Genomic DNA, 72,089 nt, shown 5'->3' with positions numbered 1-72,089 from the left:
GTTGTGGTGATGGATATATTGTTAAGGGTGATGGAGATGTACTATTAATATGGTTATTGGTGGCAGATGGATTCTTTTAAGTTCTCATGAACTGGAACACTACAATGTTCTTATATATTTATTCAGATTAATTTAAAATATTGCAGACCAATGCTAGTGGAGGAGATCACAATGTAAATAATGACACAAGATGACTATGAGGAGGAAGATGACTCTTAGATGGAGGACGACATTGACTCAAATGATAACTGATCTTCCAATATTTATGCTTTCAAGTTTAGTAAAGGATATAATATAGCTTTCGTGTATTATTGAACAACATGCTATTTTGTAGACCTTTTAATATTTTCATTTTTAATGCACTTATTAGTTTTGAACAATTATGGATTTGTGTTTGTTATTTGAATGGAGAAACTTTTATGAACAATTATGAATTTGTGTTTGTAATTTATATATTAATTATTCCATATACAAAAATATTTGATATTATCAAATAAAATAAAAATATCATAAATTTTTTTTCGACGGAGCTATTTTTTGCAAATAATGTATGAGTGACGAGATAAATGGTTTTTAATAACGGCTAAAGTTCGTAAAAAAAAAAAAAGTAATTCGTTGCATTGATTTTATATTTTCGATGAAAAACTAGGGATTTATGATGACTTTTAGTCGTCGAAAAAATACAATAACGACGGTCATTGTTCATCGCAAAAGGTATTTGGTCGACCAACTTCCTCGTTTGAAGTTCTAATTTTGACGACAAGGCAAGTATTTATGATGACTTGTTGTCGAAAAAAATACATTAACGACAGCCTTAGTACATCGCAAACTCTATTTGGTCGTCCAACTTCCTTGTATGAAGTTGAATTTACAATGGCAATAATTAAGTACTTACGATGGAGTTTTGCTGTCGAAAATAAGTGATAGCGACGGCCTTGTCAGCAATGTAGTATTACCGACGAGGCTTTTGCCAACAGACGTCGATGGCTTTTTGCCGTCAGTAATACGAATTTGTGATGGTTTTTTGTGCTTTTGTGACAAACTTTGACCATCGCAAATAAGCTTATTTTTTGTAGTGAGTACTTTTCAAAGGAGCATGAAATGAAATTTCATTTCATTCGTATATTTACAAATAAATAAAATAAAATAAAATGAGTGAATTAAAGTTATGAAAACTAGACGAATATGCTAGAAAATGAAAGCTTGTTGGTAACTGTAGTTTACCTTGACACCCCATGGAAAGATAAGAATTTCCTTGGTATCCTTTAAGGCAATAATAATATTGGGCCCCATAAAGTGTAGGATACCCTTCTGAGTTCCGTCTTCTCAGCTCGTTTGGATCCACGGTAATAAAGTCATATGCTGTCCACTCCAGTACCACAGGAACATATTCCAAAAACTGCACATTGTAAGTGATATCTTCTGAACTCAACCATTTATCATTTGCAAGGAAGGCATATTTTCATTCTTCACTGGCTTTATTTTCTTCGTTTATGCTTCTGAAATTTGCATTAAGTACTTGAATCCCAGAAGGGATTGTGGTAATGCAGCAGTTGAAGCCTGAGCAATGCTTAAGTTTGATGTCCTCTATCATGCTTTTATCAACGCAATTCGATTTGCATCCAACCACCACCATAGGATCGATGCCGGTCATTATGGCCAAGTTGTCGCAACCAACTGAAATGAATCTATCCCGATAAGATGAGAAGAAAAAAGGACTACCTGAGATATTCACACCACCAATATGGTTGGAACTCCTATTCTTACAGTTGGAAGAAATAATTGGCATATTGACTCGAACGAGTCCCGGATCATTCCAAAAATAATTATCATTAAACGGATCAGTAATATTGATTTCCAGGACCTCCAAGCCAATTTTGGGTAGGAATGCTTTAGGAGAACCACTAGTTTCATTGCAAACAATTTTGAACCAGTCATTCAAGTAACAACCGATAGTCTTTCCAAACGGGTATGGAATGTAAATATTGCCACAGCTATCAGAACAATTGGGTTTTGCTATAGGTGCTGGAGCTTCTGCTAACTCATAGGTCAGTAGAAGAAAGAAAGTAATTCGCATTACCACTTGCACAGCCATTTTTGGGTGTCTATAGTTCAACAAAGCAAAGCTCCTAGCCTTCATATATAAACCAATATATGTACGTAGCCTTAATTGCAAGAAAAGTATGTGTATCTAGAACCTCGATAGACATGAGTCCAAATTAATCTTCTGTCCCACTTTTCCTGCTCCACTCTATACTCCACCAATAAAAACTTGCTACATGTTCACCTAATTAATTAAATACTACTATTAATTAATAACGATAGTATTAATAAGACAATAATGATAGTATTTAATTAATTAGGTGAACATGTGACAAGTTTTTACTGATGGAGTATAGAGTGGAACAAAAGATTTGGACTCAACATTAAGTGGACCCAAATTCAAGGCATAATAATCTTCCAACTTGCATGACTTTTTTATATGTGGGTGGAATTGAATGAGTTATATAAATGCCCATGAAATGGACATTAATTTTTCTAGGCCGAAAATATTTTTTTAGTTTTTACATTTTGGATAACAACTAATTTAGTCTATATTATTTTTAACTTAAAATCAATTTAGTATTTATAGTTAACTCACCAATAAAAAATGTCTATGTGGCACACGGCATGCCCTAGCATACTTGAAGTTTACACAGCTAATAAAATAACAATAAAAAATATTACGTCAACATTTAAATTGATAAGTTTCAATAGGAATGACTTCCACTTAGAAATTGTCAGCCTCATAATCTGGGTTTTGTGCAAAAATATTTGGTTGGATTTACCGCATCAAAGCCACTAGATTTGATCCAACACAAAGACACCAACCCGATTGAGAAACCCTCACCACTAGATTTGTTCTCCCTCTTTTTCTTTTTTCTTTTTTTCTTTTTTCCTCGTTTGGTTACGTACCAAGAAAGTCTTGCTTTCTGGGAAAATTTGCTAGAATTTTTTTTCTTCCAAAATTTCAATTTCTTTTTTGCTATTTCTAATTTGGATGTTTATCAATTATACAGAAGTGAGACATTGTAGAATGTATCTATAAATTCAAAGATAGAAAAATCAAGAAAGTGGTTTTTTGTTGTGTTTGGTTGCCAAGAAAGTGCAAGAAAAGAAAAACAAATATTTCTACATTTTTTTTCTTTAAAATTGAAAAAAACAACTATTATTATTATTATTCAATTTAAATGCTGATGTGGCATTTTTATTATTATTTTATTAACATCAACTTCAAGTATGCCAGGTGTGCATGCCATGTGCCACATAAACATTTTTGTTAGATGTGTTGGAGTATTTATATATAGAAAATAAAAAAGGAGAGAAATTTTATAATTTCCCATCAATTTTGTCCCTCCCCAAAATTGAGCAAAAAACCATTTCAACCTAAATGGTGGGCTCGAGGAGAAAATTACTGACCCTTACCATTTCACTCCCCCACCCCCCCCCCTCTTTCCCTCCCTACCAAGCATATTTTCACCCCTATTTTCTCTTTCTCCCCAGTTAAATGGGCCCTAAGTGGAAAGAAATTCATTGCATAAGAACCACATAATAATCTTCCAACTTGCATTAAGTTATTGCAATTGGTGGAATTTTCATGAGATACAACTACCATGAAACAGACATTAATTCCCCTAATTTAACAAACCATATTATTCAACTTGATGTTTTCTCTTCTCCCCGATTAAATGGACCCTAAGTGGAAAGAAATTCATTGCATAAGAACCGCATAATAATCTTCCAACTTGCATTAAGTTATTGCAATTGGTGGAATTTTCATGAGATACAACTCCCATGAAATAGACATTAATTTCCCTAATTCAACAAACCATATTATTCAACTTGATGTTATTTCTTCTCCCCAATTAAATGGCCCTAAGTGGAAAGAAATTCATTGCATAAGAACCACATAATAATCTTCCAACTTGCATGAAGTTATTGCAGTTGATGGAATTTTCATGAGATATAACTCCCATGAAACAGACATTAATTTCCCTAATTCAACAAACCATATTATTCAACTTGATGTTTTCTTTTCTCCCCAATTAAATGGCCTTAAGTGGAAAGAAATTCATTGCATAAGAACCACATAATAATCTTCCAACTTGCATTAAGTTATTGCAGTTGGTAGAATTTTCATGAGATATAACTCCTATGAAACAGACATTAATTTCCCTAATTCAACAAACCATATTATTCAACTCGATGTTTTCTCTTCTACCCAATTAAATAGGCCCTAAGTGGAAAGAAATTCATTGCATAAGAACCACATGATAATCTTCCAACTTGCATTAAGTTATTGCAGTTGGTGGAATTTTCAAGAGATATAACTCCCATGAAACAAACATTAATTTTCCTAATTCAACAAACCATATTATTCAACTTGATTTTTTCTCTTCTCCCCAATTAAATGGCCCTAAGTGGAAAGAAATTCATTGCATAAGAACCACATAATAATCTTCCAACTTGCATGAAATTATTGCAGTTAGTGGAATTTTCATGAGATATAACTCCCATTAAACAGACATTAATTTCCCTAATTCTGATAGGCCAAAAATGTAGTGACCCCTTGTGATAATTTAACCAATAAATTAGCCAAGTTAATTAATTAATTCAATTAACATGCAATACACGTGGTAGCACAAATAAATCACCAACTAAGTTAATATGCATCGAAAAATAAAGTTGACACGGTGATTTGTTTACAAATGGGGAAAACCTCCAAGGCAAAAACCCCCACTGGGTGATTTTAAGGTCACCACTGCTGAGAATCCACTATTATCACAACAAATGGTTACAAGTAAAGGAATCTCAGTGCCTTATACCAACCTATAGTTGAACCCTTATCCCAATACCCAACTGGACTTGTTCTGTAGTGACAATCTCTCATTTTCAATGCCCGGCTCCTAGTACATAACTAACCAATCGATGCACGGATCCAAGTATGTGACTAACCACCAACATGAGAAGAATGCTAGCTGTAAAGTTCTTCAATTCATCAACATGATGAAGATCACGAAGCTCCTTGGTTACAAAACCCTATAGCGTACAAACACAGTAATTTCTTCAAGAAAAAGATGAACTAGGGCATATGTCTCCAGTCATAATATACTTGTAAAAAACTTTTTCACTAAGTTGTATCAATTGTGACAGCCCTTAAAATAATCCTTATATATGTTTAAGGTTGTGAGAAAAGAAAGCCTAAACATGTATACACAAATTTGTGTGAAATTAGATCTAAAAAACTGATTTTTGTAAATCTTGATAGATTACTTATCTGTCGAGCAGTTGTTAAGCATCGGGCTTACACAACCTTTTAAACTTTGATAGATTCTATCTATCGAGTTTTAAAATCCAGCACTTCTTCACTTGATTCTTGGACAAATTTTCATGGTTTTAACACTTAGACTTGAACTCTTGTTCCTTGAAGTATTAAACACATCCTGGATCTACCCAAGTATAAGTAAAATGTGTTTTGTCAAAGAATTAGTCAATTCTAAATTACATATGTTCCTAACATGATTCTCACATGTCCTAACAATCTCCTCCTTTGGCAATCCATGACAAAACCACAACAAACAAATGATCATATGAGAGAAGTCATAAATCACTCAACTCATACTCACTTGCTGAATACAATAAAATCTAATTCTAACACAAACTCTTGAAAAATTTTGCAAGAAGAGAGTTCATGGCAAGAAAGAATTTCACAACCTATATTTCTAAAACACTTTAAACAAAACTCATCATTGCATCTTAGTGTGAAACAGAAATATAAGATTGCATACAATTAATAAAAAACATGTGCATAAAGAGAGAAAAGAAACAACAAATAAAGAGATAAGTGAAAGAAAGTAGTAACAACCTCAATATATATATATCAACATAAGTACAAGATTTGCCATCACAATGTAAGAATAATGTATCTAAAAAGTAAAGAAAAGAAAAGATACAATAAGTCCTCACTACATCTCTCATAAAAAGAAAAACACTCCCCCTAACAAAAATATCTATCTCCTATACTAACTCTCCCCCTAAGATCATGACTACTCTCATACCCAAAACTATTCCTCATTTTTGTCACGAATGACAAAGGGCAAGTAACTTAAGCAGTCATCTCATCGTCACCAGAAGAGCTAGCATCATCGTCCTCATCAGCATCATCACTACCGGAGCCATCATCATTCTTATCCTCTAAAGCCGGTGTAGATGGAGAAGAAGAAGCAGTGAAACCACCCATGACAGCCTGTCGTTATGCGAAATGACCAACACAGGTGTTCACCTAACACAACTCATCACTGAAAGTGTCAAGGCGAGCATCCATGTGCACAAGCTGTGCCATGATGGCCTTGAAAGTCACTCCACTCGCAAAAGAAGAAGGAGCGGAGGTGGATGGAGTGGAAGAAGGTGGAGTTGTCACCACCTCGATCCGTGGCCACTTTGGTCAAAGCTGGGCCTCACTCCGTTGAACAGTCGCTACATCTATGGCACACATGACGGAAAAGTGTGAAGACTCAGGATAGGAGATAGACGCATGGTGGAGAATCCACGTGATAGCTGAAGGGAAAATGTGCTTATCACAGGTCGCCATATCTCTATAGACATCTATAACAGAGAGTATGAAATGAAAGGGAAAAACTATAGTAAGTCCCTCAAGTAGGGATAACAAAAATCGAGCACGAGACTCAGTAATAGAGTTATAGTGAGATAAGGGAAAAAGAACAAATGTCATCACCATATTAAGGAATCTCGGACCTTTTGCAAAGCTTGAGCAAGAGGTGTTTTGACGGTCACCCCAAAATGAAGGTGTCTCACAAAAGAGAGACGAGAGTTTGTCTTTGGACACAATCCTAAGACAATCACAATCGAGGTAGTCAATAAACTCTACCCTTGGTACGTGTAGCACCTCGGATATAAGATTCAGAGTGACTACAATGTACGTACCTTGAACTCGAGTGATAAAATGAGGTACAGAATTGTTGAATCCGTGCATATTGGAGTAAAACTCCTGTATGATCACGGATGGACAAGTGACCGGGATGCCACACAATGACTCCCAACCCTTATTGTAGATGATAGTGGGAAGGTCAGTATTGGAAAAATCCGAAAGGACGACTTGGCATTTCGAATGAATGCCACGTCATGAAAAGTTCTCCGAAAAGTCCTTATGGGCTTTATCATCACAGAACCTGACATGAGAGGGGTAGAATTAGAAGTAGATGCCCTAGAATAAAGAGGGTTCCAGGACGGAGTAGACTTGCTCTTTGGTTCCATCAAGCAATCTAACCGAGAGAGAGAGAAAGAGAGAGAGAGAGAGAGAGAGAAAGAGAGAGAGAGAGAAGAAGAAGAGGAAGAAGAAAAGAACCAACACAGATTAATATCAATAAGACAGAAAAAAATTGGTACGTATGCATGAAAAATGCATGAACATGTGACATGAAAAAGTAATAACATCATGGGCTTAGCCCGATCCAATCCTACCAGCACACATCATTTCAACATATTAAGCACACATCTAAAATGCATGAATCATTGTTAAAATGCAAATGTGATGCAATGCATGATCATTTAAAATCATTTAAACAAAAACCGACCCATAAATTTTGTGAAAAACTCATCAATTTTGAAAAATCCCAAATTTTTCAACAATTCCAAAAAGTTAGGTCAAAAGAGATGAAGTACATGATTAAATGAGAGAAGAGAGAACATACCAGAGAAAGAGAGATCATACAAGGCCAAAAAACTTCTGGGTTTGAGGTTTAGAGAGAGAGAGATGAGATTGGGGAGGTGAAGGGACATATTCTGTCGAGAGAGATCGAAGAGAAATGAGATAAAATAGCGTTGAAGCTTATATATAGAAATCATGATTCTCGATGGATCGAAAGGTGTCGAGATTTAAATCTTGCTAGATGGAGTTATCAAGAGGTGTCCACAGCAAAGTGACCGATGGATCGAGAAGCTACCGAGAATCTATCGAGCATACAAAAACTTCCTCGATGGATTGAGAAGCTGTTGAGCAGCTATCAAGACAAATTCTCAAAAACTTCGATGGATCGAAATTGCAATAATAGTTGTCAAGAAAGGAAAATCAAGAGGCTCAATAGATAGCCTAGTTGTCGAGAGGAATCGAGAAGCTGTCGAGATTGCTCAAAAATAGTTTTTCAAAGAAGAGAAAAACATAGATATGAATGCAATCAAACATGCTACTCAACCAAAGATCCAAACAACATTTTAAACTCTCAAAAACATCTCTCAACAAGAAAATATCAAGCATTTAGATCCAAAACACACTCACAAACTAAACAAGTCTAACAAATTTTATATTTCAAAAACAAGTCAAGACAGTTTAATGAGCATAAATTAACACATGTATTGCTTGTGATGGCCAAATCACATTGTACCGGCACATGTATCACGAGTAGCAAAGAATATTGCGTGTTGTGTGTGAAAAATATTGCAAGATTGCATAAGTTTCTACATGTTATGACGATTTGAGATATGAGAAAATCACTTTACCTCACACACAATCATAATTGCTTGATGGGGACTATCACCTTCGAGGTACATCCTATAACTCCCACATCTCCTAGAAGACCCACTTGCAATCATATATAAACCATTTTGATTCTTTTTGCTTTTATTTTTCTTTGCATATTTTCTTTTGTAAAGCATATCATGTATGGGCATATGAGAGAGAGAAAAGAAATACCCAATAATGTTAAGCTTTTGACATTGCATATACCAAAAATCAATTCTTGTTTTGATTGATGATAAAAGAGTAGTCATGACAGGTATTGATGTATGTACATGACAATTTTGTGTACATTAATTTAAGTAGATGCATGTATATATGTCATCAGAATCCATAATGGATAATTAATTAATTGTGTAACTTATTACCATTTCTTGGATGTAATTACCATTTGTTTTATGATTAGGGGTATGCACCAAGATTGGATGATCCATCAACAGGAATGTTTAATAGGTGCTCTAGAGATACATTTCAGATATATGGACCATGCTCATACCAAATCTGCTATGTCTACCTTTACAGGAGTGGATTCGATGGTTGTATGCCTAAGAAAGTGACAATCTATGGTTATAACACCAAGTTTGCTACAGTTTATTATGACACTTACATTCCTATTGATGTTTGGTATGGATTCAATCTTTGTAATGGAGCTTTAGTCAGTACAATGTAGGAGGAGAAAGATGTTTCCCTCTATTTCATTTTGGGGCTTGTCAAAACTGGTTTTTGTTTGGTCTTTTGATCTTTTCTAGCCCTCTCTTGTCTTGGGTTCTTAATTAGTGACATATGAACAAAATAAGTCATTAATAAAAGTGTTCATTATCATATGCAAGTGCTTTTAAGGAAGCAACAATACAATTTCAACTCAGTTTGGTTGTCATACTCTGAGTTTCTGTAATTTTTCATTAAGTATAATTTAAAAAGTTTGTGATATTGAGTCATTAGGGTTCTAGGCGTGAAGAACCAAAGTTGGAACCTATACCTCAACAAGGAATCCCTAGAGCTTGATTTGACCGTTCCCTTAAGTCAATCTAATCAACAACAAAACTAGCCAGTTAGTAAGCTTTAGAACTCAAAGGCCAAGACCAAAATAGGCCCCAACCAAGTAAAACTTGACTTGAGGATGTTTTGTGAAATCTCCTTCTTTGATTCACTATTTTCTAGTGAATCTTGCGTATATTTGTCTCCCCATTGAAAAGGTGCCTTTTATGGCTCTATATAGTGGTAAAATAAGGGTGTGGGGCAGCTTCCAAATGATGTGGAATTCTTTCCACATAGACTTAATTGCAAAAAGATTTCCTTTCATATAATTTTGGAACCCTAGCTGAGTGCGCATACCCTAAGTATGCGTACACATGCTTCAATTGTGTGTGTGCATATGCATGTACGCATACGTGCACTTAGGGTTTCCAACAACCTTTCTTTTCCAAAAATAGGTTTTTTCTTCAAAAAATAATTTTATTTTCTCCATAAATAATTCCTCAAGTCAATTTTTACAAGATTGGGCCTTAAATCAACCTTAGGCCTTAGAGTAATGTCGTCATTAGGGAATAGGGGCCCAAGTCGTAAGGAGTACAAAATGAGGTGTCTACACCCAATAGAAGTAGAACAACATGACAATCATATCATTATAAACATAATATTGACAAAGTTCGAGTAGAGTGCTAGCGGTTTGGTGAGTGGTATCTTTACAAATTTCTTAGCATGAATGCAATTGGCAGTACTAGTTGGTGATATTGTATTTTTTACCAGCTATAAATTTTGCTATAAGTTTTAGTCCTAAATTAAAGGATTTCATGGTTTCAATAGTTAACCCTCTTTTTTTTTTGGTTAATTTTTATTAATTTTAATGTGGTTTTTTAAATTTAATTGAGCTTTAATTGAAATTTGACCATGTGATTGGATTAAATTTGGAATTATGTTTAAGATCATGAAATTCCCTTCTTTTTTTTTAGAGTTTCAACTTATGGCGTACGCTCCTGATGATAGCTCTTTGTCATCAGACCAAGACACTAATCAATTTTTGGTGTAGGTGGGGATTGAACCCCAGATCTCTTATTCAACCATCAGAGACTTTAACAATTGAGCTAACTAGAACCCACATGAAATTCCTTTTAACTTAAGTAGTCATGGGCAAAAATTGAACTTGAATCAAATGAGGTAGCACTTAACTAATGAAATTACCATTTTGCATATTAATTGTGCAAAAAGTATTTAATTTTCTATAGAACCCATGCTAAAAGTTTAGTGTATTTCCTTAGAAAATTCGTACTAAAAATACCATTTAGGTCTCGTTTATTAAGCATGACATTAAAGTTTTGAGCATCAAATTAATTAATAAAATTTAAAATATTTTCATAAATTATGTATTTTTTGTTTTTTTTATTTGGGTCCATTTACTTTGACATATTTGGTCCTTTATTTTTATTAGGTCATACATGTAATTTTTATTTAAAGATGAAATTAATTAATTTAATGGATAGAGATGTCAAATTTTATTGTGAGTTATTATTTGTTGATTTAAAGTCTATGTCAGAAAGTGCAAACCATATTTTTTTTTTTTGAGAAAAAAAAAAATTAAACGACACTACATAAATTTCTATCCATAAAGCCATATGTAAATGCTTTTACATATGGTCATGCTTGCAATTAAATATTTATTTGTTATTTAAAGATTTATGACCTGTCTAAATTGCTTCTCTAATTAAACCTTTTGCTTCTCATATAAGATTTGTGACCTGTCTAAGAGCATCCTGCCTCTGAACAACAGTAGATCTGTAAAAAGTTAATGGCGAAATGGAAATCTTTCCATTGGTGAATTAGTTGCAAAATCCATAGTAAAAAACTAAAGGTACTAAATTAGTTTGGTTTGTGGTAGTGGTTTCGTTCTTAGTTCAAGTTGCGGTTTTGAATATATATAGTCTCAGAAAACTATTGTACTATTAACTATCAATTCCTTCTTCTCTCACACACACATACACCCAAAAAAAAAAAAATTATCAATTCCAAAAATAAAATCTGTTTTTTATTTTTGAAAAACTTTTTTCCCAACTTACCAAGTGCTTTTTTATTTATTAAAAACAAATTTCAGCTAATAGAAAGCTAAAAACATTACCAAACATTACCTAATACTTTTGTTGGTTTATGTCTAATTTGAGCTTAAGCGAATCAGCATAAGAGAGCAATTTGTTTATGATTTGTTCATAGGGGTAAAATCAGCTCTTTCCTTTGAATTGTGCAGTGGATTGGATGATGTTTAAAAGTAAATATTTTATCATTTTTAGGTGTTTGTTTATATGTAAAATGTAGTCAAATTTGTAAAAAAATCCTTTAAAAACTTAGTAAAACATTTTACAAAAACAAATAGTGGTCCTCCCCTCATCTAGTGGCTAGGTCGTCGATTTGGTGTGCTAGGCAACCAATGCCAATAATTCGGTCACCGAAGTCGCCAATTTGATTGCTAGAGTTGCCACTCAGCTAGCCGATATTGATGGTCAAGTCATAGGAGTTGCCAATCTTGCATCCAAATGACAGTCTGGTCACCGATGGTTTCGATAGTTGGAGCTGCTAGTTTTGGTGGTTTGTGCTTGAAATATTTTACATGTAACTTATTCCAAACATCTAAAACTATTTTATTAAAAATGGTTAACATAGAAAATATTTTACTTCCAAACAAATTTTACATTATTTATCAATATTTTACTTCCAAACAAATTTTATATTATTTATCAATATTTTACTTCCAAACAAATTTTACATTATTTACAAATTTTACATTATTTTTCTTTTGTTTTCTTTGCTGAGTTGTTGGGTTTAGGGTTCTAGGCATGTATGAGTATGCATGCTTCATGCATGCATACGTATACAATTGGGATGCGCATGAACACTCCTGTTTAGAAACCCTAAATCACTTTTTTCTTCGTTTTTTTGTTTTTGTTTTCCTTCACATGTTTGGTCATTGTTTAAGTATACCTTTCTTATTTCATGCCTTTGTTTATCTGCTTTAACATGTTTTGTTCTTTTTAGTAATCAGATCTTGAACATGCATATGAATATGAACAAGCATTGATTTATAAGTGTTGTGATGTAGTAAAGTAAGTGAGGTAAGTCATGCATAAATCACATGAACATGTATTTGGATGTTTAAGTTTTGAGTTGCTTAATATGCTTGGTTGAATATCATGAGTTTGATGCTTGGATATTTAGATGTGTCTACTCTGATTTGCCTTGTGATGCCGTTGTTTTGTTGGATTGTGTTGAATACCATGATAGATGAATGTTAGCCTTGGGGATGATATGTCATGTTTTCTTGCTTTAGATGCATATTAAAATGTGTGTGAGTTAGAATAACATGTTAAAAAACCCTTTAATGAGATTAAGATTTGGAACACAATGAGTGGAGGCCAACCCATGGGTCGGGTGGAGTTGGGTTCCTAACACCTTTCCATCCCCATACCCAAACTCCTGACATGTGCTCTGGTAAAGATCAGTCCTTCCACAAGGGAACTATATTTATGGTTCCTAGACTTAATTTAAGTGGCAACTCCATTTACACCCTCTACCATGGTCCATCCTAAACCAAGGCATACTTCCCACGAGAAGCCTAAAAGCTCGTTGCGGGCGCTTTTGCCTACTGTGGGCATAACAAAAAATGAGAGACATCACCTACTTATATGGTCTAGGAACCATGAATATAGCATCCTTTCGAGAAAAGACCTTTGATCTTACCACTAGAGTTTAGGTACGCTCTTGGGCAGGTGTTAGGCAGCCAAGATCGCCCAACCTTAAGGTTGGCCTCCCATCATTGTGCCTTATACCTTAACCTCATTAAAAGCACTCTCAACACTTGTATCTATACTCACACACACACTAACACACATCTATGCATACAATCATGGTATCTTTCATCCCAAAACACACATACTTATCAATCTAAAACAAAAAAGAGCCAAGGCACAAAAGAAAACCCTAGAATTTATCTAACATGTGGAAACCTATCATGCATCTACAACAAGGCAGCAAGCAAACATATTACAAAACCCTTATCATACATCTAAGCATGTTCTATCATATCATCAAGGTGAAACCCTAATACAATGCATAAACATCGCTAATGCATGGCTTATCCTTTACTTACCTCTTCGTAGCACAACACCTATGGCATCAATGCATGAACATATGAATGAATGGAATTACTATTAGGAAACCCTAATCTATATATGTGATAACAAAAAAATATGTTAAAAGGTAAACAAACAGTTATGGGGTTTGAAACATATGAAAATGAGGCTACACTGAATACACATGTGGATGCAGAAACAAAACAAACAAAAATTAGGGTTTCTAGGTTACAGCATCATGCACGCTAATACAGGTCAATGTACGCATGAGTTCAACCTGTGTGCACAGGCTAGATCATGCGTACGCAAATCCTTACCCAAAAAACCTAATTTACATAGAAACAGAGTAGAAGCCAAAGAAAATGTAAAATGTAAAATCTAGCAACCTAACATGCTTAAAGACATAAAGAAAACCTAAAACTAACCTAAACAAACATCTGTAAACATAAGCTAAACAACATAAACAAATTAAAACAAGTATTAAAGGCAAAAAAGAAAAGGAAAAGTTTAAAAGGATACCTTAAAGCAAAAGCTCCTAAGCTTGATTTTTTACCATTCCCCTCAGTCAAATCTATCACAATTCAATAAAATAATGATTAGCAATCTTAAACTCAAAGGATTGGGGCCAAAAAAAGGTCTCAATCAAATAAAAATGACTTGAGGGTGTTTTATGAAAAACTCCATTTTGATTCACTATTTTTTAGTGAATCTTAGGTTTTTCCCTTGGAATTTCAAGGTGTTTTGAAAGTGTACCATGTAAGGCTTTATATAATGTAAAAAATTGGGTTTGGAACGGCTCCCAAACGATGTGGGATTCATTCCAAACCTCAGCCATTATTGCAAAAAGCTTGTCTTTCATATACTTTTGAAACCCTAGTTGCGTACACAGGAATGTGCCTGCGTACGTATGCATTGGCTCGTATACGTGGGCTGCGACCCACGTATACAGTCCGAAGACTACTTTGGTCATTTTATTTCCAAAAAATAGAATTTTGCTCATTTAAAATGTTATATTTTCCATTTTAATACTCCTCAAATCAATTTAATATCTGATTAGGCTCTAAACTGGCCTTGGGCCTTAGAGTTCAAGCATCATTGGGGAACGGGGCCTGAGTCGCAAGGGATACAAAATGCGGTGTCTACACTCCTCATTGGGCCATGATAGAGTATTGCCTCAAAAGTAAGGAAGCTCTACCCATATAAGTAGTTATGCTATCCAAGTTCCACCTCACTATGACATGACCATGCATACATACATATGTTAAAATATTTTCATATTGTTGTGTGTAGGGGCCTTCTGTATTTTTGGGCTAAGACCCTTTCTACTGTGGGTCGAAGAGTTGGGCCTAGCCCACTATCTTTGTAGGACCTTGCTAAGGGGCCAGTCTGTGCACAAGACAAACATACCAAAAGAAAGACAACAAGTAATATATGTATTTATGTGTGAGCACATGAATACACACACACACACACACACACATGTTGTGGTAGAAAGATTAGTCAAAAGAACTGTTAGTAATTAAACGAAGTTAAAGTAGCAGAACGTAAATAATAAGTCTCCTATAGGAAGTGAACTAAAGAGGGTCCAAACCCCAACTTGGACAACCTTATTGCTAGATTAAACCATAAAGTTGTTCATTTTGTAGAATTGGTCTAGATAGCTACTTCTTGTTTTGCTAGGATTACAAATAGTGGGTTTGTTACGTGAAGAAGGGAAAAGATTTCCTATTGATGCATGCTATTTCTTTCATGTTCACTCTTCTACCTTTCTAAAGTCTTACTTCACTCTCTCTTTTTTCTTTCTTATTTCCTTTTCAATTCTCTGTGTTTCTTGCCTTAGTCGCTGTCCCTCTTCCTCTTATGGTCATTGTTCCTATTTATACTGAATCAAGCCTACGTGATTTCTCCCTATTACCCTTGTTGCTCACTGACCATTTTTGTCTACTATGAACACCCCTCATAAATTTCCACTACCTTTCTGGCTATTCAGCCTCCACTACATTTGGGCATGCTCAGTGTTTTCTGTCTCTTCCATTACCCATCCCACAAAAAATTCTTATCCATTACCTTCTACCATATATCTTTCTCTATCCTTTGATGGGAAGAACCATAGGTCTCTCTCTACCTATCTCTCTAGCATGCATCAAGTGGTCCCAACCGATTTACTACCTATTTTAGGCCAAGATACCTTCCCAGCAGAGCACTTCCCAAAAGAGGTCCTAGCAGGATACCGGAGATACGATTTTCTCCCCTTCACCAAACCACACCATCTGTAATTCCCTTGACTATGGGTCCACCCCCCTTGCATTGGCTGGATACAAATTGGTGGTGATCTGGCCATAGCATTGTTGTCTTATTGCTTCACGTTTTGTCTTCTTCCTTTCCCATGCAATTTTTGCCGCTGCCATTGGATGTTGTCTCACTTTATTCTTTTTTGAAATTGATTCCATTCACTCATGTTTGCCCCTCACAAAAACAATGTGGGCTTGTCTCATCTTCCCCTTTCAGGCCCATGGACCTCTCAAGGTATTTCCATTATTATTTACTTCTAATTCCTGCTAGGCCAGCACATTGGGCCTTTTTTTTCCTCTTCCCTTCCTCTTGGAGCCCATTCAAGGCCTATTTTCTTCTCATTTGGAGAGGGCCATCTCACCGTGGCTGGCCCTTCCTTACTAGTCATGGGCCATTGCATTCTATTCCTTGCTTTTTTATGGGTATTCATTTTCTTTGGGTCTTAGGGACATGGTCCTATTGTTCCTGCCATTATTCCTTAGTCTTTTTTTTTCTTTCTCTTGACTTAATTTGGGCTTTTTTGCCATTGGACCCTTGTTATCAAAAATGGGTATTAGCATTGTGTATACCCCTCTATAGCATTATATAGTCTTGCATACATGCATCCTCCCCTTTCTCATGGTCTCTTTAGCCATTGATGAAATTCTACAGTTATGCTACCAAAATTATTTCTTAGCCCTGGTTTCATGATTTTCCATTAAAAATCAAGTTTTCAAAAACTCTTTCTTTTTTAAGCAATTATGCTACCAAAATCCTGTCTCAAAATTGATTTCCTGATCTCCATTAAAAAAAAAAAAAAATCTAATATTTTGAAACTTTCCTTTTAAAGCAATTATGTTGCAAAATTCTATCTCATTAAAAAATTTTGATCTTCTAAAACTCTCTTTTCAAAGCACAATTTTTTTTTTTTTTCAAAAATTCTATTTTAATTCCGGTTTAAAGGTTTCCCCTTTTTCAAAAAGCCATCAAATAATGAAATCGTGAAGGAGGTTCTCCTCTATGTAATCACTTGGTTCAAACTTCATCAATCAAATAATAACATTATTCACAATAGAATGATGGGATCATAAGGATGGCTAGGACTTCCCATCATAACGTGGGAAACAATGAGATTTTCAATTTATCTCAACATTAATTCTTGTAAGTCATAGGTTTCTCAAAAAGGTTTTTAATCTAAAAAAAAATTTCCCCTATAAAATCAAGATCCATTAGTTTTCTACTTCATTTCCATATTGTGCATCTATTGCTTTATGATATGGTGTATATTGGTATACAATTAATTAATTTGCTACATAATACACAACTAGGGTCTAAACTACATGTTCTATTTCTTCTTATAATTGAACCTAATTCCTCAAATATGGCTCATAAACATAATTTCATACACACTATTTCAAAATGAACCTATACATTGACTAGTATATTGTGCATATGCCTAAAAGAAGTTATAATAGTTTACACCAAGGAAAAAAAAAGTACCAAAACAAATAATTTATTAATCAAAGTGAGATAAAAGTGGAAGGACAAATTATGATGAAGGTTTACCTATTTCTAAACTTGATCTTGTTAAAATAGAAATGTCATTCCAAGGCCCCATTTCTTCATTTCTAACATAATCAAATTCTTCAAAACAAATAATTTATTAATCAAAGTGAGATAAAAGTAGAAGGACAAATTATGATGAAGGCTCACCTATTTCCAAACTTGATCTTGATAAATTAGAAATGTCATTCCAACACCCCTTTTCTTCATTTCTAACATAATCAAATTCTTCAGAATTTGGTTGATCAAGAGAAACTTTTTGAACTCCCTCCAACTCCATCACAATCTCTATTATCATAGGTCGTTTCTTTCCATTCAAGTGCAAACATCTTTTTGCAAGGTTAGCAATTGCCATGACTTCATGTTTATTACCTTCCTTCCTTACTTGAGTATCAAGTATATCAAAGAGACGATTCTCTTTTATTGAATGAATGAAGTATGTAGATAAATTTTGATCTTCTAGTGATCTTGCTAAAGAAGCTGGTTTTTCTCCCATTAAAAGCTCAATAAGGACTACTCCAAAACTATAAACATCACTTTTTTCTGTAAATTGGCTGGTTTGAAAGTATTCCGGATCCAAATACCCAAAAGTACCATATACCAGTGTGGTTACATGAGTTTGGTCAATGGCCACTGATCTTGAAGTTCCAAAGTCTGCTACTTTTGCTCTATATTAGTCATCGAGGACTATATTTGAAGATTTTACATCTCAATGGTAAATGGGAAGTGAAGCTATTGAGTGTAAGTAAGAAAGAGCTCTAGCAACTTCTGTGGCAATCATTAAGCGCATATCCCATGTTATCAATGGAAACTCTTCATTCTCTTCATGAATGTACTAAAAAAGTGTCCCATTGGGAATGACTTCATAAACTAACAAAGGAACTTCTGTCTCTAAACAGTACCCAAGCAGTTTGACCACATTTCTATGGTTGATTTGGGAAAGAATGATAATCTCATTAATGAATTGTTAAAGATTCCCCTTATCCACTCTGTTGCACTTTTTAATTGCCACTATTCTTCCATCAACTAACATTCCTTTATAAACTGTACCTTGCCCACATTTACCAAGAATTATGTTTTTGTTCAAATAATTAGTCACATTTTCTAACTCCTTTGAATTGAATAATTTTGTCTTTTAAACATTGTTGTCATTTTAAGATAATTGTTGTTGTAATAATAAACCACCATTCATTTTGAAGAATTTTTTCTTGAGCTTGATTTTGTTTCTTTTCTTTATGATTTTGTACAAGCACCATGTAATAATGAATAGAAACAATGCCCCAAGGCTTGAACAAATAAATGCACAAATCAAGAAAATTAAATAGAAATATCACATCAACCTAAATTCGGATTATGTAAAATTGTGAATAAGTGTAAAATAGATTTGAAGAAAAGTACAATGAATTGGAAATATCTTTCTCACGCATTTTAAAAAGAAATTACTTTTTTTCTTCTTCTTATTTTACCTTAATATTTTCTCATAATATCCTAGAATATAAATTGGTGTTAACTACTACATTAATTTCTTAGGAAGAATAAAATTTATTGTTTTGTTTTATGGAAATATTTTTTATAAGACACTGGGTTTTCTCTCTATGGTTTTCTCTCTAGGGAAAACACTACGAGGTGAAAGAGCGTGCTTGTCCTAGACAAGGTAGTTTTCTCCTACGAGTAGAAAAAGGCTTTTTCTAGCGGTGTTGAGTCTAGCCTTCTCTACACAATGAAGGAGTTAGCACAACGGTGTGAAAACTTGAGGCTGTCAGAAAAAGAGGGCGGGGAATTGGACATCGATCCAGAAGCGGCTGAGGCTGGCTTGGTCGTGGTCAAAAAATTCCTTACGAAGAGAAGAATCAATTTAGAGGCGGTGGTCCATGCATTAAATCCTATCTAGAAGATGACAAAGAATTCCAAAGTCGAGGATGATGGGGATAACACAGCACTTTTTGTGTTTAGAAATGAGGAAGACTTGGACCGAGTCCCGTGGTCAAGCCCTTGGACTTTCGATAAGTATTTGCTAGTACTCCATAAACTAGGCCCGGGGGAATCAGTGTCAACTTTGTCTCTTAACAGGGCGCCCTTCTGGGTATAGATACATGGCTTGTTGATGAGACAACAAACGAAGGCCATGGTGGAACGCTTAGGAGGACCATTAGGGGAGGTGGTGAAGGTTGACGTCAGGGAACGGGGTTTCAGCATGGGAAAGTTTTTGCGAGTGAGAGTTGACATTGACATCTCTGAACCTCTGTGTAAGGGAAGAATGGTGAGAATGGGAGGACCTACGCTAGTTTGGGTTGACTTTTGCTGTGAAAGGCTTCCCATATTCTGCTACTGGTGTGGTAAACTCGACAATGATGATAGAGATTGCCCTCTATGGATTCAGAGCAAGGAATCTCTTGGTCCGAAGGACAAACAATTTGGTCCCTGGCTGCGAGCAGAATCAAAGAGACTACAACGACCACTGGTAGCAGAAGCGCCAAAAAGCTTAACTAGAAAAAACAAACCGACAACAAAAGGGGAACCCAAAAGAGGAGATCAATCAAAAAACTGGAGAACTTCTCCGGCAAGTGGAAGAAAGGAAACCTGGGCTGCGTTGGGAACGCCGGAGAGGGCACCAATCACGGGTGAAATTAATCTTATAGATATGGTGATTGATGAGGAAATGGTACAAAAGAAGAAACAAGCAAACTTCGATGATCAGTTAGTGGAAATAGATCAAGCCATTAATGGGGAGAAGATTACAAGGATGCGGGTCTTGGAAAGAGCAGGTTACTTGTCTGAAAATGTGGAAAGATAGCAAGGAGAGGCTTTCAAATCAGCTATAATATCAAATCCTCACAAAGGCAAGAGGTGTGTATTCGTCAAATCAAAGTGGCCTAATTTTACTTGAAATCCCATTTGGACTTACAGGCCCAACAATGACAGATGAGGCCCACTTTGATGTCTCTTTTAAAGCATCCCATGTACAGGTCGAGGACTAAATCAAGCCCGATAGGAATAAGACGGGGAATTTACTAAAGCCCGGGAAGGGTAAGGGGCAACAAACACAAGGGGTAATCAAAGTCACTGAGGGTAGAGGAAATGAAAATACCCCAACTGAGGTGGAGGCAGATTCACAAAGGAAACCCTCGAAGGTAGATGGCACCTGGAAAAGGATCGCTAGAAAAGATCAGGCAGAGGTGGAACGAGTGGATTGCGATGGTGAATCGGGTCTGAAGAGGAAAGGGATGAAGCCATTCGAAGAAATCCCAGGTATTTCTGTGACTGAGAAAAGGGTAAGGTTAGAGAGAGAAGTTTTGGCGCTAAGCCAACTAATGGCTAAACATATGGGATCAGCAAAGGCTGTGAGACAGCCCTGCTGAGATCAATGAGTTAACTGACTTAAAACTCTCGGGGGCTTGGGAACCACCGAATAGTTCGTGCTCTCGTGAAGGTAGTGACTTCAAAAGATCCCATTTTGATTTTTCTTATGGAGATGAAACGTTTTGTATTTGAGATGAATGAAATAAAGGAGAAGTTGGATCAGTCGCAGGGACTGATTGTGCCGAGTAATGGAAGGAGTAGGGGTTTTAGCTCTACTGTGGAGAAGAGGTGTTGATGTGGCAATACAAACCTACTCAGATTACCACATAGATGCCATTATTGGGTTTGCATCGGACTCACAACGGTGGAGATCTACAGGTTTCTATGGTCATCCAGATACTAACAAGAGGGAGGAATCATGGCTTCGCCTCGACAGACTCGCTAGTTGCAGTTCTCTTCTATTGGTTTGTATGGGAGATTTCAATGAGCTGATGCATAGCAAGGAGAAGGAGGGTGGCAGCAAACGCTCAGTAAGGTAGATGGAAGCTTTCTGTGAGGTAATAAACAAATGTCATTTGTGAGATTTGGGGTACATGGGTCAAGATCACATATGGGCACGAAGTTTAGGTGGCCAAGGGTGGATCCGAGAGTGTTTAGATGGTGCTTTGGTCTCTACGAATTGGGCTCCCTACTTCCCCAGACACTAAATCCACCACATTCCCAACTCCGCCTCGGACCATTGCCACCCCCTAGAAGGAAATTACGCCCAAGAGCCGAGCCCTTTTGTTTCAAAACAATGTGGCTCCAAGATGCGTCATGTGTTGAGGTAGTGTCTACAACTTGGTATAAGGGACTGTATGAAGGTTTGGGTCCAATGTTTACAAGTTATATGGCAGAAGTTAAGAGCATCACTTACCTTATAGAACAAAACACACTTTAGTCATTTGGGAAAGAAAATCACATCCCTGCAGAATTTATTCCAAGTGCTGGAATGTCAGATAGGGAGCACGAGAACCATGAATGAAATACAGAGCATAAGACAGGATTTGAATAGGATGCTGGACATTGAGGAGTCGATGTGGCATCAAAGAACCCACATTACATGGTTGCAAAAAGGAGATGGGAACATTGCATTTTTCCACACCAAAGCATCTAGCAGGCTTCAAAGGAACACAATTTTTGGAGTGTAAGATAGTGAAGGAGTGTGGTAGGAGGATGGAAAGGTGATTGGTAAAATGTTTGAGGACTACTACAAAACCCTTTTTACCTCTACGAACCCAATAGTAAGTGAAGAACTTCTTGATGCAGTTCATACCAAGGTGATAGACCAGATGAACTCTTCATTAACAAAAGAGTTCAAGGCAATTGAGGTAGAGAGAGCCCTAAAGCAAATGTTCCCCATCACAGCACCTAGCCCTGACGGGATGCCCCCCCCTTTTTCTACCAGCAGTTCTGGTCCACAGTAGGTGTGGTAACAATTAAAACTATGTTGGATTTTTTAAATTGTGGAATCACACCCCCTAATTTCAATGAAACTCACATTGTGTTGATCCCAAAAGTTAAAAACCCAAGACAGGTGACTAAGCATCGCCCGATAAGCCTGTGCAATGTGGCATACAAACTGGCCTTTAAAACATTGGTGAACAGGTTGAATATTATCCTCTCAGAGTTAGTGTGTGAGAACCAAAGTGCCTTTCTGTTTGAATGCTTAATCATGGATAAGATCCTGGTTGCTTCGGAGACAATGTTCCACATACACCAGAAGCGACAAGGCACGAAAAGGGAATTGGCCTTGAAGCTAGACATGAGTAAGGCCTACGACAAGTGGAAAGGATTTGCTTAGAAAAGATCATGTTGAAGCTGGGTTTTTTAGTGAGATGGGTGACCTTGGTAATGCATTGCATCTCTACTATGACATATGCGATCAGATTGAATGGTTGTCCTCAAGGGCACATCACACCTACTTGGGGGCTACGCTAGGGAGATCTGTTGTCGCCATACCTGTTCTTGCTATGTGCCGAGGGTTTATTTGCTCTCCTCCACTGGTCAATGCAATGCTGCCGCTTAAAAGGCGTCTCGGCATGTCAGAATAGGCCTAAAATCTCCCATTTGTTCTTTGCCAATGATAGTCTGATTTTTAGGCGAGCAACGATTGAGGAAGGTGAGGAAATCATGAGAATCCTCAAGGTGTATGAGGACAGCTCGAGACGACTATTAAACAAGTAGAAAACCTCCCTATTTTTTAGTCGAAACACAGATCCAGCAACTCAGGAAGCAATAAAGACCCTATTTGGTGCTTAGGTCATCAAGCAATACGAGACTTACCTAGGCCTTCCCTCTCTAATTGGAAGGTCCAAAACCAACACTTTTGCCCACTTGAAGGAGAAAGTGGCTAAAAAATTAGCCGGATGGAAAGAGAAACTTCTTTTAGCAACTGAAAAAGAAGTTCTGATAAAAGCTGTAGCCCAAGTAGTCCCAACATATACACCATGAGCTTATTTAAGCTCCCTAAGTGCCATTTGTGAAGATCTAACTAACATGGTGACCCAATTCTGGTCGGGGCAAAAGGAGGAAAAGAAAATGGCTTGGATGAGTTAGGGAAAAATGTGCGAACCAAAAGAAAAAGGAGGCATGGGTTTTAAGGACCTAAACAACTTCAACCTAGCACTATTGGCTAAACAGGGATGGAGACTGCAAACACATCATAACTCCTTATTCTGTAGAGTTTTCAAGGCTAAATACTTCCCGAATTGTGAATTTATGGATGCAGTTTTGTGCCGACAACCCTCATATGTTTGGCGAAGCATCATGGCAAGCCAGGACATGGTGAAAAAAGGCATGAAATGGAGAGTGAATAACGGGGAATGCATTAGTATATGGCATGACAAATGACTCCGATCACCACACATATACAGAGTGGTATCCCCAACCCGTGTCTTGCATAGGGAGGCTAAGGTCAGTGAACTGGGAGCATGGAAGGAAGAGTTACTCCATGAGGTTTTCCTACCACATTAGGTGGAAGAAATCATCCTCAGACAGACAAGAGAATCTGGGCAGCAACCAACAACGGCAAGTTCACAGTTAGTAGTGCTTACAGGTTAATCAGAGAAGATGAGGAGAGGGGAACCACAGGATCAATTTCAAATGATTCGAAAATGAAGCTCATTTGGAAAAAGATTTGGAGAATGAAGACCCCGAACAAAATACAGAACTTTGCTTGGAGAGCATGCCAAAATATCCTGGCAACAAAGGACAATCTGAGAAGAAGACACATAATCTCCAAAGACCTGTGTGACGACTGTGGTAGGGAACTTGAGACGTGCTACCATATGTTCTAGCTCTGTGAGAAAGCAATGGAGACTTGGAGCAACAGCAAACTGTCTTTTCCCTTCACCATTCAGAAGAATTAGGACTTCACAGATGTGGTTTGGCAGATATCCAATTTGAGTAAGGCAGTCCCTGGTCTGCTAGAAAAGACTATAACCATCTGCTAGGATATATGGAAGAATCGTAATGTAGTGAGACATGGAGGCTCAAGAAGACCAGGGCTCAACATCATTAAATCAGCTTTAACACTGGTGGAGGATTACACAGCAGCCAACGAGCAACCCACCTCTTAGCAACCGGATGAAGTGGTTCAATGGAACCCACCGAGTGCTAACAGGTATAAGGTCAACATGGATGGAGGCACTTTCTCAGAAACTAAAATGACAGGGTTAGGGGTGCTGATCAGAGATGAAAAAGGTCAGGTAATGGTAGCCATAAGGAAGAAGATACACACTCCCTTGGATGCCTTAGCAGCTGAAGCAAAAGCTATGGAGATATCTATCCAGTTTACATGGGCTATGGGCTTCAGAGAGGTTACCTTTGAGACAGACTCCAATCACCTATGCAAGATTCTTCAAGGAAAGGTAGAAGCAGATTACTCAGTGGAAACAATATGTGAGAGCATCCTTATGCAAGTCGGTAGTTTTCGTTTTGTTCACTTCTCCCATGTAAAGAGGCAAGGCAACAAGCTTGCCCATATCTTAGCCCAAACAAATTGGGGACTTAGTAGTATGGTTGGAGGAAACTCCTAATCTTATTGAGCTCGCATGTGCTCAAGATGTAGCTCCTCTTATTTGATTAATGAATAATACCCATCATGGGTTTTCCATAAATTTAAAAAAAAAAATATATATATATATATATATATATATATATATATATACACACACATAAAATTTATTGTTAGGTACTTGATTTTTCATGCAAGTCTATTTTGTTTTAAGGGGCTTATGAGTTATGAGCCCAAGAAAAATTTCCACATTGCATGGCTCCAGCTAACTTTGCACAATGTACCTGGCAGTCCTACCTTACTATAAAAATCTATATTATAATAGATTCAAAAATCTAAATTGAAATGAAGAATTATGCATCTTTATAGAGAGAAATTGTCTTTTCAAGATATATATATATACAGCTAAAGCTAAGAGAGAATCTAATCAAATTTAAAAGTGGAGTCTAATTTTGTGTCACGTGTCTCATTTAATTTTTAAATTTGTGTGTCAAGTGAATTATTAGGTGCAAAATCAAAGAGTCTAAATTCAATTCGATTCTAAATCGAATTTTAATTGGAGTTCAATTTTTTGCCAAGTGTCTTATCTAATTTTTTCATTTTTGTAGTAAGTGAATTATTGAATGCAAAAACTGAAGAATCTAGATCCAATTAGATTTTAAATCATATATTTATATAAAACTAGCCTCTCAGCATGCGCTCACGCATGCTCAGAGGCCCTTCTATTTTTTTTGAGTAAAGGTTAATAATTTGCAATCTGAGAGAGAGACCAGTCTAAGAGAGGAGGTTGAGACATTTGGGTCTAATTTTGAGCAAAATAAAGAGAGTGGGTTGGTCAGAGAAAGAAAAAAAGCACCATTATAAATCTCAAATCCTAATGGTTTCTCCCAATGCCTCTCTTTGACTTTCATTTTCCATACGTTCCTATCTCTACTAATTTCTTCAGAGCCCTATTTTAGCCTGAAGCGTTGCCTCAATATCCAATCAACTTCCTTGAATTGGCTAGAAGACCAAAGAGTTTTTGTTGGATGGCAGGTATTAGGAGGAAGATACATGAGAACCTAGAACTTGGGTTTGAGGATTTTGAGACCAATAAGCATATGAGAGCTGAGCTTCACCAAATGGGCATCCCTTACAAATACCCAGTTGCTGAAACTGGTGTTGGTGGATACATCGGACCCGGTTCGCCTCCTTTTTTTGCAATCCGAGCAGTTATTGGATGCTTTTGCTATGCAGGTTTGCTTCAAATTTTGGATTTTTTAGCTTAGCTTCTTGTGTTTGACCTTTTTTTTTTTTTTTTTAAGGACCTATTATGTGAAAGATTGTGGGGAACCGGTTTGAAATGGAAGTTTTGGGATTGAAGTTTTTTTTTTTTTTTTTTTTTTTGAGTGTGTGATTGTGTGAGAAAATGCTTAATAAAATGTTATTTTGTTTAATAACATTAACAATATGAGTCATATTATGTGAAAGCACACAAATAACGTTCTTCCAAAAAATAAAAATGAAAGGAATAAAAAAAATAATTTAAATATCTTTTTTTTAATTAGAAATTCAAAAAAAAAATTAAAAATTTTATATCATTTTTTATTTATTCTAATGCTGACATGGCATTTTTAAAATGGTTTTTTAATATCATGTTAATGGCCACGTTAACATTTAGTAGCCCAACAGTGCACTTTGTCTATCACGTAAACAATTTCCATTAGTGAGATGGCAATAAGAACCAAAATGAAAAGCGGTTTTTTTTTTTTTTTTTGGACTAAAAGTAGTAAAATAGATAAGTAGAGACCGAAATGGAAATATTCCATTGTTATTCCAATACCATCACTCAAATGCACTCATCAATAATAATATTCCATTGTTACCAAAGCAGTAATTAAAATTGAACGATTTTCACATAGATCTCAAAGCTGCAATTATGAAATTCACTTAAGCACTCACATCCATTAATCTATACTGGCAAAGCTTCAGCATTTCAACAAAAGATCAATGCAGTAGTCCGCAATGAACGCCAATTAAGATTGAATCAGGATATTAAGAAACCAACTGGAAACTCTATACCAACCATAGTTCTATCTCCATCCCAAAAATAATAACAGGTTTATATTCTTGATTTAGGCTGTAAAACTCCCAGATCCCCAAGATATTTTCCAAAGCAATCCTCAGTTAACTTTCCAAGCTCGAAAGATATTCAGCACAAAGAATCACAGAAGGAGAAAGTGCCCTCATTAACTTCTCCATGTAAATTGCTTTGCTTGCTTTTCAATTTTAAATGACTGCTCGATTTTGGCAATCAAATATTATGTCCCAAATAATTCATTTGGAGACTACCTGCGAAATATTATATGTATCGCAAACAATCCACAAAATTTTGTCAAGCATAAAGAAATCTTAACTTAAAGCTCCACTTCCCACTTTAGGTCTCTTGTACAAAGCTTCCACTCCATAATCCCATGGAGACTCCTTTTGTCTGATTTCTCTCTACATGCACAAATTCATGTATCAGGAAAACAAAACAAAATAACCACAAAAGGAAAAATTCAACCTCCAATCAAATGCTAACAAAACTGAGAAAAATATTTTGAAATATGTCCTATCCTGCTTATTGGTTTCCAAAATTTACAACCTGCTCTCAGCTAATAGGGAAATGTCTAAAATCCCAATACTCCAGTTTCTTTTCTTACCCCATAACTTCTCATGAAACAAACAGAAATGCAAGGAAAAAAAAGTCTACAATATTAAGTTTTCAGGAAAAAGATACCTATCCAAAAAAAAAAATGTTTCTGAGAAACAAAAACAATATGTCCAATTAACTCAAAAGTTGTGGAGTAATTATTGTCTTGTATCCCAAATAAATAATAATAATAACTATAAAAATGTGGTCACACACCTCCCTCATTAATGGGTTTTGCAGCAAGGTAGATTCCAATGGAGCTGAAAATATTTCAGAGAGATGCTATCTTGTGGTTTAGAATCTTTAGATCCTAAAGTTGTGACATGCAGCGTACATATTGGGAGTTTTTGTAACAAGTGTAAACTTGCAAAAGCATGCCCCTTTTCTGAACTGATGCTGATGAGCAAGTTCTGCCCTAATGATGTTATCATTCCTTAACTTTTGAATGGGATTGCAAATACTCCATCTACTGCAATTCACAAAGAAAGCAATGACCCTCAAGAGAAGAAGAAGTCTGTTTCTGGATATTTTTGGAAGGAATTTGTCAGGTGGATATGTTCAAATAAGTGTGTATAATGCTAATAACCTCTTATTCTGATTTGGTCACACTATCCAAAAATTTCTAATCATCTCATTGGATGCAAGTATCAAGTTGATTTTTTTTTTTTTTTCAATTTAAATAAACGAAACAGTATAAAACAGGAAAAAAAAAATTGCACTACTATAATTTCATGCATTTACTCAGTTGCCAAACTAAGGTTTTGGTAAAGCTAATTCTCCACCCTCTCTTACTCAAATGCAATCCTTACGTAAAACTGAAAGTCCAAAAGATCTCCATTAAAGTGATCAAGTGAAAACATTTTTCACAAACACTAGCTCATTTAATCGCATTTATTTTAGAAATACTATTTTACCATTTCTTTCTTCTTATAGCCTGTTTAGTCTAGCTCATAAGCTTGCTTATTTTTTAAGCCAATTTATGTACAGATTTTTAAAGCCTCACTTTGGTAAAACTATACTTTTACTAACTTATTTTTTAAGCAAAATAAACCACTGACAGTAAGCTATCCCAAACATACAATCATGTAATGAATTTCTCATGGAGATATCATGATTGTAAGCCTATTTTTCCCAAGCCCACTATGTTCAATGTCAAAAGGCAACACAGATATGTTCAGGTCCATAATAGATATCCCATGTTCATGAAGCATCCAACAATTACAAAGCCATGGATCATTTTCTATTCAATAATTTACTTATGCAAATCAAATATGTTGCATACAGTGTACATTCTACTTATTTGGCATACAAGTAACTGGTCAGTAAAATCAGAAGGTAAGATTTTTCTGGTGCTATAAAACTGAAGAACAGCCAAACTTCAGGGACAACTTCACAGCACTACAACAAGAATGACCATATTATTCCCTTGTACACTCCCTGTGCACCAGGGTAATATTTTTTTTGCTGTACTACCTTTATTTTTATTTTTTCAATAAAGATTTTTATTTACTGAAAAAAAAAAAGACCATATTATACACAATATTACAATTACAATTATATAATAAACAAAATAGCATACCTCCAAAAGTGAAGTCAAGTTTGCTTCAATATCTTGTTAACATCAAGATTTGCTTTGATAGAATAAGAATCAGTTAATGTAGTATTTACTTGTCCTTGAATGGCACCCAAATGCCTGCGCAAGCACCACAAAATGAGATAAATCCAATATCAAAAACAGTTATCCTAAAACTTAAAAAAATTAAATGCACAGCCCATTAAGAAATTACCTACCATACAATGATGTCAATCCAGATGGATCTTCCAGAGCCTCTTTATAGGTTCACCAATCATATGACCAATATGTGTGTTTGAAAGGCACCTTAACAAAGAAGATGTAAGGAGTTTGAGACTTTTGTATTAAGTGATGGTGATATATAGGGATGCCACAGAAATTTGTAGGTCCAAATTTCTTATATATATAACAGAGCAAGATGAGGGATTTCAATTTTTTTTTCCTTTTCCCTACCCCACTAAGACTTTGGCTTGTTGATCATTAGACTTGTAGTCTTCAATCAAGGCTTCTAAAATAAGTAAAGCCTCAGAAGACCTTCCTCGAGGAAGATATTGGTTTAATTTCAGTGAGTATTTGACGGCAGTTTGGAGCTCATGTTCATTCAAAGTACAGGAGATAATGTTTTTCCATTCCTTTGATCTTCCTTCCAAGCAAATGCCATGTAGCAAGGCAGAAAAAGAAACAGAATCTAGAAGGAAACCCTTACCGATCATCTTATCACACAACTGTAAAGCAATTTTAACCATTCCATATTGGCAAAGGCAGATGATAATAGAATTATATGCTGCAGTTACTTGAACCCATCCATCTGATACCATCTTTCCAAAAAAATCCAAAAACATAGACTTCTTGACCTTCTGAAGCTCATTGCTTTCCTTGGGAATTGCAGTCAATGCAATATTTGCAAACCCATTTACAAGATAATGAAAGGTAACATCATTAGGAGTGCACTTGCTTATCAGCATCAATTCAAAAAAGGAGGCAGCTTTTGCAAGTTTACAATCTTTACAAAACCTCCCAATAAGTATAGTGTATGTGACAACATTAGGCTCCAATCCACAAGATGGAATCTCTCTGAAAATTTTTTCAGCTCTATTAGTATCTCCCTTGCCACAAAACCCATTTATGAGGGCAGTGTATGTGACCACATTTGGCTTGCATCTCTGCTTCACCATTAGCCCAAACGTCTTTAGAGCACCATCCAAGTCATGCTGCTTTACATACCCATCAATAAGGGTGGTATAAGTAAATACATCTGGAACATGATGCTCTTTCCTCATTCTAATGATGCAAGAAAGTGCATCTTTCATCATTCCAAATTTGCAAAAACCTTTAATCAAGGCATTATACACCACAACACCAGGGTCTATACCCTTTTCAATGATGAGTTCAAAGAGTTTTTTGGCCTCCTGAATGTCACCATTTCTGATGAACCCATCCACCAAAGTGGCATAAACAAAAGCATCAGGTTGTACATTTTGGTCAAGCATATCAGCAAAGAGCAACTTAGCAGTAGGAAACCTCCCTTTCTTGCAAAGTCCACTTATTAAAACATTATAAATACCAGCATCAGGCAATACTCCCTTTTCCAACATTTTTTCTCGCATTGTCAATGCAACATCAACCTCCCCTGCGACAATAAGTCCATGGATGAGAGCGCCATATGAAACTAAATCAGGCTTATGTCCTCCTTCTGCCATCTTAATAAGCAAATCTAAGGCCCTAAAGTATTCCCCTTGTCTACAATAAACATGTATAAGAGGAGAATAACTAAATTTGTTCAGCATTAATCCCCTTTTCATTGCCCGCTCTAGAAATTGATAAGCTTCTTCAACCTTCCCCTCTTTACATGAGCCATTAATAAGAGTATTATAAGTTATAATATCTGGCTCACAACCACTCTCAATCATCCTCCCCATTATCTCCACCACTTCAACTGAACAACCATGCTTATATCGAGCATCAATTATATTGTTATATACTCGGGTATTAACTTTCAAACCCCTCTCTTTCATTTCCAACAAAAGTCGGTCAATCGATTCAAAGTCCCCTTCCTTGCAAAACCCATTTATCATAACCCCATATGTTTCCAGTGTAGGTAAGAACCCTTTCAATTTCAACTCCTTAAAAAGTCCATTGGCACTTTCCAATTCACCTTTATTGCAATAACCATCAATGAGTGTATTATAAAACACAACATTTGGTATGCAACCTTCCCCCCACCTATCTTCAATCAACTCCCTGCCTTCCTTGACCTTCCCATCCCTACATAAACTCCTAACCATAATACAAGTACTATAATTATCCACACAAGAATTCTCAAGCATTTTATTATACACTTGGCGTGCAGTTTCATTTCTCTGATGCTTCACAAGAACATTAAGCAATGAATTGCATGCAAAGACACTCAGCACACAATTATGTATTTCACCCACCACATAATACAATTCAACAGCCTTATCCACCAACCCAGAATCTGCATAAGCTTGAATCACAACACTTAATGCTTCACAAGTTGGCTTTAATTCCTCAAGTTTCATTCGCTCCAACAGCAATTCAATCTCCGAAAACACTTTAAACCTTGCCAAAAGTATCAAAAGTGAAGAATAAGCAGAACCATTCAGTGAACAACTATACGGCCGCTTTGAGGCCCAATCAAAGAACTTTAGACCCAATTCTACATCATGTATTCGATCTAAAACAAAATGGGCAAAGTCTGAAACAATGACATCGGATTCAGAAAAGAAGCTTTCAAGGGACTGCTCCCACTGGTCTTGGGTTTTGAGGATTTGAATGGTGCCTTGGACATGTTTGGCGAAATGCCTGAATGGCAAGGTTGAAGAAGAAGACGTTGGTTTGGGATTGTGAAGGGGTTTGATGCGAGAGAGAAGGGTTTTAGACATGGGAAATGAGGTGAGAGCGTGAATGAATTCTGGGTTTTTAGGGTTTTGGCGTTTTACTCATATGTGAGTTCCTAAGTGTTTGATATACACGTTGACATTATAAATTAACTGACCTGCAACAACCAATCCATAGATATATCATATCATATCAGCTCAAAATGAAAATTAAAAAAATATATAAAATGCATTACCTAAGGCTATAGTAAGTTTTAATTTATGAAGAATTAAGCTAACCTGCTGTAGCATCTCTGGCTCAGCCGATAAGCTTCCCTCTCGCCCCTAGGCTTGCTTTTCCATTTACTTCACGCCGTTTTGGTTTTTAGCCGGATCCATCTCTACAGCCACACTCACCATCATCAAAAAATTGAATAAATAAATTTTTTATTATTTATTTTGCTACGGGGTAGAGGAGATTTAAACCGTGTCTATTGGAAACACCAAGAGGTAACGATTGAGTTACAAAGCTCTTGGTTGATTAATAAGTTATCTGTATAAAATATATCTTAAAAGATATACTATTAATTATTTTTGAAGTTACAGAATCCACTTGATGATGATTGTTTTAGTGTTGATAGGCTTAGGTCCCACATTGAATAAGATGATCTAACTAGAACCCAATTATATTAATTAACTAATAACTAATTAATTTTTGTGCCCATACCATGTTATATCTTAATTTCTTAAGAATTCACACATCATGTTGTGTTCATATCTATACTTCCTAGGTTATCAAGTACTAAACAAGTAATGAATATATTAAATTTGCAAACGCAAATGAAATACTAACTTCCCAAAATATTTTTTTTTTTTAATCTAAAAAAAAAAAAACCACAAACAAAAGTAATAATAACCCAATTCCAAATACACGAAAGAAAATAAACTAGTGGTCACAACGCCTCGCTTACCCTTGGGGCGAGGAAACGACACCGGATTAAGAGAGGGACGGAGCTTGTAGCCCGAGAAGTTAGCGGAGACGCTTCTGCCGGCGAAGGGAGTGAGGAATTTGGTGGAGACAATGGCCGTTTAAGTTTATGGTTCGCGAGTGCTCACATGGGCCGGTGGAGTGCAAAGCTTGAAGCTGCGGTGGCCACTTCCATGGCTATTAGCTTGCACACAGAGAGAGAGGGCGAATTCGAGAATATCAGATTGGTAATGTAATGGGCTTTGGGTTTCAATTAGTGGAACGAAACCCAATCTATTTAGGCCACTTTGAATCTAACCCAATCTATTAGGTCACTTTGTGCCATGTCCAACCAAACTAATTCTATTTATGTTGTGGGCTGAATAAAGTTTGGAATTTTTTTTTTTTTTAGTAGAAAGATGTGAATTGTAAATTTGTAATACCCAATTTATTTTTAGACCAAAATGTAAATTACATATTTTAAATTTTATTAAAATTTATCTCAAATTTTAACTTTATTTTCGTTCAATTGAACGTTTTAAATTTTAAATTTATTCAATTCAAACACTCTGTCCAATTCGTTTAAAAATTGTCGTTATCAACACAATAACCCACATTCGAAATGTTAAAAGATTGACAATGTTGGGATATCAGTAGTTGAAATTGTGATAATTATCAAAATTGTTATGTAGATTGAACAATCAAAGAAATCATACGATAGTTTACTAATTCAACTGTTGGGTCATAAGTATAACCACTGCATTAATAATTAAATTATTTTTAAAAACACATAAATAAAAGTGTAAAATTGGAATAAAAGCACATAAATAAATGTAAATTTATTTGAATAAAATAAGTTAAATAACTTAATATTAAAAAACCAGATAGTTTGCAGTTCAAAAAAAAATTCTATTGATTTAAAATTCAAATTCAAATCTAAATCTAAACAATAAATTTTAAAATTATAAATTTCAAATCCTCCTATATATAAAAGACATCCAAACAAATAATTTAATAATTAATAAATTTGGAATCAAGATATTCTAAATCTATTAATTTAAAATCTAAATCTAAATCTATGTATCCAACCACAACCTAGAGATAAGAACCCTTTACAAATGGAATACCCCCAAAATGTAAAGACAAACGGACTAACAAAGAAAATTCATTACACACGTTCCTCAAAATGGTATTGACAAAGGTTTGAAGCCCATTATAACCATCAAAATATCTAGTGAAAAGGTTCTTCAAAGACCTCCCTACTAATTCATGGGAGCACAAATTGCATTTCTATTGAACCATTTGAAGGAACAAACTAAGAGTTGTACCTAACTTCAGATTCGCAACTAGTAATTCTCCATCAACTTGTTCAACTAAAGCCTCTATACAGATTTTGGAATTGCCTTCCACTTTAACTTCTCAAGGTCATCACTTATATAGGATACTGTCTATTGAACAACCCACAAAATTGTCAATGCTTTAGCTTGGGAATAAATGTTAGTGTTTGCTTTAATACTGATAATGCCAAAAATCGTCAATAAGTCACACAGTCCTCACGTGCTCGAGACAACACCTGCGCAACATAGAAAAAGAAGACATTAAGAGAGTACTAGTGTGGTACTGGCTAAATACCCTCCGAAGGTCAAGTTAGAGAACTTTCACAATTCTAGAGTACCAGAACTGGGAGAAATTATGCGTACCTTGATTAGTGAGGGTTTTGGGGTTTTTATAGTAGCATAGGGTTGACATTCGTTTCTTAGCATAGAAGGCATTTCCTTGTAGGGAAGATCTTCATTAATACGCGTATCTCGCGGGATCCTTTCCTTATAGGAATCCTTTTGATTTGGGATTAATCGTGGAGCACAGATGTTTCCTTATATGCTCATGCGTGGAGGCCAAGCAAGGCCATGTCAGACCTGTCAAAGGTTTACTTATCCCTTTCGGCTTCCTCCCGTTAGCTTCCTATCCCATTTATGCATTTTGGTCGTCTCATGGAAGTGTCGTTGGTTTCAAGGCGCAGCCGTCGACCTTGAGATGGATCTAACGTTTACGTTTATGAACACACACACAAGTGATGCCGACGAATTCATTAGGATCGTTGGTTTTTCCTTATGTGAACAATTTTACCAAACTTTTTGAATTACCCTTATCAACTGCCCCCTACTCCATAACTCCGTCGACTCTAGCTGACGGGTTATGGAGTTTGATTTGTAACTTTTTTATTATTTTTTATTTAGGAAAAAGAAAGGGGTATTTATTGATAGTTCCTCGAGTAGCCATTATTAAATGCTAGAATACGTGGCACAAGTTGGTTGGCCTCGTTTCTGAGCAAGAGCATCGCTTCGTTTCTCTTGTATTTTCGTCCTATAATATATCTCACCTCCTTCTCTCATTTTCCTTATTTCATCACTGCTGATCTTAAGGTAGAGCACTTGTCATTTCGTCAACTTTTTTGCTGTCAACTTGCTGATTTCGTCACATTTGCTGTCATCATCTTTCTGATCCCGTCACCTTTCAAGGAACCGTCTACTAACTTCGTAAGTCCTTTTCTCTTTTCATTCTTTACTTTATTTCCTTTTTTCTAGCTGGTCGCTACTTCTATAGAGAGGCCCGTCAACTTAGGTTCTTAGAACACCTCCGTTGCTTATGGGTGAATAGATGTCCAGAGAAGCCACAAGTGGAGAGTCATCAATTCGTGAGGAAGCGGGCTACGACGAGGTCTTCCAGTCAGGTTATGAGCCCAATGAGGGCTTTTCCTGGTCATCAGAGAGGGAAACGTCTGCCCATTCTCCTAGCGACGAAGTGGGAAGTAATGATCGAGGGGAAGGTGAGGAAGAAGAGAGAGAAAAGGCTGAGGATGAAGGAGAGGACGAAGAATACGGGGAAGAAGATGACGGGATGAGGGTGAGGGAGACGAGAGAGCCTCTGAAGGAGGAAGCTCAGAAAGCCCCACGGATGGCCATACTCGTCCTTTTATTCTCCCCAAAATTTGGACTGTTAACGACTTTAAACCAACGATGACAGCCAACATCTTTAAGAATTTGCGAGACCGTTATCAATTTCCTAACCATATTCCAATCCGTTTCCTTGGGAAGTTTAAGAAGTGTTACTCAGGGAAGACCGCAGACGTCGACATGTATGATGCCATGTTCGCGGCAAGGTTGAGGTTGCCACTGACGGCACTCCATCATCAATTGGCCAATTTTCTAGGACTATCTGTCAGCCAAATTGCTCCCAACACTTGGAGGATATTCATTGGCGTTGAAATCCTTAGGGGTAGTTTTAGTGGTTGGAATTGTCATCTTACCCTTGACGAGTTATTTTGGTGCTATAGACCCCAACATATCATCTCGTCCTAGGGGATATATCACTTCGCAACGAGGAAGAAGGAATTTAGGCTGGTATTAGACATGCCTGACTCCAATAGGAATTGGAAGGGTAGATATTTTTTTGTTCAAAGGACGGACTGGGTTTGTCGTCAAGAAGAGTGGGTGATGATGCCCCATGGCTTTGACAATACTTGGAGCATCGTCAAGGATTCAGGTTTAGTATCGTCTACATCTTCATTTTTTTCTTTATTTATTTGTTTCAAGTTTTTAATGTCGTCTACTTTCCTTATTTTCAGCTAGCATTCGTCCACATATAATAGACGAGCAAGAAGCTTTCATTTGTCGAGTTATAGAGATCCTTTTTGACGAACGGAGGTGCCAAGACCTAATTACCCTCAACACTTTGCACGCGTTTTGTGGTGGTCCCGAGCCCACGCCCGCAGCCCGTCAGTTTAACGCCTATTCTCATCGTCGTAAGTTCTTATATCTAATCTTTTTCCTTCCATCTACTACATACTCCTATCTGCTTGCATAATGTTTGTCTTTTACCTTTTGCAGAAATGGAGGCAACCAAGCATAGGGCTTTAGTAAGGGCGTCGGCTGGGGCACGCAAACAAAAGGAGAAAGAGGGTGCCTCCTCGTCAACTCCTAAGGATGTCACCAAAGGGTCATCCAAGAGAAAGAGTGATGGGAAGGATGACCGTCCTTTCAAGAAAGGACCAGTCATTCCTACAGGTGACAAACCAAAGAAGTCGTCGCCTCTTAAATCTAGCCATGGAGTTGGCAAAGGTTTGATGACATCGACTAGTCCCGTCACTCAGGGATCGTCTTCTTACTCACAAGGAACATGTCGTTGAGGTGATTGAGTCAATCATTAAGGATACGGACATGGATCCTTATGTTGAGCAGACGATAGAGGAGTTGGGGGCGTCGGGTCTTTTTGACCTCTCATGGGTACGTCTTTTTTTTTTTTTTTTTTTTTTCTTTACTGTTTAATAGCTGATGGTTAATCTATTTGTAGGCGCTGGTTCACATGAAGGCGTTTCAGGATAGAAGCGTCGCTCAGGATGGGGTGATTAGTCATCTGCGCAAGCGCAATGAGACCCTGACCAATGGCAAGAACAGTACAAGGATGCCCTTTGTACTCTCAACAAGGAGGTGACAGAGTTAAATGAGAAGTTGAAGGAGGAGACCCATCAGAGGGAAAAGGAGCAAGAGGCCAAGGCAACCTTGGAGAAGGAGCTGATGGCTCTTCTCGGGCAGGTAGAGATGGTGAGGGTTGACGTCGTAACTAAATTCAAGGCTTCACAGCCTTTCATTGTCGCCTGCGTCATCTACTATGATGACGAATTTGAGGATTGCCTGAAACAGGTCAAGTCCGTCTACCCACACTTGGATTTATTCAAGGTCACCATGGACGACCCGCTGCTGTTAACCCCTACTGGTGACACCATCTTTGAGGAGATCGATGACTCCACCCAGTCAGAACGGGATCCAAAAAATGATGGTGTCATTCTTGCTTAACCTGCAGTGGAGAAGCCCATCACTACTTTGATCCCGTCCACCAAGGCTCCTCAAGATGTTGAAAATCTTTCTACTCAAGACGCCCAGGATCCTCCTTCCAAAGATGACGAGAACCCTCCAACTCAGGACGTCCAGGACCCCTTAGTTTAGCTTTTTTTTTTTTTAATGATAATTTTGTTATGTATTTCGTCCAATTCCCAGGCAATATTTAGTGCCCTTTTGTTTTTTAGGCTTTGTTTGTAAAGATTTTACTTTATTTATGGTATATTTTTATTATTTTAAATCTGTCACTTTGAGCATGTGTGTTGATCTTTATCCATATCCATCTATCCACTTAACCTATATGCCATAATGTGATTTTCTTGATGGCTGAAGTTGTGGCTTCATTAAATCATAAGTTCAAGCTAATTTCATCTTAACTGGACTTCTTGTTATTCATCAGTTGAGATACAACCAAACAACGGTTGCTCTAGGTAAGTGAGCACAAATTATTTATTGTGCACACCCTCTCATGGTATGGATGACCAATACTTCTTTGGACGACCAATAATATCCTTGGACGTCCTTCTTTCATGTTTGTGGTGCACATTCCTCTTTTCTCCTTTCTCAAGAATGCCCTAAACGTCATTCGTCTTGGACGACTCTTGTGGACAAAGATTACTTGTTGTGGACCACCATCATTCATAATAATGGTAATGATTTTCAAGAGTGCTAATTTTCACTAGTTGTGTCTTAAAGTTATCATTGTCCTAAGTAGCTATATTTTCTTTGCGTCAAGTGACTCTCCTCTATTAAAAACATTAATAAATTTCATAATTCTCTATAATTTTTATTTATTTTTTTTAATTGTATCGTTAAAATATTTTCTTCTAGTTTACACTATAATTTTTAATTAAATTGTTCAATCATATGAAAATGATATTTTTGAGAAGAATATGAAAATGATATATATATATTTTTTTTTGTGATGGGAATGAAAATGATATTAGTTTGAAAGAAACAACTAAAATTATAGAAGGACCACAAAAGAATCTACTATAAACAAGTCATATTTAAATTATTCAAATTCTTTCGATATAGTTTATTTACTTTTTACAATTTTTTAAGAATAGGTGATTTTTTAACCAGAAAAAGGGTGGATAATTATTATTGTGCATGTTTGCATGAACATGGTATAATGTACCGTTCATGCATTTGTTTATGTTTTAATCTTACATATAGAAGGTAAACCAATAGTACTAATTTTTCAAAAAAGAAAGTGAAAAAAAAGGTACCATATGGGCACTTGCAAAAAACAAAAGGAAAAAAGAATCCTATCCAAAAGAAAAAAAAGAGTAAACGAAGATAAAGTGAAGTCAGAGGTCAATTTCGTCAAATTCACCATTCACCCCCCACCTTTTCTATATATATTCTCCACTCTCCTAGCCCTTTCTTTCTCCTTCTCCTCTCTCGAACCCTAGACCTAGATCCAGGGTCTCTTTCTCTTACAAAAAGTTTTCTCAATTTATTTTTTTAAAATTTATTATTATTATTTTGGTTTAATTTCACAGAATTCTCAGTCGCTCCTCCATTCTCAATATTCTCCAAAACCCTAAACTAAAAACCCTCTTATCTCTCTCTCTGTGCTAAAAAGGTCAGCAAAATACACTATTACAACGTTTCTTTTCAAATTTGATTTAAGTTATTTATTTATTTATCTCTGAAAACCCTAGAAATTTGAATTGAATTTATGTTTGTTTGTGTAGGAAGAAGATGGGTGAAGTGAAGGACAACGAGTACGAGGAAGAGCTAGTGGACTTCGAAGACGATGACCCTAAAGCCCTCGACTCCGCCTCTGCCAAACCTGTTTCTGATTCTGCCAAGAGGTATTTTTGCAATTCCCTGTTTGGTTGCTGAGAAAATTAATGGGATATATAAATTGAAAGGGAAAGAAAATGACCCATGTTTGTATTTCTGTTTCAAAGTGCTATTTTTATGTTTGGATAATGAGAAAACTAAGAAACTGAAAGCTTTGTGTCTGATGGGTTATTACTTGAGTAAAAGTTTGTGGTTTTATTTATTTATTATTATTTATTGTTACTGTTCTTACTTTTCAAAGATGAAAAACTTACCTGGACTACTACCAAGTGGTAGAGTAAGCCTCAGTGAGTGCAGAGAAGTTGGAAGAGGAAAAAGGGTATTTAGGGTTTTTGGTGTGGTTTTTGGTTAGATGGGATTGAGGTTTTGTCATTTTGGGGTTTTTATTTTGGGCAAGGAACAAATGGTGTGCTAAAGTGGGTGTGAAGTAATGCTTTTCAGTTTCACTTGCTGCACAGCTGATATATACTTATTTTGGGAATTCTTGGTAACGGAAAAAACGTCGTAGTTGAGTGGATAGTATATTCTCTCCTTTTGTCGTTGTTCTAGTACCGGAATGTTTTGGTCTTCCAAATCTTGGACTTTTCCGGCTTCATTTATTGTTGGGTTTTGGATGTTGGAAGAGTCATTTTCTCAGCAAAGTTACCAAAATTTCCAAGGATCTGATTTAATAAGTTTTAACCAACGTTCTAGTACATTAATATTTCATTTGACGTTACTCTAGCGGTCATGTCTTAAAGGTCCATCTGGCTATTGCAGCTGTTGCTAGGCTGTCCTGTTGTGCTAGAAAAAATAAATTTGCCCATATGCTTTTGGAGTGTTAAATTGTGCATATTTTGGTACTGCTAGTTGATTTTGTGATTGTAATGTGCTGGATGGTTCAATTTTGGTATGGGAAAATCCATATGCATCTAGATAATTTGTTGAATTCTATATCTATGGGCAATCTTTTGTACTGATTGTCAATTTTTCTTGTGATGTAGGGGCTATGTTGGGATTCACAGTTCTGGATTCAGAGACTTCCTGTTGAAACCAGAGCTTCTTCGAGCTATTGTGGATTCGGGATTTGAACATCCATCAGAAGGCAAACTTCTAACCAATCTTTTCATGATATCTCAATGGGCAAAATTAATATATTATGGCAACTTGTTGAAATTGTACTGAACTTTCAAAAATTGTCTTCTGGGGGGAACTTGGATGGTAGATGTAGATCTAAGTATATTCATGATGTTTCTTCAAATTTGGTTTTTCTTTTCTATCTTGCACATATACTGCTTGTCTATTTCTTGCAGTTTCGGTCAGTCTGGCTATATCATCTTGGTTTAATTTTGAATCTTGTAGAATTTTTTTGTGCCTTTCCACCTTGGGGTATTTGGGAGCTTACTCAATTTTTGGACTCTCTTGATCAAATTACTCGTAACTTGTTTTTGCAACTCTTTCCTTGCGAAACATAAGAAATATATATATTTTATTTCTCTTATATATAGAAAGAGCATATTTTAATGATATTGTGGTTTTTACTGGATATATTATTGTAGCTCCAAATTGTAACAGAACAGTTAGTTATTTCCAGTACCATATTCTCTATTCTGGTGGAAACCAAAAATGTTCTTTGTGATTCGATAAAACCTTGTTTAGTCTTTTTTCCCCCCTTCAAAATGAATTTTACTTGGAGAAGAATACATTTGGCTGACCCTGATTAGTTTTTTGATGAACAGTATCTGAGGACTGACGCTTTGTTGTTACAAATGAACCTTACTACTGCCTGTAATTTACCTGTGAAATATGATGTTTGTGTGTGTTGGCATTGGGCTTTTTATTTCGTTGGGAGTGGTTATTGTGATTGGGACTAGTTAGTTGACTGTAGTGTAGGCATGCTTGTTCTTCTGGTTTCTTTCATGCTTGCATCTTCTAATCTTGCATGTTATTTGTGGCTCATGCTGGCCTGAGTTTGACTTTTTCTTTTTCTGCTTTATATCTCATGCAGGTAATTACTACTTCCATATTCATGATTTGGGCCAGAAAACTGGTTTGATAGCCTTTCCATTAAAAGGATCTGGAAGGTCATTTATACTTACTGAGGATTCGTCTCCTACAATTTTCTTTGGTCTTCATTAGTGCAACATGAGTGCATACCACAAGCTATATTAGGAATGGATGTCATCTGTCAAGCGAAATCTGGGATGGGGAAAACTGCTGTCTTTGTTCTATCCAGTCTTCAGCAGATTGAACCTGTTGCTGGTCAAGTTGCTGCTCTTGTTCTTTGCCACACAAGAGAACTAGCTTATCAGGTATGTGGAATGATTTTGATAGTTTAAAAATGTCTGAGGATGGTGGTTTACCATTTGAACAAGTTATTTGCATGTGCATATATCTCAACATTGTAAGCTGTCATATTTTCAATATTGTATTTCCGTTGCCTAATATTCTTGTGTCCTTTTTTGTTTTGTTTTTATCTTCCACAGATCTGTCATGAATTTGAGAGGTTCAGTACCTATTTGCCTGATATAAGGGTTGCTGTCTTCTATGGTGGTGTCAATATCAGGATTCACAAGGATATGCTGAAAAATGAATGTCCTCATATTGTTGTTGGAACACCTGGAAGAATATTGGCTCTGGCAAGGGATAAAGATCTTGGATTGAAGAATGTGAGGCATTTTATTCTTGATGAGTGTGATAAGATGCTAGAATCACTGGGTATGGTCTTCTTATTCTTCTTCCTTTTATCCCCTTGTTTATGTGAATTAGTTCTGAAATCTGAATCTTTGCAATTCTCTTTACAGTGTATTGCATTGTTTGCGATAATAATTTTCTTATTTGAAGCCTTCTGTTGTACATGTTCTTGTATCTTTTACAGACATGAGGAGAGATGTGCAGGAGATCTTCAAGATGACTCCTCATGACAAGCAAGTTATGATGTTTTCAGCAACTCTCAGTAAAGAGATCCGCCCTGTTTGCAAAAAATTCATGCAAGAGGTGTGATAAGGCATCATAAAGTTATGATATTCTTTGTATTTATAAATGTCATGTCATTGCCTTGTTGGTTGTGTCAATTGTGCAGTTTTGTGGCATAGGTTTCAATTTGCCTTGTCATTGGCAAGGGAATGAATTTGTAGTTGTAGTGCTTGCAATATTTTTAGTTTTCCCTACTTCTAGTCTGAACTTTTCTTTGTGTGTAACCACTTCTCTTGATCCTTTTGGTTATATGCGGTTGAGTGATTGTGTTTGTGGGGCCTTAGTGAGGATATTGGTTCAACTTCTTATTTCTTGGGTAGTAGCTGGATGTTTCAACTATTTGAGAGATGAGTAAGTTCAATTAATACATCGTAGTTCAGAAGGATCGACTTTTTGGATTGCCAGTTATTTGCTTATCTATTATTTTTAGTTTTCCCTACTTCTAGTCTGAACTTTTCTTTGGGCGTAACCACTTCTCTTGATCCTTTTGGTTATATGCGGTTGAGTGATTGTGTTTGTGGGGCCTTAGTGAGGATATTGGGTCAACTTCTTATTTCTTGGGTAGTAGCTGGATGTTTCTACTATTTGAGAGATGAGTAAGTTCAATTAATACATCGTAGTTCAGAAGGATTGACTTTTTGGATTGCCAGTTATTTGCTTATCTATTGTTGTTGAGTTTTGGTTGCTGTAGAATATGGTATTTTGATGCACTTTATATTGACACTCGTTTTTTCAGCCAATGGAAATTTATGTTGATGATGAGACCAAGTTGACTCTTCACGGTCTTGTACAGGTATCTTCAATGTTTTATTTTACTTTTTTTTTTGGCAATATTTTTGTTTCATCAGTTGACTGTCTCTTGCTCATTCAACTAATGCACATTTTCATTGTCTCTTTGTGCAGCACTACATTTTATTGAAGGAGGCAGAGAAAAACCGCAAATTGAATGATCTTCTTGACGCATTGGACTTCAATCAGGTTGTCATTTTTGTTAAGAGTGTGACCAGAGCTGCTGAGCTGAACAAGTTACTTACCGAGTGTAACTTCCCCTCTATCTGTATCCATTCAGGAATGGCACAGGAGGAGAGGTTTGTCTTCTGTTGCTTGGATTCACTTCATTATGGAAAGTACCAATGCATTCGCCATTAGTGCATTGAATTTTTAAACTATATGCTGAGTTATGGCTCATTATTTGTCACTATAAATTGAATGGGATGGTTAGATAATCTGTACAAGCCTTTGTTTGTTAGGTCAAAAAAAAGATTTTGATCTTGCTTCACTTATGGTCTGTAGGAATCTTATAAAATCTTCTCTCTACTAATTTGTTTTGCATTTTTTTTCTTGATTTTACCAGCTGAGTAAACATTGTGTACTGGGTGGTGTTCATCCTTCTCAATAAAATTGCTTTATAAAAATTAAATTGTTCTGCACATTTTTTGTTTTGCATTTGTATTTGGATTATTTAAGTTGGTCTAGAATAACTATAAGTAATTAAGCATTTACAACTCATCCTTGATGCTATATTGGGGTTCCTGCTTGTTTGTTTATGTCTTTAAATGTGTTCATTTCCTAACCTTAACTTCAACCTTTCTTGCCCATCATATTACTTATGTTATTCCCTTAATTGTGCAGAGGGTGATAGCTTAGATGGTTGTCAATGCCGGTGTCTCAAATTTGGCTGAAACTCAATTTGTATGAGTGCTTGTATAGTAACTTGATGTCTAACAGCTCTAGGAGAGCATTTTAACAAGTGGGAAAAGGAATTATTTGGTTCATGTATGTGTGCATGGGTGTGTTAGTGTTGGTGAGTGTGGCTTTAGGAAGAAACCTTTTTTCTTTTCTACTTAAAAACTTTACTTTGGTTCTACCAGGAAGGCTTTTGAAAAGAGGAGAGAGTTGGGGGGGGGGGGGGGGGGGGGTTGGCTGGTACCGAACTATTATTATTATTATGAAAGCCTGTAGGGCATAGAGCTAAGTACTCCACTCCACTGCTGCTTGTGTGTTTTGCATAGTTTTGTTTTCGAATATTCATTTTTGGATTTTTTAAGCTGGTAGAATAATTGTAAGCTTTTGCGGCAGATTCTTGATGCTTAGTTGAGGCTCCTGTTTGTTTGGTTGTCGTTGAACATATGCCTAATCTTAATCTGAAGCCATTCTATCTATTTCATTTCTTATTTTATTCCCTTATTGTGCAGAGAGTGATAAACTAGATGTTTATCAATGCCTGTATATCAAACTTACTGCAACTCAATTTTGATTAGCTTGTATAGTAACTCAATAATAGCTCTAGGTTAGCATTTTAAGTGGGAGAATGGGTGATTTGGTGCATGTCTGTGATTGTGTGCACTAGTGCCTGTGCGCTAGTGTCAAAATAGAAAATTTGCTTTGCATATGTGGTACCCAACTCAACATTTTGGCGCATTGGAATAATATTTTGAGTCATCGTTTCTAGCCTAATTATCCCTAAACCCAAAGCAAGTTTTCCTATTTTAACTTGCTCTCCAACTGTGATCGAATGAGAATGGATAAGAGGCTTGTGGGATGTGAAGGGGTAGGGGATGGCTACATTAAGTTGTTCAAGAATAGTGGAATGTTAGCTTTGAGTTTCTTGACCATTAAAAGTTAGGATTAGTTGTTTCTGTTAAAACTTATTGATTGTGTGTAGCTTTGGCTCTGTATGTTGTTTCTAGGCCTCACCTACCTTTTTGGTAAATAGTTTTTTATTGGTAAGTTATGCCCCCAATGGCTTTTGAACCCATGACCTCGCCCAATGGCTTTGGAACCCATGACCTGACCCTCCATGTACATGTGTTCTTTCCATTTGTTTTATTTTCTTGTTCTGCCATAATTTTATCTAGCCAGCTGAATGATCAGAGGCTTAGCCTCACGATTTCAGAATTCAATTGGATAACTTATAATTTATAAATGATATTAAATTGATAATTCAATTTCTGATTCTGGATGGTATGTTTATTCAGGTTGAAACGTTATAAGAATTTCAAGGAGGGACAATCAAGAATTCTTGTGGCAACAGATTTGGTAGGAAGGGGGATTGATATAGAGCGTGTTAACATAGTCATCAACTATGATATGCCAGATTCTGCCGATACATACCTGCACAGGGTACTTGTTTCATTTGAATAATTCAATTTGATCTGCATATGTTTGTTAGTATTGTCACTAGTTTGGAGCTGAATTTGCCCCCTTTATCCCCTTGGGTTCTGTTTTTCACAGGTGGGCAGGGCTGGTAGATTTGGGACTAAGGGGCTTGCAATTACATTTGTCTCATCTGCATCTGACTCCGATGTTCTTAATCAGGTAATTTTTTTGCTGGATACAGGTGGAATCAATTATTCTTTTTAATGCGCATATTAATTTCAGACTTTACTTTGATGTTTTCCAGGTTCAGTCAAGGTTCGAGGTGGACATAAAGGAGCTTCCTGAGCAAATTGATACTTCAACTTACAGTAAGATCACCTCTTTGCATTTTCTTAATTTAGCACACATTAGCTTTGCTTTTCTTTATCTTGTCCATCTAGCTTGTTGGATTTTGGAAGCATTTCAAGCACTTCTGTGACTGTTAATACAATTCCTTAGGTTTGGATGATTGAATCTTACACTGTTCTTCTTTTGTATGTAGTGCCATCATGATGGGTTGGTTTTTCGGTCAAGAGCGGACCAATCTGCAATTAAATTAGAGGATGATATTAGCGGGCAGTTGTGTTTTAGTCATAATGTAGAATATTCATATTCAGCAGAGGATTACATTTCTTTTTGAGGATTATACTTTCTTCCTTTGTTTTGGAGCATGTAATTCTGAGCCTAGCTAAATTGCCTGTATGATGTTATGCTATCAGTACTAATTTCCTAGATGTACGGTATTGATTTTGATTTTTTGTTATTTTTAGTCCTCAAGTAATGCTATTGGTACTAACTATTAAATATTTCATAGACTAGCAAAGAATGAATAATTGGGGTAGTCTAGTCAAAAGAATGAACACTATGAAGAATTGGGGTAGTCTGGAAAGCTTAGTTTTACTTGATGGGTAAACATCGAAAATCAGTAAGTTGGAAGTTACTAGTTGGTAGTCTATCTTTTTTAAATTCATATTGTCAACTCGTTTTTGTTGTTTTTGTATTTGAGTAAATGAATCCGTTATTATATGGTGCTTTATTTCCATTTGTTATAGACTTGAAAGTATTGCTTTTGTCGTAGAAAACTAGATTTGTTAAACCAAAAAAAAAAATCGCTTTAGGAAATATGTCATACTGACAAGCCATTTTTGTTGTTTTTGTATTTTTTGAGAAAATGAATCCATTATTATTTGGTGTTTTATTTCCATTTGTTATAGGCTTGAAAGTATTGCTTTTGGTGTAGAAAACTGGATATATCAAAAAAAAAAAAAAAAAAAAAACCCTTTGGGGAATATGGCTTTTATTGAAAAGAATATTGTGAAGAATGTCGTGCATACTCTAGAACATGGCTTGTTATATTGTATGTTTTGTTTTTTAACTGATATCTCTTATTTTATTTGTCATAACATAATGATTACTAGTTTTATGAAAAAATAGGCTGAATTGCCTCGAATTTTAGATTACCTTTAACTTTGGAATGATTAACGGATGCTTTAAGAGTATTAGTTTAGAAAATATTTTTAGAACTTTTTTATTGGAAAAGAAAAAAATGTAATTAATTTTTGTAGTAGCTTTTTATATTTCTTATAAATGTGATATAAATGTTTTTAAAAAATGTTTATTAACAAATGCTTTTAAGGGCAACCATTAACAAGACAAACTTATAAATTTAAACTTTTGTCCCTAAAATTATGTTACTGAATCTCTTCTTTCCATTCATACTCATTGATGGTATGTCCATTACATATCTCTAAAGCTTAAGCTTAAAACAATGTAGTTTTGATACCCTGAAATAAAACCACAGATTTTGGTCTGCTAATATTATTAAACATTTTAAATTTATTCTTTTCATACGTACCCAATATATTTATGACAGGGCCGTTAGACGTCAAGTAAAATTTAATTTTTGATTGAATTTGGAATAATGGAGAGTGGGTTGTTTTTGTTTGAATGTTGAAGTTGGAAAAGCAAGATATATGGGTCTTGAGCATTGATGATCATGCAATCGATGGAGCGCATGCATATGTTATTTTTGAAAGAAAGGCATGCATATGTTATTTTTAAAAGAAAGGCGTTCTTATTTTATTTATTTATTTAAATTTTGAACAATCTGTAATATTTTAAAATAGTTTTCTTTAAAATTATTACTACATAAATTTTAAATTTGTTCATTATGTGACACTTGTTAGTAACTTAACCCAAAATAAAGACAATGGTGTGCTTAGTAGGGGATATTTGGCATTTAGTCTGATTTTGCAAACAATTTTGTTAGTTGATAGATTTTGCAAACATAATGATAGAACTCGAGTCTCTAAAACCCGAGTTCCTTCGAAAAAAGACTAAGAGAAAAACTCAGGCTAATCGATCATTCTTCTTCTCTCCAGATCTGATCTTTCTTCTTTTTTGATCAAGCCCAAATTGGGCCTTGGAGGCCAAAGTTTGTAGATCCTTTGGTGCTTCTTTGCAGGTGTTCTCTTTTCTTCTTCTTTGCTCTCTACTTCTCTTTCTTTTTTCTCCTTTTTCTTTGCTCTTTCTTTTTCTCCTTTTTCTTTGCTGGGTCTATTATACTGTTGTTTATATAGAACTCGAGTCTTCAAGAGACTTGATTTCCCTTGTTGAAATCGAGTGTTGTAAACTTGAGTTGTTATTTATCAAATATGTTTTTTTTTTCTTGTCAACTAACGAAATTGTTGGTAAAATCAGGCTAAATGAAAAAAAAAAAAAAAAAAAATTCCGTGCGCAGTACCATATACAAGTAAATTTTGTTCTTTGTTTGCATATATAGAAATATAATAAATAGTAATAATCATTAGTTATATCATCTATGTTAAAAAACAGAAAACTAATGGTGTGAGTTTTGGTTAGCTCAACTAGTAAAGTCTCTGATGGTTGTATAAGAGATCTGGAGTTCAATCCCGCCTATACAAAAAAATGATTGATGTCTTGATTTGATGATAAAGAGCTATCATCAGGAGTGGACGCCATAGGTTGAAACTCTCTCAAAAAAGAAAACTAATAGTATTTTAAGCCATCCATTTTAGTCAAGCCTTCCCTTGGTGCAACATTTTACTTGGATGGTCTTTCCAATAGTTCTATTCTCCCTACTAATTCTGTTTAGGCTATGGATTATAGGAACAAATGTAGTTGAATGAGATTGAAAATGATATATTTATTGTTTGATTGCTAACACATCTAGTGATTCATTTGGTTGGAGTGATAAAATTGAACTCTCCCACTCTGACTTGTGTATCAAATGAACTCTATTTTATTGCATATGAGTGATATGGAAAAGATTCCTCTTCATTCTTCAATCAAACGTTTAGGATGATGCATCTAGATACATAGTAATCTTAAGATTATAATTTTAAAATATTTTCTCTAGTGCATTAGCAAAAAATGCTTACCTGTAAATTTTACTAGTTAGAGGTGACTCTTCTCTAGAAAGGTTCCTTACGTTATTTAAAAAAAAAAACTAACATATCATAAATTATAAGATTTGAAGGTATAGTATGAATTAAATAATCAAGAGTCTTGAAACAACATTTAATTTTCTTGGTAGGAATCTTTTGTAGTTTTTATTTATTTATTTAATATCAAACAAAATTAAGCAATTAGCCAAATATTACTAGAACTGAATGTTTATTTATTTATTATAATTTATATAAGTATATCAGAATTGAATGTAATTCTAAAGTCGTTGACTGCTACCTAATTTGATATGGCAGATGAAGTTTGATTGCAAGTATTTAGAGTCCACACATTTGCCAGTCATCCATGGTGTCTTTGAATTGTGCGTAAATTGGTCTGCTATTATTTCTGCAATTGATTGCATCTAAATATTTATCTAAATCAAGGTCATATTTTTTATTCTTGAATCTATAGTTTGTGATTCAATATTCTCTCATAACCTCAAAAGTGTTTAATAAATTGTTTGAGCCAAACTGAAAAAGTGACTTGGCCTATATTACAAATGGCAACACAATTTTCAAAATCAATAATAATATAGAGTATAGAAAATTGAATTTTAGAGGCAGCTATCATACTCTTAAATGGTGAATTAACAAATATTCTGAAAGTACCTTTTAACCTAAACCTAAAAAATATAGTTTTAGTTTTGTGGCTTGGTTTGGAATTGTAAATGAGTGTTTTATTAGGCTTGTAATACATCATGGCTTGTGGATTCTCATTCAACTAAAAGTTAATTTGGAAAAATTTAATGATTGGATTCAAAGAGTCCAAGTCCTTTGTGGTTGACTTTTTAGTATGAAAAATGTTTGTCTGCAGTCACTCAAGCGAAATGAAGGACCTTTTGTGTTCTTTGCTGTCGTACTTTCCCCCTAATTTATTATGTTGGTGTCTCATAAATTTGGAAAAAGAGTCAAAAGAACTGTACCCAAAAATATATAAATTTTTTTTTATGAGTACGCTTTTTAACATTTATGGGGTGATCATTTGAAGAGGAAACTTCTATTCAATAAGTGAAGTAGTCGCTGCCCCCGTTATGAGTGATAATTAAAGTAGTTATTGTTGGAAATATATATTGAAAATTGGTCAAATTTAATTAATAAAAGTGTAAATCAAATGCAATAATATCAATGCTATGAAATAAGAATGTAGAGAACAGAAAATTATCGATAGCCGAAGTACGAAACTGAATCCGCTGTCCTTAAAAAGCGATTTTGCCCCCATAGTTACGATATTTGGTGCAAATGGCTTAGGCGGTCGCTCTTTAGGATACAACAGTAACTTTGTTAGTGTGCACTCACAAACAGAGCTCCAAACTCGTCACAAGATGCCCAATCAAAAATTTCAAGTATTAGAGAGAGGGAAAGATATTAGATTTCGTTCTATATTGATCTTTTTGCAACTAGTCTTATATAGAAGAGTTGACTTACATATAATAAGAAATTACCCACACTCATGCATTTGGCTGGCTTCATTTGAATTTGTTCTCCTTGAAAAAAATCCCCAATTGCAGCCGGTAGTTTTATGAACGTTGAAAGTGGTGACATTTTCCAAGAGTGAATAAGGAAAGAAAGGAATGATAGAGCTTTGGAGATTCTACCAACAAAAGAGGGATTTAAGGGATTTCATCCCTTTGATAACGTTGCTACCAAAATCACAGGTTTTAGGAAAGGAAAGAGACGATTTTAGGGGATTTATTTCTGCTTTACACGTACTGGCTGACTTAATAAGTCATGGGTTTGGCTTAATCCAGACACAAAATTGGGCTTCTAAAATAATGGGTTTAGAAAAGTTTTAAACATATCCAACAGTTATTTATTTATTTATTTTTTTGAAAATGGAATCAAACTTTCAATTAAATCAAGGACGCATCAATGTTTACATACTCAACAGCAATTGATGGAACCTCTTCTCCATCCAAAATAAATGAACATTAACATTTTGGGCATATCTAGCAAGCACATGTGCCACCCTATTACCATTTCTCTTAGTGCAACTCACAGAAGCCCACTCCAAAGCTCCTAGCAGATGCCTAATGTCTCCAACAACATGTCCAATAGCTGACTGGTTGTCCTTACCTGAAGCAATGCACCTTGTAGCATTGACACTGTCACCTTCCACTATAAGCACCGTGAAACCAGCATCAATGGCGAATTCCAGCACCTTACGACATGCGAGTAGTTCAGCCACGTCACTTCCCTGAACTGCCAGACCCGTAACTGTCATCGCAGCCATAATTTCTCCAGTAGAGTTTCTAATCACAGCACCGAACCCAAAACTAGTAGAATCCTCGAACATTGCAGCATCGTAATTGAGCTTGTACACAGCTTGTGGTGGGTGCCCAGTGCGTTCCATCATTCTACAATACCTACCAAGTCGCACCCACCGCCGCATCCGCTTGTAAGCTGACCTGTAATTGTTGGAACTCCTCAAGCAACTTAGCTGCACGCTTGTTCAACCAGCCCGGTTCCAGCAATTTGCCTCCATGCACTACTCTGTTTCGCTGGTTCCAAATCAGCCATGCCTGCACTAACAACAGCTCCACCTCTGTTTTGTTCAGCCGATCTAGCAGGTACTCCAACAGAGCTACAAAATCAAGTTGGCCCATCCCACACTTTTGCAAAGCCCTTACAATACAATGCCAAACATCTTGCACTACTGTGCATTCCCATAAAGCATGAATAGTTGATTACTGGGATAAGGCACATAACAGACACAATTCATCCATCAAAATTTGTTTCTTCTTGAGGTTCCTTCTAGTTGGGAGAATATCATGACACGCCCTCCACCCAAACACCTTTATCTTGTTTGGGATCCGTAGCTTCCATATAGTAGCCCACACCCTACTACCTCCACTACTTGATGATGATTCAGCCCGATTCACCTTCTTCAAAAGAGCTTTTGCAACCTTGTAAGCCGACTTTACTGTGAATATGCCATCCTTATTATGCTTCCAATAAACAGAGTCAGAGACTTGCCTTCAACTTAGAGGTATATCACATATAGCTTCCTCCTCTTCCCGATTGAAGTGAGCCATAATAAAGTCTCGTCGCCATACATGGAGGTCTTGGTTGATCAAACTTGACACCCATACTTCCTCTTCATCATCCCTCATCGACAAAAAAGGCTTATTTGTAGGGTACTCTGGAATCCACCTATCCCCGATAGACATTAATAGAAAGTCCATCACCCACTCGCCAACAATGTCCCAATCTTAAAATAGGTAAGGCCGCCACTAAACTCCTCCACATAAACGAACAGTTAGGTGACTCTATAGCCTCAAGTACTGAAATTCTAGGGAAGTACCTTGCTTTAAAGCATTGATAGAGAAGAGAATTTGTATCTTTTAATAGCCTCCACCCTTGCTTGGCCAATATGGCTAAATTAAAAGCTCTAAGGTCCCGAAATCCCATTCCACCTTCCTTCTTTGACAATGTCAGTTTATCTCAACTTTTCCAATGAATTTTCCTTTCATTCCCAACTTGGCTCCACCAAAACCTAGTACTTAAACCATACAACTCCTCACATAATTTCAATGGGAGCCGGAAAACACTCATTGTATACGTTGGAATAGACTGAGCAACTGCCTTGATGAGAACTTCTTTCCCAACTCTAGAAAGCATCATCCCCTTCCACCCCTGTAATTTTTTCCACACCCTATCTTTAATGAAAGAGAAAGTATGGTATTTTGCCCTTCCAACTAAAGTAGGCAAACCCAAATATGATTCGAACCGAGACACTTCCTTCACTCCAAGAATCCCCAAAGCCTCTTGCTTCTGGCGAACAGTGGTGTTATTACTGAAATACATTGAAGACTTTTCCAAATTTATGCATTGGCCAAAGGCTTTAGCATAAACTTGAAGGATCTCAACAATAGAATTAATCTCCGCTGATGAAGCCTTGCTAAAAATCAATGAATCATTTGCAAAGAGAAGATTAGTAATCTTTGGTGCATTTCTACAGATAGACACCCCATGCAAAGTCCCTCCTATCTCTGCTTTGACCAATAGCGAAGTAAACCCTTTAGTGCATAACAGAAATAAATATGGTGAGAGAGGATCACCCTGACAAATTCCCCTAGAAGGAAGAACATTACCAAACGGTCTCCCATTCACAAGAACAGAGAATGAAGTCGTTGTGACACAACTCATCACCCTTTCTATCTATGTTTTAGGAAAACCTAATCGCTGCATAACCCCTTGAAGGAAAGGCCACTCCACCCTATCATATGCTTTACTAACATCAAGTTTCAACGCCATATACCCTTTCTTCCCTTTCTTCCTGTAGTGCATAGTGTGTAGTGTTTCATATGCTAGCAACACATTGTTAGTAATAAGGCGCCCAGGGACAAAAGCACTCTGAGTGGGAGATATGATATTAAGTAACACTTGTTTCAGTCTATTGGCTAATACTTTAGAAATTATTTTGTAAATCACATTACACAAACTTATGGGCCTAAAGTTAGACATTTTCTCTGGGTTCTTCACTTTAGGAATCAACACAATGTAAGTATGATTAATATCAAGCAACATATGACCATTATTTAGAAAATCCAACACAGCATCAACTACAGTATCACCCATAACATGCCAAAATCTTTGGTAAAATAAAACATTCATACCATCAGGTCCAGGTGCCTTTGTTGGTCCCATTTGGAACAACGCCATTTTAACTTCTTCAGCACTAAACTCATTGGATAGGGTATCATGCATCTCCGACGTCACCTTCCTTGGGACTGCATTGAGACATTCCTCCATCTGATCACAATTACCTACACAAAACAAATTGTCAAAGTAACCAGTAGCCACATTAGCTATCTCCTCCATCTCCTCCACCCAATGCCTTTGTGCACTTTGAATCCCCTTAATATTATTCCGCCTTCTTCTTTGGGAGGCTTTTGAGTGAAAGTATTTAGTGTTCTTATCACCATGTTTAAGCCACGGGATCCGAGACCGTTGTGCCCAGTAAATTTCTTGCTTCAATAGCAAGTCATCCAACTATTTGCTGACACTCAAGTATTCGGCCTTAGATTCTTCAGTCACCACTTCAGCACTATTTAATACCTCCAGCCGGTTTTGAAGAGTTTTAATGGCTACATCATTTGGCTCTAACTTTGAGACCCCCATGCTTGCAATTCCTCACCACAAAACTTAATCTTCTCCTTTATTGAAGCTAAACCCAACTCCCCCCCTCCCACCATATCCTAGGCATCTTTAACCACTACTCCACAATCCTCCCACAGTAACCAAGCTTCTTCAAATTTAAACTCCTTTTTGAATTTTTGCTGAAACCTCTGAACACTCTTCACATGCACCAAAATTGGCAAATGATCCAAAGCATGGGGTGGAAGGTGAGAAATTGTAGTTATCGAAAATTTAGCCCGCCACTCCATAGTTGCCACAGCCCTATCAAGTCTTAATTTGGTATTAGCATCACCAGGCCTTTTATTAGACCACGTGTAGGTATACCCTCTATATCCCAAATCCTCCAAAGTACAAGAGTCTAACACATTTCTGAAAGCATCAATCTCTGCTGAATTAGGTGGCCTTAAACTTAATTTCTCTACAATATTTAGAATTGCATTGAAATCTCCCGCACAAAGCCATGCACCATTAACAAAACTCCTCAGATGTTCTAGCAGCTACAAAGAATTTTCTTTATGCTGAGCCTTAGGCTAGCCATAAAATCCAATAAAAAACCAGACAAACCCATCCTTTTCAATGACCTTCATTAGAATGTGATTAGGCGAATAATTAATCAAATCCATCACGACCTCCTTCTTCCATAATAAAGCCAAACCACCCCCTGCATTTGGTTGTTTAACTATAATTTTATTCTGAAACTGCAAATCTCCATACAAATTATCAAATCCTTCTTTATCCAGACGTGTTTCCATAAGAAAACACACAGTGGGAGCTTGTTCCTTCACAAGTTTGCAAAGGCTTCGACTTGTCCAAGGATTCCCAAGCCCTTAGCAGTTTCAGCATAATAGTCTCATTGCTCCCGGCAAGGGTGGTTATCCACCCCGCCGATCTCTCAAAAACAGAAGCTTCCTCATTCTTTACTTTCCCCCTCTTAGTTCTTCCCTCCTCTCCCTTAATATTCAGGTTCCCATCAAAATCTGCTGGAAGTGGCCTTTTTCCATTGGACGGCAACAACACCTTTTGCAAATCCCCAAGCCCAAAATCCATCCTGTTGAATCTAGTCCAAGATGACTTGGGCTTTACAGCATTTGGCCCATTTGATTGTTTTTCTGAAATAACTTCAGTGCCACTTAAGCCCATCATGTTACTCTCACATGCCTTGCCCTCCAGCCCACTAGGTAAACCATCCACCTTTTGTATCGGGTTTTCCTTCAGCTCAGTTACTGCTTTATGCACGTCAGCAGTACCACTCACCACGTAATTTGCATGGGCGTGATTACGTTCGTGAACATGTGGCGTGATTCTTGAAAATCCGGACTATCCTTCATCATCGTTTCTAGGGTTTCTACACTGCCCATCTATTGCCGCCACAGCTCTACTCTGTTGCAGTGGCGCTTCACACCTGATCGGACCCCCCTTAGACCTGTAAAAACTGGCGCTGGACGTTTCACCACCACCCTCTGGATTGTATTCAGCCCCCTCTGTTTTTATTTCAAATGAACCACCTCTTGCTCGGCCTCCCATGGCTTTAAGGAAGTTTCCATATTGTTAGTCGGCTATGCCTCCATTCTTAGTTGCCGCAAAGTGTTCAACGCAATTCTTTACATCATGGCCAAGTTTGCCACAAAAATGGCAAAACAACGGCAACCGTTCGTATTTAAACTTCACCCAGTGTTTTTCTCCATCAGACCCCGCAATAAAGCTTCCCCTGCGAATGGGCTTCGAGATAGGTAACGCCATCCTAACCCTCATGAAATAGTGCAACTCGTCCTGCCCTCTTCTCTGCTCAACTTCCTTAATAGCCCCGAGTCTACTCCCCACTTCGTTAGCAACCTATGATGTAAACATGTCCAGCGGCGCCCCCTAGATCTGAACCCAGAGGGTTGTCGTCTCCATTCTTATATTCTTAACTGTCATACCTCTCCTCCAATGCTTAAGCAATAATAATTGATTATCAAAAGTCCACGGACCTCCTCTTAAGACTCTATTCAGATCAAATTCAGATGTGAATTTAAACTGAAAAAGATTTGGCCCTACCTCTGTGATACGTAGACTGTCCTCTAAACCCCAAGCCCGTCATAGTATTCTTTGCTGCTTGCTTATTAAAATATTTGCACGTCAAGAGCTTACCCATCAAACTGAGAGTGCAGTCCTCAATGGCTTCCAAACGTCCTTCATCAGAGATGGTAATCACCTCCTCCTCTTCCGTAGTCAACTTCATGTTCTCCATACTATTAACGACCTCATCAGCCATGGTAAACTAATATCACTCACACAACTAAAGACAGAAAAAGAAAAGATGCCCTAGACCTAAGTCAAGGGAGGAAGGAAACTCGTATTCACAAGAGAGAGAGCTCCACGGGGGAGAGACCTAATTCTGTATATCCAACAGTTATTAGTTGCATATGTTCAATTTAATAATACATATACCATTTAAATATGTATATTTATAATTTTTCATAAATTTTTATATAATGCACGATACCTTACACGATACATAAAAAATGAAAAAACTATTTATATTCTGACAACTATGATTTTATGTATATATTATTGATCGATTTCGTCACTATGAATTGGCCATGGGAAAAATTGCCACACTCATTGGGCTAAGGTTGGATAAATATGCGGAGAGTTGTAGCCTATCAAAGCAAACTACGAGATTTGATAAGTGTACCGTAAATTTTGCATATTGGATTGCTTGTCCTCTCTGTGCCAATTTTTATTCCACACTAGTTAACCTTCTTTTATTTGATGAAAAGTAAAGACGCATACGCTATAGCATGCTAGGCAATCGGGCAAATAGGAAAAACACCAGAAGAAGCCATAATAATAGAATAGAAAAATAGCTTTCAAGAGTTAAGAGTTTTGTAACTCAACTAATATCTTCTGGTGTTTTCAATGAAAACGTTCAGAATTTGAATCCTCTAATACCAACTATTTAATTAGACTTATATGTTAGCTAGGTAGTATTCTAATCGTTTATGAATTTCTTCTTCATTGCAACTTATTAAATATAAATGAATGCAGCATGACAATACAGCTCACCTAAATTACTTGTTCAGTATAGGTTATCCTAAGTTACCAACTAATAATTTTGTTTCGCACATTCTAAGCTGTAATTGCCTAATTAAAGTGTTGCCATGTGACACATCTAGCTAGAAAGACATAAAATACTCTTCATTTAGCCTTCCACCTCAACAAAACTTTCAATATATATTTTATATATATATATATATATGTAAACTTTCAATACTTTTTTAATCAGTTGATAACTTGTGCATTTGCATTGAAAGTTAAACTTAATATAATTTTTTTTTCACTCTTTTATTTATTTTTTTAAATGTAAAATTTGATAATAATGGTAGTTATTAATAGACATTTTATATTTTTATATGGAACAATATATTTTAGTATTAGTTTTGTTTATTATGATTTATTCTACAATATAAATAAAATATAATGTACCAAAATTCTAATGGAGGGTTTAAATATAAAATTTCCATTAAAAAATATTAAAATAATGACATGTAAAATTATGAGCTCTAAAAAATTTAGCTGATATAATATTATGAGGTCAATGAAAAAACAAACGACTTTGACTTTATATCTTATAATTTTTTGGTATTATTTTCTCTTTAGCAAAAGATAATAGTGGTTTCTTTTAAATGTGAAAATAATGACATGTAAAATTGTGAGCTCTCAAAAGTTTAGGTTATATAATATTATGATGTCAATGAAAGAACAAATGATTTCGGCTTTATATCTTATAATTTTTTTTTTTGTATTATTTTCTCTTTAGCAAAAAATAATTGTGGTTTCTTTTAATTAAATATGAAAATATTTTATTTTATTGTCATGTGTTTAATGAGGTACATGCATTCATATTTAAGAATTACTTTTTGTAGGTGGTGCACTAATTATTAATATATAAAGGGAATTTATATCTACCTATTTACTTAAAATGGGAATTTATATGGTTTTTTTTTTCTTTTCCATATATTTTTTCATTCAAAATAAGTCTTAAATTTGGGTTTTTTAAGGAAATGCCACTAAGACAATAGGATCTTGGTAATTTATATGCTTATTTCTAAGATTTATATTAAAAATAACTTATTTGGAATTTTCATTCTTGCGCACTTGGTTACTTTAGCATTGGTTGAAATATTTTCTCAAAAAAAAGAAAGAAAAATGAAGAAGCAATGATTGCAATAAAAACCAATAAAACACAAATGCAAAATTTAATAATACACACAGCAAAAAATATAGAACATAATTATGCAATAAATTAGTTAATATGATTAAATGTTTGTGAGTTTATTTAATTGTTTAAATATTTTCACATACTAAATTATATCAATCATAATTGTAGGGTTAAGGGCCTAAAGTGTATATTGGGCCTTGGGTCTGGTCCGAGGACATGAATGGTCCGAGGAGGAATAAATAATTATGGATAATTCCAATCTAAAGCTTCATAAGTAGGGAATGAGTGAAAGGTGGTCCGAGGAGGAACATCTCTTCAGATAAACTAGGAACAACTCCAGTATGTATCCTGATAATTAAGGTGACCTTCGAGGAAGCTCCAGTGACAGGGACGTGCATCATAAACATACCAGGGTGATCAGAACTCAAAAATATCTAAGGGAAAAGCTATTACCACCGCATTAAATGCACTACAGCTACTCTTCTGGCTGCATTTATGTGGAGAAGACCCCTAAACAGTGCTGTCTTGGCAATCACAACTCATAGAAAGCCAAAAAGGGTGCCTGATGGAACATGTACTCAAATAAGGGCTCAAATGATCAACAAGTGTAGGATCAAGATGGTCCGGAGGGAGCTATATAATGTAAGAGACATCCCATGAGGAAAGAATCAGAAAAATAGAGAAAGAATACTGTAGCAATCAAAATTAGACTTGTATCCAACTGTTATTGATTTGTATGACCAAATACCTCCTCAGACAGTGAATTCATTCAGTTTTATTTTCTTTGTTCTTGCTTGATCATCTTTTGAATCCATATTAGTCATTGTCAAATTCATTACGGCCTAGTTCTTCGACCCATTCTCTATAAATCTATTATACTGGGCTCACTGGGCCAAGATCCCATACATCTTGGGCTTAGGCTGCAAAACGTGTCCCTACAATTGGCGTCGTCTGTGGGAAGAACTTGTGTAATAGTGAGTACGACGTTTAACTATGGTAGGATCATGTCCCCATTAAGAAGAATCCATGGGTTCTAGGCGACAAGATGACTTCCTTAACCTTGAATGTAAGCGAGACTGAGAAGGTAGCATACTCACCACACATACTGGTAAAAGTCATGCTCGAGTTGGGAGTCACGTCTCTCAAGAGCAGAACAATAGAGCCATGCAAAGGGAGATTGACAATTTAAAGAAGAAGCTGCGCCATGCATAACGGAAATGAACTCCTTCCAGTTCTGACATCTCCTTCAATGATGAAGAGGATGTTAGTTACAGGCAAAGGTTAAGAACTCCACCAAGCGAGTATTTCTCCTACGATAAAGAGCACCACCACAAGCAAAGATATAAGAGCTCGCCTCGTAAAGGCTTGGGAAACGATGCCATGAATAAGACATTGAGTCAAATCTCCAAATCACCTTTCATTCGCAGATAGAGGGGGCAAAACTTCCTCGGCGATTCCATCAGTCCACGTTCACCATTTATAATGGTCGAACGGACCCTGTAGAACATGTGAGCCAGTTCAACCAGAGGATGGCTGTCCACTCTAAGGACGAGGCTTTGATGTGTAAAGTATTGCCCTCCAATTTGGGACCTGTGGCGATGAGATGGTTTGATGGTTTGAGGGCCAATTCCATAGATTCTTTTAAGGAGCTCACTCGGGCCTTTAGCTCTTGTTTTATCACGTGTAGTAGGGTACCTAGGCCCTTGGACTCACTACTGTCCTTATCCATGCCAGAGGGGGAGACCCTGAAAATGTACTTGGACAAATACTGGGAGATGTACAATGAGATAGATGGTGACTTTGATGATGTGGCCATCAGTACTTTTAAGGTTGGCCTCCCTGTTAAATACGGTTTAAGGAAGTCTCTGACTGGCTAACTTATTACTAGTGTGCACCAACTCATGGACCAGATTGATAAATACAAAAGGGTTGAGGAAGACCAACAGCAAGGGAAAGGTAAAGCGAAGGTTATCCCTCAGGAGAGAAGGGATTTCAAGTCGGACTAATTCAATAATAACCAACCTCGGAGAGATTTTGCTGGACAGTCAGGATCTGCCAACACCCAAGCGGTTAATGTTGTGTTCCGAGAGCTAGTGCACTAAGTATACGAAAAGATTAAGAATGAGCCGTTTTTCAAATGGCCAAATAAGATGGTAGGAAATCCCATGAGACACAACAAGAGCCTTTATTTCCACTACCACCAGGACTAGGGACACACCATCGAGGATTGCAAAAAATTTGTAGAACCATTTAGACTAGTTGGTCCAAGAAGGAAAGTTGAAACAGCTCTTGCATCATTCCAATGGCCAAGGGAGTTAGGCAGGTTCGGAACCCTATAAAGATGCTTCTTCAAAAGCTCCTCTAGGAATGATCAATGTCATCTTTGCTACACTAGGGAGAACCAGCTCTTGCCCCTTTAGAGTGATGTCCGTGGCTCGGCTACTTGTCGAGGGTGCTAATTTAGGGCCAAAGGGGGCTAAGATGGATGTCCCTTCGGCATTGAGTTTCTCGGATGAGGACAAAATTGGGACCATCCAGTCACATGATGACGCTTTAGTGACCACGCTTAGGATCAAGGGGTATGACGTGAAGAGGGTAATGGTGGACCAAGGCAGTGCAGCCAAGATCATGTACCCCAACTTATACAAGGGGTTGAACTTAACGCCCGACGACTTGACAGCCTACGACTCTCCTTTGGTGAGCTTTGATGGGAAGACTGTCATCTTAAGGGGTCAAATCAGACTACCCGTGCAAGCGGGTTCAGAAGTGGTGGAAGTAAACTTCATCGTGGTGGATGCTTATTCCTTCTACATATCCATTGTAGCCAGACCCTGGTTTCATGCCCTGGAGGCCTTCTCTTCCACTCTGCACCAAAAGGTGAAATATTCGTCGAGAGGTCGCATTGAAGAAATCGTGGGGAGTCAATCCATAGCTAGGTAATGCCTGGTGGCTACCATCTTACATCAACCCAAAGTGAAGTCCTTGGCTTTTAATCAAAGGGGCTTATAGCAATTAAAAGCTTCGGAGTTACCTATCAATGGATCAGTCGAGGAGGCCAAATGTGAAAATTTAGAAAAGGTTGTTATAGGTGATGATCCGGAGAAGTTCTTTCAGGTTGGGGCTCAGTTGCCTCCTAAAAAGAAGGAAGAGCTGGTAGAATTTCTTAGTAGAAACATTGATTTGTTTGCATGGGACGCTTATGAAGCCCCGGAGGTGGATCCAAACTTCATCTGTCATCATTTAAATGTTAATCCATCCATCGTTCCCAAAAAGCAGTCACTTCGGCGTCCGTCCAAGGAACATGCAGATGCTGTTAGAGATGAGGTGATGAAGCTCAAGCAGGCAGGGGCTATCAAGGAAGTTTTCTATCCTGAATAGTTGGCCAATACTGGGGTGGTGAAAAAGAAGAATGGGATGTGGCGAGTGTGTGTGGACTTCACAGATCTAAATAAGGCTTGCCCAAAAGATCTATTCTCTATGCCTCAAATAGATTAGTTGGTGGATGTAACAGTGGGCCATCCTCGGATGAGCTTCTTAGACGCCTTTCAAGGGTATCATCAGATACCACTTGCCCTGAACGATCAAGAAAAGACAGCTTTTGTCACTCCCATAGGAAATTACTATTACAAGGTGATGCCTTTTGGCTTAAAAAATGCAGGGTCTACCTATCAAAGGATGATGATGAGAATGTTTGAACCACAGTTGGACAAAAGTATTGAAGCCTCTATAGACGACATGGTGGTGAAGAGCAAGGTGGTGTCTGAGCACGTTGGAGACCTCCGAGACATCTTTGAAATTCTGAGGAAACACAAGTTGCGCCTAAATGCTTCCAAGTGCTCATTTGGTGTGAGATCAGGCAAGTTTTTAGGATACATGGTGACTCACAAGAGAATCGAGGTCAACCCCGATCAAATGAAAGCCATTAATAGTTTACAACCACCTCGAAATCCCAAAGAGGTCCAGAAGCTTACTGAAATGACTGCTACCTTGAACTGGTTTATTTCTCGGTTAGTAGATAGGTGCAGACCCTTCTTCTTCTTGATGAATAAGTGGAAGGGATTTGAGTGGACCGAGGAATGTGCTTTCGCTTTCCAACAACTTAAAGAATATCTATCTCGGCCACCTATCATGTCCAGTCCTAAGGTGGATGAGGTCTTGTTTGCTTATATCGCTGTGGCCCTTCATGTTGTGAGTTTGGTGTTGATATGAGTTGACAGTGTATAATGGCCAGTCTACTATGTGAGCAAGTCACTACATGAGGTTGAGATTCGTTATTTACCATTGGAGAAAGCCATCTTGGCGGTAGTGCATGGTACACGAAAGCTTCCCCATTACTTCCAAGTACATATGGTCGTCGTCCTGACTCAGCTTCCACTCAAGGCTATACTTCGAAGTGCTGACTACATGAGAAGGATTGCTAAATAGGGCACAATTCTAAGGGCTTTTGACATTAAGTACATACCTCGTACCTCTGTCAAGGGCCAGGTCCTGGCGGACCTGGTGGTCGAGTTTGTTGAACCCCCATTAGAAGAAGTGGCAGTGACACATAACATGGATAGAAAATCAGTTGGCACAATCTCCTTGCAAGAACCTTAATTCTAGAAGGTATATGTTGATGGTGCAGCAAATAAAAAGGGCTCCAGAGTGGGGCTAGTTCTGGTTTCTCCTGAACAAATCACTATTGAAAAGTCACTAAGACTAGGCTTCTCGGCTACAAATAATAAGGCTGAATATGAAGTTTTGCTAGAAGAAATGTCCATGGTTCAAAGAATGGTAGGAAAGGCAGTAAAGATGTTCTCGAACTTAATACTAGTCATTGGCCAGGTGAAGGGCGAATTAGAAGCAAGAGATGAGAGAATGCAAGGGTACTTAAGTCAAGTTAGGCATTTGCAATCAAGATTTGAATCATTCAGCCTACTTCACGTCCCTAGAAGTGGAAACACACATGCTGATTCCCTAGTCACGCTTGCAACCTCCTTGACGCAGAGCTTATCTCAGGTTATCCTTATAGAAGACTTATGCAAACCCACAGATGTAAAGGAAAAGATGGTCCATGTTCACCAATTCAGAGTAGGGCCTAGCTGGATGGATCCCATAGTACTATTCCTAAGAGAGGACATCTTGCCAGAGGATAAATTAGAGACTGACAAAGTACGGAGAAATGAGCCTCGTTTTAGCTATCCGAGAACCAAAAACTGTACAAGCACTCTTTTTCTAGGCCATACCTATTCTACATTTACCCTGAGGTGTTAGAGCTACTCCTTGAGGAGTTACATGAAGGGATTTGTGGAAGCCATACCGGAGGAAGATCTTTGTCTCACAGAGCCATCACTTAAGGCTATTGGTGGCCAAATATGTAGAAAGAAGCGTAAGAATATGTGAAGAAATGTGATCAGTGTCAAAGGTTTGCACCAAATATACATTAGCTAGGAGGAGTCCTTAACCCCCTATCCAGCCCTTGGCCTTTTTCTCAATGGGGTTTAGACATCGTTGGCCCTTTCCCTAAAGCAACAAGAAATAAGAAATATTTGCTGGTTGGCATGGACTTCTTCACCAAGTAGGTTGAAACTGAGCCTTTGGCAAATATCAGGGATGTGGATACCAAGAAATTTTTTTGAAAAAACATTGTCACACGATTTGGGGTCCCTTGTACCCTCATCTCAGACAATGGCCTTCAATTCGACAACAAATCTTTTAGGAGATACTGTTGTGATCTTGGAATTACAAACAGATATTCCACTCCAGCTTATCCCCAGGGAAATGGATAGGCTGTGGCTGTTAACAAGGTCATAGTGAATGGACTCAAGAGAAGGCTAGGTGACATAAAGGGAAGATGGGTAGAAGAGTTGTCACATGTCCTCTGGACGTATAGAACTACACCTCGCAGGTCAACAAGAAAGACCCTCTTTTCAATGACTTATGTGGTTGAGACTGTCATTCCTTTAGAAACTGGCTTCCCAACATTAAGGACCAACTCGTTTAATCCGAGCAGTAACAATGAGTTGTTGGAGAAGAGCCTAGACGTTATTGAAAAAAGAAGAGAAAGCACAAAGGTTCAATTGCCATACTACCAACACAAACTCAAACAAAGTTATGATGCTAATGTAAAGTTGAGACCATTAGTGCCTGGTGACTTGGTGTTGAGAAAAGTCCTGGGTATTGCGAAGAACCCAACGTGGGGAAAGTTAAGGCCCAATTGGGAAGGACCATATCGCATCACCTCGGTGGTTGGTATAGGAGCATATTTTCTGGAAGACTTAGATGAGCATGTAATACTACGTCCTTGAAATGCAAACAACTTGAAAAGGTATTATTATTAATAAAAGTTTCATTTGTCAATATGTTCATTTGTTGTATAAAGGCATTGTACTTCTCTTTATCCATTCTTTATAAGTGATTAAACAGAACCTTAGTCATGCTTAGATCCTCAGACTAGATGCTTTGGAGAAATTGACACTCTATGACATCTTTATAAGTGATTAAATAGAACCTTAGTCATGCCTGGGTCCTCGGACCAGATGTTTTGGGGAAATTAACACTCTATGACATCTTTATAAGTTGTTAAACAGAACCTTAGTCATGTTTGGGTCCTCGGACCAGATGCTTTGGGGAAATTAACACTCTTTGACATCTTTTTTAGTGTTTAAACAAAACCCAAGTCATACTTGGTCCCTTAGATTGTATACTTGGGAAAATTAACGCTATAACATCTATTTATTTTTCACTAAGTGTTAAAACAGATCTAGGATTATATCCAACTCCTCGAATGGCTGGCTTTGTGCAAGCTAAAGTCCTTAATTATTTACACAAGTGTTGGGCAGAATGAAGAATATTCCCCACTTTTATTTTTTACAAAGTTTATTACTTATCTTTATTGGATTTAGCCTTCATGGCAAAAGAATCAAGTTACAGTGTAAATATGAGGTAAATCTCTTTGTTGTTGGCACTTAGTCAAATCAGTTAAGTTGGTGGCAGGGTATTGTTAGTTTCTATTAAAGTCAGAGTGGCAGCTGTTCAATTTTATTTGCAATAATAGTAAACATGAAAGCATATAAAGTAGAGACACAAGAAGTAAAAAAGAAAAGTCTATTCATTAGTCAAAGGAAGATGCATTACAAGTGGTGGCAGAGGGCATAAGAAAAGAAAATAAAAAAGATAATAATAAAGAAAAATCCTACAACTACTTCTCTGTTGGTCGAGGGCCCTTTTGGGAATCAGCTGCCTTTAGCTTGCCACCCTCAGCCTGAGATTTGAGCTCTGCATCTTTGGCCTAGGAGACCACATCCCTGATTGTAAGGGCATCCTCGGAGGGATTGGCCTTCATCAGTGGCTGAGCCTTCTTACCCACTTCAGTCCCTTTAGAAACTTAAGCACCAGGAAGGGAAGCTTGGGTGGTAGGGAGTTGCTTAGGAGGAGGGACCGTATTTGGAACTTCTCGAATATCCTCCAAGAAGAAGATATTCTCGGCCCTCCTCAACTCGGAGTTTGCAGAGACTCTCGCCTGATTAAGCGCTACCGCCTATGACTCAGTGCAGTAGTCTTTGCACACTGCGGCCACCTCTTCTGCCAGCCGGGTCTCTGTGTCCTGCACCCCACATTCATAAGATGCCTTCATTGCGGCCTCAGTGGCTTCCCTGGCCACCCGAGCTGCATCCTTGGATTTCTACAGCTCTGCCTTGAGATCCAAAACCATATGTCTTTCGTTGGCCAGGTCTATCTCGGTTAAGTGCAACTTTTGGCGTTGATCCTCGGCCTACTTCTTCGTGGTCTTTAGACTCGCCTCAGCACTTAGGCGAGCCTGATTCACTTCTTTCAGCTTTTCAACCAACTCCGCCTTTTCTTGTTTAAAAGCTCCAAGAGCCTTCTTAGCATTAGCTCAGGAGTGGGCCTCAACATTAACTTCATCGCGAGCAGTCCTGATCCACTCCTCAGCTACAAAAACTTGTTGGGTGATCTGCATGATAATAGCAAAGTGGTCAAGTATATACATATGAATAAGTATGCATCCTAGCGTTGAACTCAGAAGAGTATTGACTGATTTACCATGGCTAAATCCCTCTTCAGGGACATGAAAAGGTCTTGTTGCCTTGTTTGCCTAAGGCCTTCCATGTCTCTGGGGAGGAGAAGAGGCTATTTTAAGGCCTCGGTAAGGACGGTGGCGTGCCCCCTTTGGGACTCCCAATCGTGGCATCCCAAGGAATGGGAGCACCCCCCACCTCTAGTCGAGGGGCCCATGTGTGTGACCCTCGGCACACTTCAGCACTAGTCTCCTCACTGCTCTCCACGGAGGGAGCCCATTTGTCCTTAACATTCTTGGGCTGTTTCACCCCTTTCAGAGGAATAATCTCCCCCTCTTCCCTTTCCTGCGCCTTTCTCTTCTTTTTTAAACCAGGAAGGGAGCAGTTCCTCTGCGGTCACAGAGGGCGGAGGAGGGGGAAGATTAGGAGGAACTTGGATTTTGGTAACTTCTTTTGAAGTTGACCCTTTATTTTGGTTGGCCAACAGACCCTTTAAGCTGGACCTTTACTTCAAGTCCATACCTTCTTCTTCCTACGAGCTGGTATCAACCCAAGCAACTATCAACCTTGGAGAATGAGCAGCAGAAAACCTTGAGAGCTCTACCCGCCTTTTTGGCACTTCACCTTCCTCCTTAAGATAGAATTGGTTGATCTTGGCCTTAAGGGATAAAAGTGTAGAGGCTGTCTCCTCTCTTGAAGCCACTACTTCTTGAGGGGTGCGTTGAATAGGCAACTCAACGGGCGAAAGGTCTCTCCTAGACAAGAACCCCGGCTTAGAGACGTTTATGCGTGCTAGCCTGGGGTCACCAACCCTAATTGCATGGCCAACGTCCTAGAATATGAGAGACAGGGGCTTGTAGTCCAAAATTAAGTGGGTGGCCTGTAACTGTCTGTCTTCGCTTATGAATATCTCGGACCTCAGCAATTTATTAAGACTCAGTACGTTGACGTGACTAAGTCTCGGAGCAACGTGATTTTTATCTGCAAAAACAGCCGAGGAGGAAGTTATGATTAGAAAAATAAAAACTATTATCCGAGAAGGCGAAATGTTAAGGCAGAGTTATAAAAAAATGTATAGTATATAAGAAGACTTAAATCCTTTCTAAGGGACTTAATCCTAGGGTACTCCATCTAAAGTGTATATTGGGCCTTGGGCTTGGTCCGAGGACACGAATGGTCCGAGGAGGAATAAATAGTTATGGGTAATTCCAATCTAAAGCTTCATAAGTAGGGAATGAGTAGAAGGTGGTCCGAGAAGGAACATCTCCTCGGATAAAACTGGGAACAACTCTAGTATGTATCCTGATAATTAAGGTGACCTTCGAGGAAGCTCTAGTGACAGGGACGTGCATCATAAACATACTAGGGTGATGGGAACTCAAAAATATCTAAGGAAAAAGTTGTTACCACTGCATTAAATGCACTACAGCTACTCTTCTAGTCGCATTTATGTGGAAAAGAGCCCTGAACAATGCTGCCTTGACAATCACAACTCACAAAAAGCCAAAGAGGGTGTCTGATGGGACAGGTACTCAAATAAGGGCTCAAATAAACAACAAGTATAGGATCAAGATGGTTCGGAGGGAGCTATATAATGTAAGAGACCTTCCATGAGGAAAGGATCGGAAAAATAGAGCAAAAATACTGTAGCAATCAAAATTATACCTGTATCCAACTGTTATTGATTTGTATGATCAAATACCTCCTCGGACAGTGAATTCATTTAGTTTTATTTTATTTGTTCTTGCTTGATCATCTTTTAAATCCATATTAGCCGTTGTCAAATTCATTAGGGCCTAGTTCTTTGATCCATTCTCTATAAATTTATTGTATTGGGCTCACTAGGCCTAGATCCCATACATCTTGGACTTGTGCTGCAAAATGTGTCCCTACAATAATAATTCACATTTCCTTTATTTATTTATTTATTTATAAATAATGACATGTAATATAACTAATTCTCAAATAATATGACTTAATGAGTATTGTACGTGTACTATAAAGATAAGCTTTTACATAATATACTCGCATACTGCACAAAATATCCAATACTAATTTCTATGGTATAAAATGAACTATGAACACTGGACATGGTTTGTTATAGTTGCTATACCCTTGCATTTTTGTAAAAATGAGGCACCCTTTGTGTACATATCTTTGATGTGCTGATAAATCATTTTGCTTGGTAGATTATTATTAATATTTTTATAATATATGGTAATTATTATTATTGTTATTATTATTATATACAATAGCCAACAACATTTGACTATTAGTTGACCTTCTAATATATTTTTGCCATATAAGTTTTGGTCGTCTCACAATTTTACACATAATTTTTATTAATTTATTTATGATGTTAACAAGAGATGGAGTTTTAAACCAACTATTACTCAACAAATGAAAGAGTTTTAAACTAACTACTACTTAGCAACATGAAAAGTTTTAAACTAACTTCTACATATATTACTTAACCATTTAAAATTTATGTTTGTTTTTAGCCTTTTATTTTAATCTTATCTCATAAAATAAAACCCTTGTTCTGTGCTAAGAGCCTTGTAGCTTTGGCACTTTCTAGTATTTTCAAGACATCTATGGTTTAAATCTCCAATTTTCTATTATAATAATCGAATAATTAAAAAAAATCATTTTATATTTAAAATCTCCTTTACAATCTCTTTTTTTTTTTTTTTTAGAGAACTCTCCATTAAAATCTTGACACATTTTATTTTATTTTAATTCTAGAATATATAGTTTTATTTTATTTTTATATTTGATAATTTGATAGTTAAATTGGGAGAGGAGGGTTTGAATCCTAGAGGTCAAGGACACACCAAAAGGTACCAATCAAATTAACTACAAAACTCTTGGCAAATATATAATTTTATATGTAAACACTATCACAAATAATTTCTAATAATAGAATATTTATTTTCATATACAAACATAACAATAATAAATGATTATAGATAATTACTATAATTATGAAATTTTACATTTAGACCAAAAAAAAAAAAAAAGAGAAAAAAATCCTATGTTATACTTTCCGGTGCATTGTGGGTACTGACTAGTTATTATAATTATCATCATCATCATTAACAGTAAATCCTATCAATGATAGGTGTAAGAACAAGCTAAGCTACGTATTGGATTTGATGAATGTAGCCTTGATTTTGCATATTTGATTGCCAAGCTCTCTTTTGCCATTTGGCAGTCCTCACCAATAAACCTTCTGTTACTTGATCAAAAGTAACTAATGTGCAAATAGGAACAAAGCGAGAAAGAAAAGATTGTAATAAAACTTAAAATGGAATTCCACTTTTGTTTTGACCTGATTGGTAAAATTCCTTGTCATGTAATAAAGGATTAGTTAGGTTCTGAATGATCTGTTTAATTACATAAAAGGGAAATACATCTGTGACTTATTTGATCTAATAATTTTAATTGAATGAAACCTATAGATTTCAAATCTTATCCAAGCTATCATGAAAGGAAAATGGCATTCAAGAGATTGTTTGGTCACGTAAATTATTAATTCCCTATGGTGACCAAAGTGAATGAAAATGACGCCTTAAATACTAAATGGAACTCTTCAGTCCTGTAGACCTAACTGTATTCCACAAAGGAAATTCATCAATGGTAATCCAGTTTATGTAGCTCAAGTTTAGTCTAAATTCACCATTAGGAAAAGCTGATAATCTGCACGCTTGTTCATGCAGGAGTTCTATTCTATTCTACGCATCATGGCCATGGTCTCAGTGACGTTAATTTGGATTACTCCTAAAGCTCAAGTTGAATATTTTAACGTTATGGATTACGGAGCAAAAGGTGACGCTGTCACGGATGATTCCATGGTAGTACTTCCATATTCTTTAGTTGATGAGAAGTTAGTTTTTTGAAAAAGTTTGGTTTTAAACATGTTTTGAGCTATCATACTCCAACTTATTATGTGGTGACTAAAAAGATCTTTTATATTTAGTTTTAGTTACATGACTTTTTTAATGATTCATATGACTTATTTAAATAATTCACATGATTTTGTTTTATAAACTGATACATAATGAGTTGAAAAAGATAACTCCTAACATGTTTGAAGCCACACTTTGTTCTTAATTTGTTGACCTATTGTTTTCTTAGGTTTTTAGAAATATCATATTTGAACTTTGATTAAGTGTCAATTTGGGCCCTAGATTTTTTTATTCAAATAATTAAGCCATTAAACATTAATTAGTCTAATGACAAATCAAATTTTCTCTTAGAATGTTATTACAAATCAAAATTTATTGATAATTTAACAGAAATCATATATACATCACCCAATTAAATTCGTAAGGTTTTAATGAAAAAATATTAATAGAATATTTGATTTGTTACAAACCTTTTAAATGTATGTGTATATATATATATATCTCCAAGAAGTTAACCGATTATAATAAAATTTCAAGAAATTCAAGTTGACACTCACATTAAGACTTGAGGGTGATAAAAATTCTATATATTTCTTTCAATTTTAAGCATTTCTATTTTACTAACATGTTAATACTTTGGTATATCAAGGCATTTTTGAAGGCATGGAATGATACATGCAATGCAGAGACAGGAGAACCTACTATGCTTATTCCTAGAAAGGAATTTTTCTTGCGACCAACAACCTTTAGCGGTCCTTGCAAGTCTCAAGTTTATTTTGCAGTAAGTCATAAGAAGTATAATTTGAATAATTTTTTTTTTAATTTTTATAATTTTTTATCTTAGATTTAAATAATTAGATTTAATAACTAAGATTTATTCAATTGCCAAAAATGTTGGGGGCTTAATTGTTTAGGTAAATAATTTTTGCTTGCTCAGAATTTATGATCAAGCTTAAAGGCCTTGGGGTTTGATTAGGGGCTTTTACATTATATTTCCCAAAAGAGGTTTCTTGCGTCTCAAGATGAAATGCCATTATTGTGATCCATGGATACTACCCTGGTAAATGTCATGTTTGCGTTAATCCTTCATAAACTCTTTTTGCATGCTGTTTTGTCATGAATACCTTGGTTGTATCATGTATGTGTGCATGAACGTAGAGCTAGAGCTAGCGTAAAATTAGTTCAACCTCAAATGTTTCCCTTTTATTTTTAGAACTTATTTCTTCGTTTTCCTATATATTGCCTGAGATCATAAAAGCAAAAAAAATGTACAACATAATGAGTTCATTGCACTTGATTTAAAATTATAAGTACATATAAAAATATTAAAGTAGAACCTTAGTAATGATCTAAATAAATAAGATTCTAATTGCATTTTCTAATTTTATGAGGAGAATCTATCTGATTTGAAATTACTCCTAACTCAATTTACTTAAAGCTTATTTGTAACTAAACCAAATTTTCCTCAATTTGTTTTTACCAAAATTTATTATTAATTATAATATATCTCTTTAAAAAAATTATAAAGTTCTCTTTTTAAATATATATTTTTTAGCTACTAACACAATAACAAAATAGAATAATCAAGACTACACAATTTACATAGAATAACATATAAA

At 36.5% G+C, this 72,089-nt stretch overlaps 2 protein-coding genes across 6 annotated transcripts; one reads left to right on the top strand and one right to left on the bottom strand.

Annotated features, from left to right (window-relative positions):
* Nucleotides 1-26,804: 26,804 nt before the first annotated feature.
* LOC115991482 (pentatricopeptide repeat-containing protein At1g52620) lies at nt 26,805-33,249 on the bottom strand. 3 transcript variants are annotated; one of them, XM_031115215.1, is made up of 6 exons: nt 32,936-33,249; nt 32,265-32,365; nt 29,346-32,143; nt 29,134-29,247; nt 27,771-28,023; nt 26,805-27,361 (listed from the first exon to the last, which is right to left on the bottom strand). In XM_031115215.1, exon 3 carries the CDS (start codon nt 32,028-32,030, stop codon nt 29,577-29,579), a length of 2,454 nt encoding a protein of 817 aa, XP_030971075.1. In that variant the 5' UTR covers nt 32,031-32,143; nt 32,265-32,365; nt 32,936-33,249; the 3' UTR covers nt 26,805-27,361; nt 27,771-28,023; nt 29,134-29,247; nt 29,346-29,576. The 3 variants fall into 3 exon arrangements, with proteins under 3 accessions (XP_030971075.1, XP_030971077.1, XP_030971076.1); XM_031115217.1 differs by lacking the exon at nt 27,771-28,023; XM_031115216.1 differs by lacking the exon at nt 26,805-27,361 and having other exon boundaries at nt 27,395-28,020.
* Nucleotides 33,250-39,215: 5,966 nt separating this feature from the next.
* On the top strand, nt 39,216-46,540 carry LOC115991532 (DEAD-box ATP-dependent RNA helicase 15-like). 3 transcript variants are annotated; one of them, XM_031115287.1, is made up of 12 exons: nt 39,216-39,417; nt 39,533-39,649; nt 40,625-40,725; nt 41,760-41,932; nt 42,107-42,338; nt 42,499-42,617; nt 43,333-43,389; nt 43,500-43,684; nt 45,575-45,719; nt 45,831-45,914; nt 46,000-46,063; nt 46,237-46,540. In XM_031115287.1, exons 2-12 carry the CDS (start codon nt 39,537-39,539, stop codon nt 46,245-46,247), a joined length of 1,284 nt encoding a protein of 427 aa, XP_030971147.1. In that variant the 5' UTR covers nt 39,216-39,417; nt 39,533-39,536; the 3' UTR covers nt 46,248-46,540. The 3 variants fall into 3 exon arrangements, with proteins under 3 accessions (XP_030971147.1, XP_030971146.1, XP_030971148.1); XM_031115286.1 differs by having other exon boundaries at nt 39,530-39,649; XM_031115288.1 differs by having other exon boundaries at nt 39,530-39,649; nt 41,629-41,932.
* The last annotated feature ends 25,549 nt before the right edge of the window (nt 46,541-72,089 follow it).

Source organism: Quercus lobata, chromosome 5 (genome assembly GCF_001633185.2).
Source record: "Quercus lobata isolate SW786 chromosome 5, ValleyOak3.0 Primary Assembly, whole genome shotgun sequence".
In the NCBI taxonomy this organism is placed as follows: Eukaryota; Viridiplantae; Streptophyta; class Magnoliopsida; order Fagales; family Fagaceae; genus Quercus; species Quercus lobata.
This window is presented reverse-complemented; position numbering and strand designations above follow the sequence as displayed.

What these genes read in the sequence shown, in the direction of transcription:
- LOC115991532 (XM_031115287.1), top strand. Translation starts at nt 39,537, where the DNA reads ATGGGTGAAGTGAAGGACAACGAGTACGAGGAAGAGCTAGTGGACTTC. An exon ending in ATTTGAACATCCATCAGAAG is followed by an intron (nt 40,726 to 41,759) that starts GCAAACTTCTAA and finishes GGTCTTCATTAG; the next exon opens with TGCAACATGAGTGCATACCA. An exon ending in TAAGATGCTAGAATCACTGG is followed by an intron (nt 42,339 to 42,498) that starts GTATGGTCTTCT and finishes TATCTTTTACAG; the next exon opens with ACATGAGGAGAGATGTGCAG.
- LOC115991482 (XM_031115215.1), bottom strand. Translation starts at nt 32,030, where the DNA reads ATGTCTAAAACCCTTCTCTCTCGCATCAAACCCCTTCACAATCCCAAA.